At 42.5% G+C, this 71905-nt stretch overlaps 4 protein-coding genes across 5 annotated transcripts; 1 reads left to right on the top strand and 3 right to left on the bottom strand.

The window, feature by feature from the left end:
- Positions 1-651: 651 nt before the first annotated feature.
- Positions 652-12195, bottom strand: LOC105570253. Its single transcript, XM_012027329.1, has 4 exons — positions 11833-12195; positions 6911-7998; positions 4470-6152; positions 652-2238 (listed from the first exon to the last, which is right to left on the bottom strand). The coding sequence occupies exons 1-4, from the start codon at positions 11845-11847 to the stop codon at positions 2115-2117; spliced, it is 2910 nt and encodes a 969-aa protein (XP_011882719.1). The 5' UTR covers positions 11848-12195; the 3' UTR covers positions 652-2114.
- LOC105570252 lies at positions 2200-35711 on the top strand. The gene is made up of 6 exons (XM_012027328.1): positions 2200-2240; positions 31684-32172; positions 32355-32599; positions 33064-33655; positions 33889-34114; positions 34651-35711. Exons 2-6 carry the CDS (start codon positions 31684-31686, stop codon positions 34812-34814), a joined length of 1716 nt encoding a protein of 571 aa, XP_011882718.1. The 5' UTR covers positions 2200-2240; the 3' UTR covers positions 34815-35711.
- LOC105570251 lies at positions 22635-27699 on the bottom strand. 2 transcript variants are annotated; one of them, XM_012027327.1, is made up of 5 exons: positions 25835-25853; positions 24494-25594; positions 23541-23648; positions 23286-23468; positions 22635-23180 (listed from the first exon to the last, which is right to left on the bottom strand). In XM_012027327.1, exons 2-5 carry the CDS (start codon positions 25417-25419, stop codon positions 23093-23095), a joined length of 1305 nt encoding a protein of 434 aa, XP_011882717.1. In that variant the 5' UTR covers positions 25420-25594; positions 25835-25853; the 3' UTR covers positions 22635-23092. The 2 variants fall into 2 exon arrangements, with proteins under 2 accessions (XP_011882717.1, XP_011882716.1); XM_012027326.1 differs by having other exon boundaries at positions 24494-27699.
- A 68-nt stretch (positions 35712-35779) lies between the features above and the next one.
- LOC105570254 lies at positions 35780-51663 on the bottom strand. The gene is made up of 4 exons (XM_012027330.1): positions 51294-51663; positions 46314-46393; positions 45454-45553; positions 35780-39987 (listed from the first exon to the last, which is right to left on the bottom strand). Exons 2-4 carry the CDS (start codon positions 46384-46386, stop codon positions 36798-36800), a joined length of 3363 nt encoding a protein of 1120 aa, XP_011882720.1. The 5' UTR covers positions 46387-46393; positions 51294-51663; the 3' UTR covers positions 35780-36797.
- Positions 51664-71905: the final 20242 nt, after the last annotated feature.

Below are 71905 nucleotides of genomic sequence, written 5' to 3' on the forward strand. Positions count from 1 at the left end.
TTTTGAATAGGTAAAGTTATTTTACGACGAGCTCTTTGTCTATAAGAAACAGAAATAAGAAATGATTTGTGTGCACACACCGGCAGAATTGACAGTTTAATTTAAGCACCACATTCAGCTCTACCACTCAAAAACACTGGATCAATATATACGTCGTGAAATCAAGCTTTTGTTAGTGTAGAAAGTTTTGTTTCTGCTCTCGGAAACTATCGTGCTACACAGAGTTCTAAACTTTTATAACAGATGTATAGACGCCTGACAAAAAGTTGTTCTTGCCGATTTGTGAGACAAATTGTTAAAATCGAATTATTCCCTTTGTTCCGTATAATGAGTAGCCGTGAGTTATATAAATTGAATTATTATATATTTATATAATATTGAACGTCCATTACTAAAGCATTATTTTATAATTGAAGTATAAAGTAACAAACAGAGGATATGGTGTCACTTCAGAAGAAGAAATATTTTTGTAATGCTAAGAAAGTAGACTATTGATTAGAAAAATAAGTAAAACATCATCAATATAAATAATAATATTTCATACGAAAGAGATTATTTAATGATATAGGGTTTTTATTAATTTGCTACTTTATGGTCAGGCATCTATTATAATTTAAAAAATATATTTTATGTAATTTAAGCTAGAATGGAGAGTTTTTATTAACACATGAGTAATTTAGCGTATAAATTTTACGTGATACTGTAATACGTAACTATTTCACACGACGCACTTATTTATTATTTTAGTAGAATATCGTATTGCGAACTTTCTACTATTTTTTTTTTAAATACATTCTACCTTCGTTTACGTTCATTGCAGTTCACGAAGCAAAAATTACCGTTTAACTGAATCGTTCTTCGTGATTATACCAAACCGACTGATTGTGCGCTTGCTCAGTACACGATGCATCGAGCCGCTACCATCTGTGAGTACTTCTGCCAACCCTTTCGGATAACAATCAATATAGTATCATGACCAGTACGTAATCACCATACGCTGGATGAAATGCCGTGAGTGCAGCACTTGCTTTTCGACTATAAGCAAGTTGCTTGCCCGACGGGGACTATCGTTTACTAACATCGAACGCTTAATTTCCAACGGTTGTTCGAAATCCGCAAAGAGATGTCACTGAAGTAAGAATGAATTAGGCTCAAACGTCGGATGTGTTGTAGAAAATGTCATTTATTCGTTGTAAGGACAGTAATAAATACATATGTTCGCGTGACGGCTGGCGACGTTGCTTCTTCGGAATTAGTAATATTTAATAACGTTACGATCATTCCTGATCTCTCAGTGCGTCGGAATGAATTACATTTCACTCATAATTTATATTCAGACGGAATGCGGAGGTCAGAAATGAGACGAGATGAAGCAGCAGACGAAAGTCCGTTCACCAAAGAATTAGGAAATACCACAAGACGGTGAACATTCGGGGATTGCAGAAAATGCAATTCACTTATCGCCGAGCTTCCATCTTCTCTCTTAAATTCTACTTAATTATCTAAACTACAAATATTAGTGCACATTAAATAAAATCGCCTCGATGGCAAGTATATACAGTTTTGGCTCGGTTCTGACTCAGCGCGTATTTGACGAAATCATGTTTAATTGCAAGCTCATTGCAAATTAATGAAATATTTTCTTGAAGATCACGCTGAAGATTTTAAGTACAACTAATCTCTCTCACAATCACGCGAGTCGCAAATTTCCACTAGTCGAAAAGTATACGTTCAAATATCATGTGAATTTAGTATGTTCGGCAAGCCTTGGACGAACGTCTTTATTTATTATTAGCATTTCTATGCATCGACATGTATGAATATACCAATTTTATGTAAAAAAAGAAAAACGTTCCGTGCTGATGAACTTGTCTTTTTATACGGAAATATTTTCCCGTTGATAATCAAACTACTTGTCCCCTAATGAAAACGTCTGGACAGAAGTAGTTTCTGCGCTCCGTGAAAAAAGAAACAGGATTTAACTAGCTAACTTTCCAGGATGCAAACGCAACGGAACGTTAAGAGTAGAATAATTTTTTTTTAGCAGAACTAAATGAGAGTTAGAAGTGCCAGCTTGTAGAGTCGATGGCGCAATTTGAGAACTACAGGCGTGTCTAAAGGAAGACGTTGCCGGGTCTTGCCTGTGGGCACAGGAAGTTGGAACAATCGTGTCTCCTGACAGCGTCCATGACTTCTTCGAAGTGACTGGACACCTGTACGGCCGCTCCAGGTTGAATTCTGTAAGTATGCGCGAATGCCGATTAGCGCAGGATAGCGAGGCATTAGAAAGTCGGAGACACACTTCGACAAATGACCGACACCGCAGTTAATTACTAATTAGGTGTGCACTAGATTGCGAATCTTTTAATCTTCTCACCGTGTTCCCCATTAACGATCGCTCGCTCCAATTAACTCGCTTTCTTTAGGGCGCAAAGACTTGAGATATATAAGCTGATTTAGAAGTGCATGTACTTTCATGCTAGGATAAATTAGAGGTTAATTAAGTATTTATTTATTATAATGTATTACAATTGTACGGGGCAAAATTTAATTATACCTCCAGCTTCAGAATACAAATGCGACGAAACGTTATTCTGAAACTAGGAAAAGGAAGTAAAATTTTCTTAGCAAAATTTTATTTTTATATTCACTATCTTCAATTTAATATTTGTCGGCCGCTGTACGAATTTGAGAGAAAGACTCGCTTTGGGGGAGATTGTAAAATCTTACAAACATGTAATCGTGAGAAGAAAACAGAGGAAGCTATGTGCATATTGTCCTTCTTTCAATTGGACACTGCAATTCTCGCTATTTTTAGAAATGCGGCTTGTGTCCCGCAAATTCTCGTCACGTATGTGAGAACTGCTTGCTCGGGGATAGCATGCATTACAACATAGTACATGATATAATGCCGCTCTCTCATCGGTATATGGACGCGCTTGCTATGAATCGAATCGAATAATGGTGTGTATTTCACATGCTGTGGGTACAGGAAACGCCATATTTATCATTAACAATTCATTCGTGTATAACCAACACGTAATATCGTTAGAATTACTCGCAATAAGCTTTCTTATCCCACGTGGAATTGATCTGAAGCGACACTTACATGTATTTAGACAATCGTTCTCAACAAAACCTCCTAGGCCGGTGTCTATGGTCGGATCTTATATTCAAGACCGTCTTGAATTTATCTAAAGATGCTGTACGGAACATTTCATTGGCTACGGAGTATCTAAAGATAATCTTGAGGCAGTCTTGAATGTAAGATCCGACTATGAATACTAGCCCTAAGGTCCTCGAAATGTTCCAATTTCTATAAACTTTTTCTAATTGTCGAAAACAAAAAACATACGAAACTATCTTGATTATATTGAAACAACGCAAGTGGAGAAACGCGTGGGAAAATGATCTGTATTCGTTACGAATTAATTATTATAATTCAATTGTGTTAATAATTACGAATCGATATTTCCAACAAGCAGTAAATTTTAAACAAGACGAATTATTTTAAATGACACATTTCACCTAACTACTATGGCACTAATGAAATCGTATCAGAAAGCGATCCGGCGAAGACCCTGTATACGCGATTAAGGAAAGAGGCGAACGCGACGTAAGTAAATTATCATATCGGTTGCACGCAAGTTTTCTCTTTGTCCCTTCTTTTCTTTTGTTTTCGACAACCTGTTAAGTCTCTTTCTCTTTCTCTCGCCAATTTTTTTTTTTCTATCGCACATGGCCAGCGATAACGGACAGGGCGCATCATGCGCATACAGTGAAACTGTGCTAAGAGGTAAAAGTCGAATCAGTCAGTAGGACGTCGTCGGCGAAAGCTGGAAGAAAGTTATCCACGGCTCGAACTATAGTTCCGTCCGACTGTTATCGGCGTCTCGTGTGCTTCGATTGACGCTTCGAGTGCCTGATAGTTCAGGTCCACTGAATCGGCTTGTATGATTTCGTGAGAACACGGCGAGAAGCGATAGTTTATTGTGCGGTTACGTGTATTGCTTTATTAACTTAATAAACGCTGACAGTGAAGAAACAAACTCCGTTACGTAGTTGTGACATCTTCAAGAAGAAATTATTCGTACAATATCGAGCATTGTTGCATGGGAATTTTGAGCAGATAATTAAATAATATTCTTTTCTCAAAAATAAAAATAATGAAATAATGCACTTCAAAAAATGAAAATTATATTAATAAGAAAAAGGGAGAAACGAAGAATATGCCTTAACAATAGTCAAAGATTTTTAATGAAAGGACTAAAAGACATTAACTTAAATTTCTAAACGGCGATGTGTAAAAGGCACAACCGTAATGAATAATTTTTTATTTCGTCGAAATTTTTCAATTTTAAATAATCTATTCAATTCCTCATTCAATATTTTATGAATGTAAAATAGTAAAATAGGAATAGTTTCCGTCTCTTACAAATAAAGAAATGTAATCGATCGAGAGTACTCACAGTCTCAGTAACGCTGCCATCTTTTTCTCCATGAGCACCGAGGCATCGGAACCTTTCTGGAGCATCGTGTCGCAAAATATCCTCTTTGCGCAGGGCGTGTTTGTCCAATCGCCCTGTATATGAGCAACTTCCGCCACTTCCGCGTTCTCCAGATTCTGCAACGTATCCAAAAGCTCCTGGTCACTGTCGACGCTCCGCTTTTGTCTCCTGTTTGCTGTCTTCTTCTCGAGATTACTCTCGAGAACTTGCGATCTGTCCAACACCAAAAATGCACCGTCGGCTCCTCGATTTCTTCCATCTTCATTTATCGAAATCGCGTCCCGCGAACTGTCCTCGGCGTCTCCAATCATTTTCGCGGCGTTTTTCAATCCGTTCTGATTCAACATGTTCACTTGCAGATTTTCCGATGGGATCTTCAAGCTGTCCTCGACTATTAGAATAGCATTTTCACTCAAGTGCTTCTCCTTGTTCTTCTTCGGAATCAGGAACTCGGTGATGTCGACGCGACCTGAGCCAGTGGGTAGATCAATCTCCACGATCTCGCTGATGGAGTCGGCCCCTTTCCTCTGGAAGCTCTCGCTGCGTACCAGATTTTTCATGTCGGCATCCGTCTTGAAGACGTCTAGATAGTCGAGACTTCTCCTTTTACGTCTGTGGGTTTCCACATAATCAGCTTCGTCCACCATCTGTTTACTTTCCCGATTTTCAATCCCCTCGGCGTTCCGCTTGTCCTCTTCCAGGACCAAGAAGACCCCGTCGCTTTCCGCGCCTTCGTTTCCCGCCTTCATTTCGTCCCGAGGGACGTTTTGCAGAATGTACAAGGTCTGCGGTGCCGCTTCGTTCGATCTTAAACTCTCGTCGTCGATCGTTCCTAAGTACGCTCCGGCTTCCAAAGCACGCTTGTGCTCTAAATCGATGTCGTCCACCTTTGACCGTTTCAAGACGTCGACATCGAGATACCGTCCGACCGCCACTGCGCCTATACCAAGTGCGGCGCCCGATGCGACGAGGCCTAGGGCCGGTATCAGGATACTAGTGCCTGACGCCACCGTGCCGATCTTGTCCTGAGCCTCCTTGCCCTTGGACAGACCGAGATTCTGCGAGATCTTGTGAGTGGCCTCTACCAGAGGGTCAATCACCGGCCTGGTAAACTGCGACATCCTCTCGACTCCGGTGGAGAACTGGTTCTTCAGATTTTCGGAAATTTTCACCCAGAAAGGCGGCTCGTACGGTCGCTTCAAACCGTAAAAGTGCTGATTCGGATAGTAGTTCTTCGTGGTGTAGCTGTCCACGATGTTCTTATTGTTCAGCACGTACTTCTTCTTGTGACGTTGCTCGGTGAACGAGTGCTGATTTTCCGGGAAATTGTCCGGCCGGCGTTTCTCGTTCTTCAGGATCTTGGCTGGTTGCACGCCCAGCTCTGGATGGGCGTACTGGAGAACCGGCGCGCGGGCGCCGGCCTTCAACGCCACCGGCGCAATGGTCTGACTCTCGGTGGTATAACGTTGAGAAATCGGATAGCTCGTGATGCCGTCCGGATGCAGCATCCTCTTGTGGACGCTCGCGCGGTAGTTGTCGTTACGTGGCTCGTACACCTCGGCCTTCAACGCTTCATTTTTGTAATTCCGCGGATCCCACTCGAAGTACACGTTGCGGGCTTCCTCGTCGTAATTGCGACCGTATCTGTCGGACGTAAAGCAAAATAAGGAAACTGCAGGCGGTATCGTTCCATGTAAACGAATAATCTATGCGATTAATAACTAAAATGATTAGTTGGTGGGGGGGGAAGAAGGCCAATGCGGGCCAAACGCAGGTATTCGTGCGAAAATGTCCAATATGGAGCTATCTATTGAATTTATAAATTAATCATCAAACGTTTGGACCCGTTTTCGGGTCATCCTCAGTGAGACTAAGAACAAAGAATTATAAAAGGTAACGTAAAAATCGCGTGTATCCGACAGTTCCGCGTACGGCCGACAACCCTTATCGGCGCGCAGTTCACAAAGGTCGAAATGGACGCGTTGACAACATCTTTATACTGTTACCGCGACAAATATTAGCACATGCCTCGGTGATCGAATTGGTGAGACGCCCGCCTAGAGTGTAGCGAGGTCCACCCAGTGAGAAATGATTCGTCGATCGAGCTCAAACCCTGGCCGAGGTAATATTTCTCGCAGGAAATTTTCTGTATTATTAAAAATGCCAGGTACGGTCAAGGAAACACTGACGTTGTTAATTACAAAAGGTGTTGCATAAAATTGGCAAAACTAAATAATTAGCATAATTAAGTTGTATGTTAGATTTTATCAGTATCTACGTTTGCACGGATACGATAGGTAGCTGTAACAGGCGAGTCCTTACTTCGAGCACTCTTAGCACTTCGCTGTCGACACTCGGGCAATGTATTCGACAGATTTTCTGCAAATCGTATCTTTCCTTACCTTCGATTAACGTCGTTAAAGAACTTCTCGAATTTCTGCCTCTCTGCGTTATCGCCGAAAGGCTCAACTGGAGGATCCGCGGCAACCGCCAGACTGCCTTCGGGAGTGATCAGCTTGTTATTGATAACTCGAGCGTTTCGCCAGGTCTGCACCTTGTCGATAGGCTCGTCGGGCACTCTCGTACCGTGAATTACCGGCGTGCCGTCGCTATCCAACGACATGGGCGATCTCTTCGGCGCGGTCTTCACATTGATCTCCGAACGAACAATCACCTCCGGGGGTACGGTCTTGCCATCTCGGTTTTTCAACAGGTTGGCACCAATGTTTGTCCTCGTGGACGTTATATGAGGTATGTACATGTAATGAAACTCATCGTTCGCAACAGTTTGATCGTTAAGCTGGAGCTTTCTCTGGGCTCGGTCCTGGAAGTTCCTGGCAAACAGGAGGCCGCCGAAGCCGGCCTCGCCTAGCCCGTCGTAGTTTGTCCTCTCCTCGACGGTAGACTCCAAGTTTGTGTGCAGCGGTTTCCAATTTCGATACTCCTCCTCTTCCTCCGGCTCCTCCTGCCTCAAGGCCCTCCCGTCTGCGTCCAACGGCGTCCAATTACCATAATCGACCACATTAATAGGTTGACCTCTCTCAAATGCCGGTCTCCTGTCGATCCGATCGACGTCCGGTCTTTCATTTTTTGGCTCCGAAGATTTGGAGACCGCCGCCCTGATCTGTTCTACTTGAGCTTCCTCGAGTTTCCGAACCTCGTCCTTCCTTTTGGCTTCGTCCTTTTCGTCGTTGAGCATCGACTTATTCCCTGCATTTGTCGAGAAATCTCTATTATCTTCTACGGTAAAATTCGATTCTTCCCGAGCAGGTTTCGGTATAGGCTTCGAATCATTGCTGTACGGCGATTTGTCTCGTCGCTTGATGATTAAAGTCGCCACGTTGCCTTCGCTCGTTCGCACTTTCAACTCTTCCGTTTCACCCGGAAGACTTCGAGAGACCTTCAGCATCGTCCTGGTATAGCCTGGTTTGGGTAATTCGCCATAGCATGTGCCAAGTGTCAAAGCCACGAGAAGCAGAAGGGAGATAATCTAAAATCAAATTTAATTGCGTGATATAAAATCCACCGTAAAGCTGTCAATTTATTTCTGTCAAGTTACATTTCTAAACCGAGTAGTAACTTATCCAGTCAAAAACAATTGTCGCGTTGAATTAGTTATTTTCAGGGCTGGGAAGTAACTCGTTCCTTGTAACCAAGTTCCAGTTAAAGTTACTTTGATTTTTGGCAACTCTAACTTAACTTCGTTACTTTCTCTCCATCTGTAACTGTAACTTAACTCAGTTACATTCTTTCGGTAACTCGCAACTAATTTAACAGTTACATTAATAGTTACTGTATATATATTTTAAACCTCCACAGATCGCATTAGGCTTTGCATTTGCGCATAAACGCCTTTATCGACGCCTTCCAGTTCAAATGCAGATTTGATATTTTTATTTCCGCTGCAAGAAAGTAACCGCAAAGTAACGATTCGTTACTTTTTGAGTAACTAGTTACATTTTTAGCAAAAAAAAAATTGTAACTGTAGCTAGATACTTTTACGAAGTAACTTTCCCAACCCTGATTATTTTTAGATCAATGCTTAACGTTAAGGATATTACAGTAGTATTAATATCTTCATACTGTTATTGCGACAAATATTACCACATGCCTCAGTGGTCGAATTGGTGAGACGCCCGCCTCGAGTGTAGGGAAGTCCAGGTTCAAACCCTGGCTGAGGTAATATTTTTCGCAATAAATTTTCTGTATTAAAACACTGGCTGGTTCACTGAAAAAAATTTCTGGTTGAATATGGCCGAACCAGATAATTCCTGTAGGATTTACCAGAATTCCTGTAGGATTTACCAGAATTTCTGTAGGATTACAGGAATTCTGGTAAATCCTACAGGAATTATCTGGTTCGGCCATATTCAACCAGACATTTTTTTCAGTGTTCATGTCGGCTAAAAAGCTTGATTATTGATATTGCAGTAGATTTCTCATCCAACGTCTTTCTTCAACTAATGGTGGCCGTGACGTGACAGGAATTACAATTTTTTTTTTTTGCTAAAAATGTAACTAGTTACTCAAAAAGTAACGAATCGTTACCTTGCGGTTACTTTCTTGCAGTGGAAATAAAAATATTAAATCTGCATTTAAACTGGAAGGCGTCGATAAAGGCGTTTATGCGCAAATGCAAAGCCTAATGCGATCTGTGGAGGTTTAAAACGTGAACGAAATTGAGAAAAAAGACGCGATTGGGAAATGTTACTTCAGGTCTATGCAAAGAGTTGCACACTTGTCTCGAGGTGACTTCGATTGTCCGATAATTTTCACCGACGCGACGGGACGACGCGACGCTTCATTAGCGATACCGCGCACTGTAATTCTTGCGCGAGCGTGTGCATCTGATGTTGCGTACATACATGCACGATTGCGCTTCGACGATCGAAGAACAAACGGAGACGACCGGAATGCGAAATGAGTTTTAAAAAAGGTTTTCGAAAGTCGGCCTTACGAGTCCCTAGAAACCCGCGATCTGCGCGAATACGAACGAACACGCCGGCGAACATTTAGCCGCGCGCTTTTCGTGTCGCATCCCGCGAATTCTCGTCGGCGCATCTCGATTTATTCGTAACGGGTGATTCGGCCGAGTCATCGGAGCGGCAACGGTCCAGCGGCTCGGCGACGAGAGAAATTTAATAGCCCGCTGAGATTGCCGGCATTCTTTCCCGACATTAGAAAATAGCAATGTAGTAACCGAGCGGTGGGTTACTTTCTATTATCAAACGTGACGATTACCCCTGATTGGAATTACGCGCAGCTGACAATCGCGCGATTGCACCGTAAATTTGCAGCTGACTCATCGCGCGAATTATAAAATATCATCTCGACGTGCCCGAAACTAGGTGATAGAAGCGTAACAGAGTGCTCGCGAAGAAATGCGAACACGTAGATCGTTAGATTGACGGCACGAGTCCCCCGCCTTCTCGATGAATCGATGCTTGCGCCGTACGTTCGTCGGTAATTAATTAATTAATTAATTAGTTTACGCCATTAGTCTCGTTTCCTCGAAGAGTGCCATTATTTGGAGTGCAACCTTTAGAAATCACTCGAAGTTCTCTCGTTAACGAGAAAACGTCCGCATATCCGGTCGTTGAAGTACGTGCACTTGAAGTTCGACGTGTGTTACGGCGGACAAAAAAATACTTTCTAATCGCGCGCGCGCGCAAAAGGCGGATAAAATGAAATAAAATCGTGAAAGGTGGCTCTGGACCGAGCGTGCTACACCGGCAAGTGAAATGGAACGACATGCTTTCCCCGTGCACGTTTTGCGTGAAACACGCGCGTGCGTTAACTCGTCTACGGCCGGTGCGTATCGTACCATGTACACGTACGTACGCCGGGCAGGGAGTAACGCGAAACGATCCACTTTTTCCATCCCGATAACTTTCGATAGGTGATTGTCAACTACTGATATCTGTGATACCGGACGCGTGGCCGACAGAGCGCGTTTTGCAATCAGTCGTATCAATTTCAATAGCAATTGCTCATTTATTTGCCGCGTACATTCAAGAGAATTAGAATTAATTAGAAATTACACTTTCAAGAGTACTTCAAGAAGAAAAATTCGATTCTTTTCAATTAGATTTTATATCGCGTTTAGAGAGAGATTTTGGCAAATTTAATAATTAAAAGATCTTATCTATTATTTAATAATTTATTTAATAATTAAATTTATTATTCAACATATAATTTAATAATTAAAATATATTACATTATATCTTTATTTATGATTGTCTCTTTACCTTACTAAACTGTATAACATTTTTTATTTTTATGATTTCCTATGTGCGTGTCTTTTTGTTTAAATCCAAGATTTTAGTCCAACGTGCAAAATCCTACCTTTCGTAATTAACTAATTAATATTTATTTATTTTCGGAAAATAGTTGCACGCCTATCTACTTAAAGGACTGAATTTCGTGCGGGACATAGGAGATCCCGGTCAGTTAACGCTACGCATTAATGTGAGGTCGAAATATGCGGCGCAACGATACGCATAGCACACTGATGCATGTCACTCGTGGTTTCCGCTCCAGAAAATCCACGGGTCGACATTAATTGCACGGCAATTAAGCCTAGATCTAGTTTTTTTCCCCCCCCCCCCCGATGACCGCCGCGCTCGTTCGTGTGGAAACCGCCCACACTCTACCGCCGATTGATGATCGCGAGGATCGGGTTTCGTCACGCGTGCCGATCGATTAAGCACGGGCTTCGTGAGATGAGCGAGATTAACCCGCGATCAACCGTGTGGTATCGTTCACGGTTCGTTATTGCACCGATCGTGAAAAGAGATAAGCCGCGTGCGTGTATACTTACGCACGTAATCGACGGAAGCAAATCCGCATTTTTTGCGGATTAATTAATCATATGGCTTTGGTCTTATATTACTGTCTCGTTCATAACAGTTGTAGCAGATGAGGATGTAAATGTTAACAAGTAAAGGCGTCAGAGTCAAGTATATTATAGAAATGCTTACTCTAGCCTGGAAAGTGATTTCCCTAATACAAGCGTCAATTAATTACGCGATGCTGAATATTTTTTTAATTGCGAAACTGAATTTTTACAAAATTAATAACCTTTCTATTGAGAAATCAAATTAAAAGATACGCATTTTACCGCGCAGCTCCCACGTTTCTTCCTGTTTAACAACCTGTTAAAACGTGCGCGATAGGATTCGCAAAACTTTCTACGAAAATCACGTCATCGTGAACTCGCGATGCGTCACACGTACATTTAACGATAAAAGTAGAAAAGAGAGAGAGAGAGAGAGAGAGAGAGAGAGAGAGAGAGAGAGAGAGAGAGAGAAAGAAAGAGATTTACCTGGCGTTTCGTCATCGTTGCTATATTTCCTGAATTTCCTAGCAATCTCTGCGATAAATAAAAAAATTACGAGGCGGCGCGTGAAAAGGTGCACGAGGTCCGCGGGGGGAAAACGAAGATTACTTTCTTCAGGACTGCATGATATGCGACTGTCACCGGTTGTCGTCGCGAATTGAGAAACGTCGCGCGAAAACGCGGGGTCTACCGCTCCGGTTCTTACGCACGAGAAACGAAAGCGACGTGGAAAGAGGAAAAAGGGGCTCACTCCGGAGGCTCCCTGGCTCCTACCGCACCTGTTGACTCCCGGAATATCTTCGCGAGACTGACGGAGCCGCTCGACCGGCGGCTCCTCGTGCGCCCGATCAACGTATGAGCGAGACTTCTCTCCGACCTACTTCTCGCGCCCGCCTTCGTCCTCTTCCGTAGCGGCGTGAGACGTCCGCGTTTAACCCTTCCGGGGAGAGAGAGAGAGGGGAGGTTGATCCATGATGTTTTAAGGGAGACACCCGGGACGATTGAACTATTCATGTAATATTCACCCGACCTTATGATATATTAATTAATCGCACATAAGTCAGTTTAATCTTTCCGGAAGAAAATTCGCCCTCTTGCTACACTGATAAAAAAATGTCTTAATAAGAAAAAATTTTACTTTACTCAAGAAAATTATTCATTAGGTGGCTCCTAATAGCTTATTAACGTAAATAAAGAATAATAAACAAATTAAAACATGCATTGCTTTAATTTAAGTATTTATTAAATATTAAAGAATAGATTATTTTAAATTTAAAAAATATTATTTTAATTCTATAAAATGTTTACTAAGATGTAATTTTCACCGCGAAGAAAATTGGATTTCTCATTTAACAAAAACAATTATTTCATTTAATAAATAGTATTCTACATCTCATAAAATCTACTTAATATAATACACAGATTTACTTGAAATTGGATATTTTTATTTAAATAGAATAAATATTTACTTCAGTAGCAGAAATAATTTTAGGTACATCTATTTACTTAGTTAAAAAACATTTTTTTGTCCGTGTATCTTTGCGATTTATTTGCACGAACGAAAGAGGAGGATTCACATGCACCTGAAGATATTTCCGTATGGTACTGTATCAAATTTAAGTATAACAAGCGTTAAATGGAAGAGAAAACTATGCCGTATTTATTATATAACGAAAATAGTCTTCTTCTCAGCGAGTTCTTTCTCAGAGTTCCTTTAACCGGTTGCAGCGCGTTCGTCTTTCATTTTTACGTATTTCAAAAATATGAAAAAGGGGACCTGTATTTAATTTGTAGTTTCTATGCAAATCCAAGTTCTCTGTTTAAATGTCAAAGATACTGTTCAGCTAAAAAAATTGATTATGTCGCGTAAACAACTTTTAGGGGGACACTATTTATATAAGTTGCCGAAAATATTTTGTTACTCGAATGGGACAGCGAGACAAGGAAAAAGAGAGTGGGAAACGTAATGGTATAACGTGCCATTGATCAGGGAATAAAAAGAATATGTGTCGGGTTCTTCTGCAAATTAAGGCAACTTTTATTTATGCCGTGACGAAATTAATTTGCGGCAATAATGCGTTACTTCCGTTTGCTCCAATTACCAAGTCATTGCCAAGAAGAAGTTACACATTCGGGACGACGATTGGACCACCTCGTTACATCTTTATCTTCGGTTTCTTCTCCTCTTAATACTTTCTCAATACTCATATTTCGCTCTTCATTTCTCAACTTTGCACCGCTTTCATTTCGTGTTTTCGACTTGTGTAATTCCCCGACGTCCAAATTCTGAAAATATCTCGTACCGCCACTACAATATTGAATTGTAGGACACAATCTTGCGAATTTATAGGTCCTCTGATTTTTTTGAATTTGCAAATTTCTAAATTCTTTCTAAAATCTTTTCTCTTCGTAAAGAATAAACATTAATAAAATTAAGTTCCTCGGAGAAATTAATTACTTTATAAAAATCAAATAAAAATATTTGATAAATAACATTAAAGCACTTCCGTTTACATCTCCAAGTATACGGATAAAAACGCAACCGTGTTCTCCAGCGACTGGCGAGGAGATTCGTTCCTCCAAATTAATCCACAATGAGTCTCATCCCAGAGATATCGTATTGTGCTCTCGTTGGATAAACTGGAAACAAAGAAGTAGAGATTTCATGGCGATGCTCTCCTAATGCGACATTTACATTGATTTATCTCGCTTTGCGTGCAGTTCCAAACGCTCCTTGAATCTAATGCCTCATCCGCGATGCATTTAGTAATTTTCATTAAATTACAATATAAATAGTATTTGCACCATTATCGCAACGGCTTAAAATTTCTCCTTGATATTGCAGATTATTACAAAGTTTATCACTGTAAAAATTTTGGGGATACCGCATTGTCCTTTCTTGCTTACTTGCGGATTAAATAAATCGTGTCAAACATAATTGTCCTTTTCCGTTTAAAATGACTCGTTAGAAAAGCCGCGCAGAGCCAGTACTTATTGCGTTTTCATACGTGCTTCGTCGTGCCATTGTTCCGCTATTCTCGGTCTCTCTTTCGCGCAAGCAAGTTTTAATTATCGGGTACAGATCTTTATCAACGGGATTTCGGAGACGCGCGAAACTTCGTCGACGGCAGCCGGTTTAATTTTCAAGTTCACGAACGAGGGACCAGTACGGGACGAACCGGAAGAGACGTTCTTCGTGAGAGGCCGCCAGCGAGTTCAGAGACCCGCCAGTGAAAGTCGATCGGTTAAATGACGACGACGACGACGACGACGACGGTGCACACCTGTGTAACGTCCTATTCTGGCCGCGGGCTGCACCAGTACCACGTGTTCCCTTTCTGACGAGATCTCTTTGATCTCTTTTGCTTTACATTCTACAATCAGTTCTTCCTAGCCGCAGCAGTCGATGCACCTCCCGATTAGTGCGAAAAGTGAGATGGTATTCACAATTTCCTATTGTCGCTACGTGCTATCTTGCGCTGTTATTTTGCCGAATGTTATTTGTTTCCAACATAAATTGTCTGACGTATAGTTTCAATAAATACGAATAAGTTACACCAGCGTGTAATAGAACAACTATCGAGGTTAAACATTTTTAATAATTGGCATTTATTAAATGCGTGTAGAGATGCTCAAACGCAGTGGTTTTCGAATATTCGTTAATTAGTGATTGTGCGAGATAATTTTCGTAGAATAAAAATAGTATAAAGATTGAAATATTTCGAAAAATCTTCTTTCGTTTTTCTATGGATTCTATAGACAAGTAATGGCGAGGGAGGGAATAGCAAAATATATTTTTTTAACTAGTTATATTAATTTTATTTAATTATTTACAATGCAAAATTATGTTACTTTTAATAATTAACTAACACGTAAAAACAATGTGCGTGCCGTTTATTTTCATAATTTACAATAGAGTTTACTAATGTTTAAGGAAATATATTATTAGTATTTTTCTTACATTATACATTACGATAGTATAATCGATTAAACATTTTATTATATTAGCATCGATTTGTGGTATTTACTTGGCATCTTATTACAACAAGATAATAAATCAAAGTAATCGTAGAAGGGGCTTAGAGACTAGACAGGGTTGTAGTGTCAAAAAAGAGTTAAATTAAAATAGAAAATGTATAGACGTTTCGGTCCTAACTGGATCATCTTCGGTAATAAAGAAAAGGATATAAATTAGAAGATAATAAATATATGAAATTAAAAAAATAAAAAATAGGGAAAAGAATGAAGTAAAAAATGGACGATAGGAAGACAATGCAAGTAGAATTATAATTTGAAAAATAAAAGCAGAATTATTAAGAATTATAGGGAAAATAAAAAGATTAAGAGCGGTGAAAACAAAAATTATTTGTTTAAATCGATCTCTAAATGAAGTAAATTTTATTTTACATTAAGCTTTTCACGTACGCACAACATGCGAGTACTTTTGGGTTTATTAATAATAACTAATGTTGACAGGAATTTCAAAATCGAGAAAATTGATTTTCCAAAAGATCCGAACCTTTAAATTTCTCACGATCGTTTGAGTACTCCGTCGCTTGAGTAATATGGATCAGTAGGTAAGTGTGGCCCATAGTAACGCATAAACGCGAGAGGAGAAAGAGAGAAATTGCAGTTCTCTTGAATGCAGCACGTGACTAATACAGCATATTATCGCAGTTCATATTTATCGCAGTCAATCAACTTGCCAGTGCATTAAATCCCTCTCCACCACCCACAGTCGTCATACAATTTTTTCTTTATTTCATTTTTCTCCGGGACTCGAACACGTATCGACATTACTGTAAGAGTTTCAATGAAGCTCGCTTAAACGAACAGATGTGGAAATAGATATGTTGGCCAAAGATAAGGTTCAGAAAAGAAGATTTGCACGCGCATTCAACGGTAACTCTTGTTAAACTACAAATTAACGCGGCATGATTTATATATTTGCTTCAATGTCATTGTTTTATCGTCTCTCAGCAGGTGGAAAGTTCATCTTAATGTGAGCGAAGAGAGAAGTGATCCATGTAGACATCATGTAACGAGTTTCTCTTTTCAGCTCTGTAGGGTCAACATCCGACTTTCGGCGTAGCTCCTTATGGAAATCTAATGTAAGCATTTCAGAATACGTGACGTCTGTCGGCTAATCCCCTTTGTAAAGCAAAATGGTCCTGGCGCGCTAAAATTTGTCTCCGTTCGACGACTTGTAAATTAGACGTACCGCTTTCATTGCCTCTTAAACGTAGACTGTTACTGGTATCGCTAGTTAACTTTTTTTAAGACTCAATTTCACACTCCATAAATGCTCACTGTATCTTCGTAAAACGATTAACGAAATGGCCCTGCGGCAATAAATGACAATTCAGCGGTAAATAATTTAATAACTCGTGTTGAATTCAATCGGTTATTGAAACAGATTTCTTACATGTCATTCTTAGAGTTGGACAAGGGAAATTTGAAGAAGATAGTTTCTAAGTAGTATAAAAACATATGGGTTGTACAGTTTTCGGATTCTGATAATAATCGAAAAAAAATCTGTTTGTGCAGTATTTTTTATACATTTTTTACACAAGTGACAATTACAATAAAAATAATAACAAGTGTAAATAAATTTGATTGAGATCAACAATCAAATTATTATATAACAAGACATCACCTAACCAATTGTGAAGAAATTTTCTGGTGTCTTTGTTTCATCCAGCCGTTGTAAATAATATAAAGCAGATAGAAATGATCACAAAATAAGAAATCGTTGAGCTGCATCTGTTCAAGGAGAAAAAGTTATTAATGAAATTCAACGTAGTTAATCAATTATTTTACAGCTCATTAATTAGCGACAAATCTCAGCCTAAACGCTTGTAGCTCTAAAAAGTCTGCAGAAGGTCTTCGCGAATTGTATGTCTCTCGTCTTCGACGAGTTTTCGATGCGTCCACTGTCGCGAAATATCGTGGAGAGAAAATATATGAACGTCTACTGATTATACGACCTTAACAATAAAAGAAACGTGAGGCTCTTTTCGAGGACCTTGAATTTCGAATCTCCGAAATATCCCTTTGATATTCGCCTCTTTGCGATCAGATCGCCGATCAGATCGTACAGATCGTACGAATGTTTCCTTAATTCCCATCTTGTTCTCGACTTTCGAGGAGCACTCGCGTCCTCGAGGTATCACGCTGCGCTAACAATCGGCGAGATCATTCGGCATTGTGATCACGTTGCGTGTACGTCGTATGTATCCCACGCGTATCGCGATGCACAAAGGCCTTTTCCAATATCGTTCGGCACACTCGTTTTCCTTGACACACCTCAGAGATGAGCCCACGTATCGTAGGCAGCGTCCTACGTACACTTACGTATCGCGACAAAAGTTTTCAGCACAATGGATACAAAATTACACAATTCAATAAAATATTATTCAATAAATAAATGCTACGCGAAAATTCTGATAATCGCAGTAAGTCGGATATCACCATGCAATTCTTAATTCTTCATTTCGTGAATAGATTTCAAGTTTTTTTTTCTTTTCTTAAATGTTACGTGTCTGTTTTGAAAGAATAGCAGCTTTCTAGACGTAATAAAATATTTGCCAATTATAGCGGCAACATATATGCATATATATGTTGTAAATTGTATACATTTACAATGTGTTTTAGAATATCTACATATATTTTTATAATGATATCATTATTGTGTTCGTTATCGTGTTATAATATTTACTAATTAAATCTAACGTAGACTTAGCTGAGCGTCAATTTTTATACCAATAAATTCTGCGATATCATTCGTCGCAATTTTACGACAAAATATTGTAAGAAAGAACTTTGTCTTTTTATTACATTAGATTATTGTATTAGTCTGCACCTAGAAAAAAGATTTACGTAAGTTAAAAGAGATACGTTGAAATCATGTTTCTACCAAATTTTTATTTACTTCTGCTAAAACATTTGCTGGATTTGAAGAAGTAGATACGAATTCTCTTAGGGATTCCAGTTTCAGTCAAATAAAATTTGGGTTTAAGGTAAAGAAGTCATTTCTTTGAAATTAAATAAAAGTCCGGCGGGGTCAAAATTCAGAGAAAATTTGTTTGATTCGAAGAAACTATTTTTTTTTTTATGTAACAGTTTGTGGAAAACATTTAGCAGCTCGAGTCGAGAATTGTGGGCGACAATTCTTAATGCATGATCATCCGTGGAAATAAGCTCGCCATTCGCATACATTATCCGCGATATGCGCTTTCACAGCGCGAGCCGCATCACTTCCGCCGTGGTGAAACTTACTGATATTAAAAACAGCCTCGGCATCGAGCTGCCGCACATTTAGCTGTGCATTTAACGCAATGAGGAAGACGAGAACCGTTCGTGATAAACGGCGACGACTTGCATGTCGCGATGGCATGCCGTCGTATGTGATATTTATCTTCTATCTGGCAATGTCGTAGAGCGGACAGGTTCAAGTGTAAAACCGTGAAAGCTGAACATGCACAAGATGCCCCAGAAAATTTATATAATGACACCCCCCCCCTCCTTCCCCCCCGCCGATAATATTCCGTACTTTATGCAAAGTTTCTCTCTTATTAAAAGCGAAACTGAGACTGATTACGGCGTTATTTAATGCTGAAAATTGAGAGATTCCAATGAATTCAGTTTGCGCGGCGCAAGTACGTAAATATAACTTCGCGTCTCCCAAATTTCAATTGGGCTCTCTTAATTTATTTAATGCCAAAAGGTTAAAGAAAGAAGGAAGGCGACAGAGCGAAGTCTCCAAATTTTCCCCTCGATCCGTTTCCACAAAATTTTCCTCGAGGTGAAATTGGAATCTGACAAAAATAACGTTGTCTCATTAGGTTTTCGGTATCGAGAATACCGGATTCATATAAGAGAATGTTATTTTGAGGGATATATTTATATACGCGATATGTGTTAAGGCCTGGTTGCACCAACGTCACGTAATTTTAACTGTAGCTTAATTCACTCTTTGTCTCTTTCTGTTTCCTTGAAAAAGAGACAAAGAGTGAATTAAGCTAAAGTTAAAGTTAAGCGACGTTGGTGCAACCAGGCCCAAGTGTCACAAATCGTCCCAAATTTCAAATTACGCTCTCTTAATTTATTTAATGCCAAAAGGTAAAAGAAAAGAAGGAAGGCGACAGAGCGAAGTCTCCAAATTTCCCCTCGATCCGTTTCCACAAAACTTTCCTCGAGGTGAAATTAGAATCTGACAAAACTAACGTTGTCTTATTAGGTTTTCGGTATCGAGAATACCGGATTCATATAAGAGAATGTTATTTTGAGGGATATATTTATATGCGATTTGTGTTAAGTATGACAGATCGTTTTCGCGTAATGCGCGTGGCCGAGATCGCCGTCCCGGCAATTATTCTCTCGCCGGCTGTACGATTTAATTGTTTGTGCGCGATCTCTCCGCGGAGAGAGAGATGTGCCTTCTCGTCGCGTTCTTTCAGATTATAAGGTAAAAAAACAGCGTGAAGTTGTCGCGCCAATGTCACAGAGTGAAAACGAATTGTCTCACGAGTCGCGTTTAAATACGGGTGTTATTAAACGTTTATCAAAAGCGGTTAAATATTAATTGGCGGGATCCTTCGGGAAAATAATCACTTTGCATTTTCCCACCGCGATAGAGATATCGATCGGCGAGCTCTTCTGATCTTCGCAGCGAGCCTCGCGATGATTAGAGAATTATTCAGATCGTGGGAAGAAACGGTGAAAGTTTTTTTTTTACACACGACGTTAAAAGGAGGGCTCCTCTTTTACGCGGATGCAGGAAAAAACCGACGTGCACGCTTATTGATTTATTTGCGTTTATTTTCCGGAACGCGAAACGTTACCTCGTCATTGTGTGTTTTACTTGGGCGCGCGACGGACGCGACGCCCCTTTGGCACAATTTCCTCGGGCGTGAAAAGGTGCCGAAGAGACGGAATCTCGGAAGCGTTTGTCGCGAACGCGGCGGAAGCGCGCGCTCTTCCGTTTTACGAGCGATCTCGTTGCTCAACTATGCTTGAAACGGCGACCCGCGTCGCTGTCAGTATATATATTTTCTACACGGGAAGTGGAGAATCGGCCGCGAAAAGTGGCTCACTTTCGATGCCGAAGTCGATGAGCGCGATTCGCGTATCTTCGTTTCAAGTCCGAGACGAGGCTCGTTCTGCAGTTTCCGATCGTCCTTGAAATATTCGAGTTTCGTCCAAAACCAGACGACGCGAGAAACGCCAACGAGCACCGCCTAACAAAGACGTTCTTATCCTCGGAGTCTCGTTCGGCAGCAAGTTAATGTTCTGCCGAAGACAATATATGGGCAAATGGTCCGAGAAAGAACGAACGCTATTATTGAGAATTTACACGCGGAGACGTAGCGTGGATGTAGTTTTAAATGACGTAGACAAAAACGAGATTTAGACATCCGTTTGTACATAAATATATTTTAGACTAACAATGAATTTCAAAGTTTATTTTATCTCTACGGAAAAAGAAAGAGAAATAGCGAGACAGAGAGAATGTCATAAAGAATACATTCCAATAGCGGACTTCACACTAAAATAGTTTCACAAAAGCTGGTTTCTCGTTTTTCCAAACCTGGAAGATAGGTACAAGTCGCACCGCACAGCGTATGCGTTTCGCTTAATTAACCGAACAAATTCGTATGAACGCAATAGCGGATCTTCGGGGAATGCAACGCCGAATTAGGTAATTTCTTTTCCTTTTGTCACAAGTCTTTTGTTCTCGCGTGCTCGCGTGGCGATCAGAGGATTCATTCGGAGGAGTCGTTAATCGATTTGGGACCGCGCGAGACGCGCCGACTGGTTATCAACGCGACCCGAGGCTTTCCTGCATTCCTGAGGTGAAAATGGAGAAGCTGATTCGTCCACGGCCCGAAATCCGGCTCCTATCCGGCATTCGTCTTTACTACACTCGCCCCTCTTAATTGCCAATTACCGATACGCTTCTCTTATCGATGCGCATCTTTGACATTTTGAACGGACTTTCGCCGCAAAATGATATATCGATGCAAAATAATATTTCATCATTTACTTCGAATTGACGTTTTCGGTGCCGCTGCGGATAAACGCGTCACCTGTAATAAAGTAGTTCGAACATCATTAATTAAATAGCAGAGCCTAAGTGACAGGAATAATCGGAATAATAACGATGATTATGCTCTTGACAGTTCCGGGAGTGTGACGGAAAAAAAAGAGACATTCCAAATATGTACTGTCATGTGGATACCGTTCAAGGAACTGTAATACGTTCTACATGTTATATAATATCGCGCGATTAAAAGCTGCAATGCAATTTGATGCTGCGTTCTCCGGTAAATCTTGTATTACATTTGCGCCATGGATAACGAAACAAACGGATTCTCTCGACAGCTAAATATAGGCCGAAGTCATAATTCCGGTGTTCTATTTCTAACGTGTTATTTGCCCAGATTCTTTGACCAATTCGGTGTCATTTCTTTCCCCAGTGAAAATGCCGGGAGAGATCGTCGTTTATTGCGACTTTCTAGTTATTAGCATTATTTATCTTTACATCTAAGTCGCGAATTAACGTTTCTGTTAAATTACAGTTCGCTTAAAATTGAGTGAAGGGTATGATTGTTTCGTTCTCTCCTCCGAAGTTTATTTCACCAGGGAACTCTTGCTTGCCTAATCGATTTCTTCTGCTTCGAGTCATTTCCATCTTTCGCCGTGCATTAGCTGCTTGATGTAAAAGTAGACGTCTCATTTTCGTTTAAGGCAAAACTCGGCTGTACAACCCGCGAACCATAGAATTTAAAAAGGTAGTGAAAAGAGCAAGTACACCCGATATAACGCAAGTAGCGTAAAATATATAATATAAAACATAAATATCGAGCGGCAATGAATATCAAGCACACGTTGCTACGTTGCCATCAAATTATCCGTTTAATCTCGCCGGCAGTTGTTAATTAAAAATCGCGACGTGTCCCGTTCCTGCTTGGCCACTTGTAATTATTGTCAACGGTAATGTACGGCGTGCGTATGTGAGATAATTGGCCAGCCCCTATTCGTCGTCCGAAAGTCCGCTGCATCCGTAAATTCTCGGGCCGCGCTGCCATAGAATAACGCCGACCTACTTTTATACCCTGCGACTACTTTCACTTGCGAGGACGAGGTCGGCACGGATGCACGGGCGGAACGAATTTCCGAATAACGCACCTCCAACTTGCCCCGACACTTCGTTCCTCAAGTCCAATTTTCGTCTTACATTCGTTATCTTTGTGAAGCTTATTTCGCGTGACATTCGTTTGCACGTGAAAATAAGACTTGCCAATTGTCGCGAGACACAAGTGCGCGGTAAAATGGCCGCTTTTTATATACCGACGGTGTATTGCGTTTTTATTGAGAATTGTCGTTAAGCTACATGATGTTTTACATATAATTAAAGCTACCATCGTGAAATATGACGAAGATATTCTTCCTTTCGAACGCCGTTTCCACAATTCGAAATGGACAATGTAATAATATAATATCGTCTACATAATATAATGCTGTAATTAATGCTGCTATATTATGAATAGAATTATTACATATATGTCAAATGATAATATTATATGTGATTTGTGTAGTATAATCGTTTCGCGATTTTTATACTCTCGCTGTTTCACGCGTAAAGCCGTGAAATTTGCATAATGTGCGAACATTAACGCCATAAATCAACGGACACGCAGGAGAGATCGCGTGCATACTGATCCGCTGGCTTCCTAGGCAGTCGTTAACAGCTGATCGTCGTACAGTCTTTTTTCCTGACGGCGCTGAACACTTCGCGAAGACCATTTCTTTTTGCGACATCGTCCGGGGTTCTGTTAGTACAAAAAACAATGCGTGTTCTTGTTGAAATTGTCACGGTCGTGTCGCGGTAACACAATAGAGCCGTATGGGAAAATGTGCCTGAAGAAGCCGATTACCTGGTGGCCAAGTTCCATAGGATATTTTGGAGGATGTTGGATTGCGGTTCGCCGCCGGCCAAGATCAATTCGCAGACCGATTGATTCTCGCAACCGACCGATGGATCGTCGAGTACACGTGTTTGCTTATGCTCGACCGGCAGATCAGCGAGCCGCAGCTTCGAGAGGACGATGTTCGGCTGGCTAATGGAATTTCGTCCTTGATTAACAAATATAGGCGGATGTTTGAATTAGACGAGGAGAATAGAACCTTACGTTGTCGAGTTGTCGATCCGCACGACGTTGGGCTTCAACGATGCTAGTAGCAAGCCCAGCGGCAGAATAGTACCAATTAGATGAATGATTTTCTTCCAAGGGAACGGCCTGTGAACAACGTGTTCTGGTTGTATATTTTGAAAAAAAAGACAATAAATCTTGAGTAAATATTTATGAAAAATGAAACGTTTCGTTAGGTCTAAATATAGAACGCATTTTAAATTTGCTGTTCGAACAATTCGCGATAGTTATATGAGTTGGACGATGAAAGATAATGAAAAATAATATAATTCTTCCAAAATATATAATATTACTTTTATATAAGATTATTACTTCTGTATACATATTGCGTGTGTATTATTTATATATGTAGTACAACGTGCTACACGTGTTTCGAGGAAATATAAATTAAGTAATCATGATCGTAATACGAATTCAGTTGAAGAAAGTTTTTATTCATTGCCTTGCGTGGATTTAATGGATATTGAATAACATTTCTTGCATTCTCTCTCTCTCTCTCGCGCGCTCTCAACATGCACGTACGCATCTCAAAACAAATGTGCGATTAAAGAATGATAATATCTTAATTAAACTTGAAGCACAATATTTATATGGCTGGCTGCGTTACGCAATGCAATTAACTCACGAATTAAAGGAGGAGTATCTCGAGGAATATGAAAAAGTTGATATCGTGCAGAGATAAGATAAATAATTGACGTTTAATATTACCTCTCTAAGGGCCAGTTTCACAAACGTCGGTTAGCTGCTAACCGAAGGTTAATTGATTCTCTCTGTCTCTTCTTAGATAACAAAATAGAAAAAGATAGGAAGTTGACTGAACTCTGGTTAACAGTTAACCGACGTTTGTGAAACTGGCCCTTACATTGTTGCCCCGACACCGTTGCTTTTTTTTTAAAAAAAGCAAATAATCAGTAATGCATTTAAAAGCTCACCTTCTCACGCGCGGATGAGCTATAGTCTGATGTGGGTCCTCCATGTATTGCACCTCGTGATATTCGCCAGCCGGCTGATAAAACGAATAGGGAAATTTCCGCTTTCTCGTGTACGTTGACTCGTGTTGCTGAAGTACCATAACACCGTTACCCTCGGGCCTCTTCATCATCTCGATCGCGGTTTCCTGCGGCGACGTCGGCTGATAAGCATTCTGATTCTGCTCGGCGTAATAATTGACGACATACGGTGACCTCGAGGCGTCATAGTAAATGCCAGTCGACCGATGATCGGTCGTCGTCTTCCCGAATATTTCCTGCATCTCCGGCTTCTCGACGTTTTGGAAGAACGTCTGGTCGACGAACGTGTGACCAACGGGACCTTCCTCAAACTGCGCTCTCGGGCTCTCCGTAACGGTCAGCCGATCATCGAAGGAATGACGGATGTTCGACGTTTGTACCGCGCCGTCGTCCTGGAACTTAATTCTGCTCGATCGCGTCGCCTCGTCCAGCAACCCAGAGCCTTGCGACGCGTCCTGAAGGACATTGTGAAACCGCTCGTGCTGCGAATCTAGGTGAACATTGTTCTCGAATCTCACGTGATGCACATTGTTGAAGGGGCTCGTTCGGACAGCCGGCCGCTCGATTTCGCCCAAGTGCTTGCTAGGCTTGAAGACGTTGGAATTGTTTCGGGAGCGGCCTTCGACGACGGTCGGAGACGTTAATTCTCGGTCGCTGTCAGGTCTTAACAACGAAGCAGGCGTCGTTGTTTCGCGAACGGACTGATCCGATGTCGAGGAAGTCTCCTCGAAGGTGACTTTCGTTTCGCGTATCTCTTCAGACGCTTTGAGGGCCTTCGAGAGTGTTAGGCCGACGATCAAAAGACGAGCCAGGAGGAAGCGACACATGGAGTTCTTATGCAACCACATGTTTCTCGTTCGATTAAGTCGGCAATCAGTGCGAATGATGTTCGTACGTCTGCGATGACGAGCGTGTGCAGGGAACAGTTATTTCCATTGCGAGATGTCCGAGTACTAAGGCATTTGGTGGAACGTCCTGCGACTTTAACTCGCGAAAAAGGCAAGAGTAAGCGACGGGCGTATTCTAAAAAGCGTGAACGTGAGAACAATTCTTAATTGCCGCCGCGCTCGTCGTCCGCACTCCAATTGTTGTTGACAAGGTGAGCGTTGCGACATTTATTTCAAGCAGCCGCAGCCGCGAAACCTGGTGCATCGTGGCGTAAATGAATGACACGCCGCAACGAGACAAGATCGTGTGTTTCAAAGCAATTTCGTATAAAACGGAAATATTAGCGATTAATTAGGGAGAAAGTAATCAATTTACCATTCTTTCTCCTTTCTTCTCATCTTCGAGTCCGTTTCTTTCTTCCTCTCGCTCTTGCCATTGTAGTTTTCTAAAATGATACATTTAATACAATTGCAAGGTAAAACGTATAAAAGTTAATTTGTCAAGTTTCGATCTAATGCTGCGGGGGAAAATATAACTCGCCAATAAGTCTGAATTATACATCGACGAAATTGGGGACGTTATCGTTTGTTTGTTTTTTGTTTTGCATTTCTATATAATATTTCATATGATTTCGTGAAAGAAAACTCCGGAGAAATTCAGCGGCGCACAGTAAAATAGAAACGAGCGAAACATACCAGACTGCTAAATTGCGTAAGTAAGATACGAGACGTTACTTGCTCCAGCAGTGTTCGCGGAACACGATTATAATGAGCGGAAGGGGTGAAAAGACTTTCTAAGCCAAGTTTTATCGCCGAGCGGTGAGAGTCTGACCCTGTTTCGTGCCGGGGTCACTCCGATATGTTCTATATGCTCCGCGATGATCTTAGAGTTTTCATATTCTACAAAAAAAAAGTAGTAACTCTTTACGCAAGCTGTTGCACATTTCATTCAAACAGCTCCGTCGTGTACAATCAACTTCACGCTTGTGCGACGAATTTGTATACTGGTATTAAATTATCGACAATTCGGCGAAAGGTAGAAGCGAATAATATAAAAATCGAAGGAGGGAATTTATGAAATGTCAAATTAAGATGATAATTTCGAATAATACAGCTTCACTTTTTATTTACAATCTTTCTTAAACATTTTTATGTACACAAAAATACACTGCGTACACCTTAAATGTTTTTTTGTGTACTGGATGTACAGTTTTTACCTTTGTAAGGTTTTTTTACGATATACATTTATGTGTAACATAATTATGTGTAACATATAATGTATAAAAATGACTTGATTTTAAATTGTGCATTCAAGGAATTATCGGACGATCATCTAATACAAATTATTTGATACCAATACCACACAAGTACTTTCCTTGAAACTTTCTACCGTTGCGTAGATCTCCTACATCTGGACTAGATCTCGCGGTGACCTTTTCACCCCTTCCACTTCGTCTCATATCATTCTCGTTAACGCGACTCTCCCTCCGATACGACCGACACTGAAAGTAGACGTCTATTGCATTCGCGTTTATTCCATTCTACCCTTTCTTCAGCATCGTCATAATCGTTTTCGCGGTTAGGTGTCTAGACTGACCCAATTCCGGTTTCGAGTAGGCCAGTTGACCGCGTCGTAACCGGAATTGGAAGTAAAAAGAAAAAAAGAAAATCCGTCACGCCTCTGCAATCCCGAAAACGTGCCATTTCGTTCTTATTCACGGCGAAAGAAAGAAGAGTCCGTTTTACGTAATTATCCTGATTCTACAACGGGAAAGAGCGTTCCATTATTGTCAACCAATTGAACAAACTGGTATGCTGATAACTTTCGAATATTTTAAAAGAAATGTCATTGCAACTCAAATTTAAGGCTCCAGGTTTACGTAAAGACTTTCCATGCAAATTCTTGGCCTGCCGATAATAAACTTCAAAAGGCGAAGAATATACGATGACGCAACGTGGACACGTCTGTTGATTTTGTTTGGGATTACACGTAATGTGTGTGTGTGTGTGTGTGTGTGTGTGTTGCATGTGCAGATACAGCGGAAATCGGTGGAAGAGCATAGCTGCTCAGCAGACGAGAAAAGAAATCGTCCGTTTCTGGGTCGGCGCCGGGCAAAAAATCCTAGATCGGTGAAAATCTGGCGGAAGAATCGGAAGCTGCTCGTAAAACGGAAACTGTTAAGACGCGTTTCACTCGCGCGACGAGCAGGAATCACCATTGGCGACATGAGAGGCGAAGGCATGGGCAAAGGAAAAAAAAAAAAAAGGGAACGACGGAGGTTTCTGGGCCGCGAAAGCGCAAAAATCGATAAACGGCCGATTCTACGATTTGTTCGCCGATCCGATTCCGTCTACTATATGTCGAAGAAGGCCAAATCGGCGATTTGCCGAGCATGAAAATCGACGCCGGCCTTCTTTGTCCTTTACGCCGGCACGATGTCGGCGTGTCCTTAATTGTACGGCCATTAAGCCAGAAACATCATTTCCTGCATTATCGCGGTATGCACGCGTTTAACATTTGCAGATGTATAATATAAAATGTAACAGTAAATATAATTATATTAATATAATATAGTATATATACCTATATAATATTATATTATATAAAGTTAGTAAATGTTATATATGAAATAAATAGTTTTTCTATTAATATAATAATATTTGCTTGTACCAGAAGAGATTATTGTGTTAAAATTATTTAAGAATAATAGCACCAAATTTTTAAATCGTAGAAAATTTTTATGCTCCACTGCAGAGAGAGAGAGAGAGAGAGAGAGAGAGAGAGAGAGAGAGAGAGAGTGCGCTAAAACTTTTAATGAATATAAATTGTATGTATCTCGATTTTTAGGCAGTACCCACATCCGTGACAAAGTAATCTAAATAATTATTGAAGTAAATATCGTTATAAATGATGTAAATGTGCCGGATATTGTTGCTTATATTTTATTCATGCGTTTCAATAAGTGGAGAAGAGATTGCAAGCTGGAAGAAGTGTTGCGCATGGTTTCTTGAATTCAGGATTTCTTTATAAGCTATTCCACGTTTTACGCTTCTAACGTAGAAGTCGGCGAACGAAATAAGAAATCGGTCTCGAAAGGATTGCGATTCCGGATCGATTCCTATGGTCGATCTCTCTCTCTCTCTCTCTCTCTCTCTCTCTCTCTCTCTCTCTCTCTCTCTCTCTCTCTCTCTGAGGCAGCCGAAACTCCTCCGGTGCCGCGCCTAGAGGAGGCCGCGGCTAGAAGAGAGAGCAACTCCCCGTCGTCCCACGTCGGAACGTGAGCTCTGCCGTGTAAACGGTGAAAGTAGCGATTTGACAAAAGGTAAAACTCACGTGAAAATGACACTGTCGCCGGTCGGGGCGACACAGAAACGGCCGACGACGAATCGCCCGTCGTGTCGTCACCCTCATTGTCGCGAGCGTCGCAATTAGCGCGTGACACGAACGCGGTCTGGGCATCCGTTTTTCATCGCCGTTGTCTTCCATTGAGGGAGGAGGACAATGCGAGTACAAATAACGACGAGTGCGGGGAAACGATCGGAGATCGGCTTCGCGCCACTTCAGTTTTCTCGGTCAATCGCAGCAACGTCTTCGTCCACGAAGCCTAGCGACCGCTCGCCTTGCTATCGCCCGAACAATCCCATCAAGAGTGGCAATTAAAATCGCCGCGAGATCGAAGACAGGTTGCGTACGCTCGTCCCGTTGCTCCTCGTCCGGATGCACTAGACGCGCGTCTCGAATTACTGTCTGGATTTTTGCAACGTTGTAAGTGTGTCTGATTAGAGATGCTGATAAGTGAGAAAGCGTATTGTAAATAACTCGTCGAAGTGATTGTTTTACAAGCGGATCGATCTAAGATTCGTTAGCGGAAATGTTAGTAATCCCGACGAAGGAAAATACACGGGAACGTTTAAAAGTGTTATTTACAACCGACAAATCAATCAAATTCATCATTTTTATGGCTCAGTATACGTACGTGTTCCATACTTTCGATGTACGTTTCAAAGTCTAAAAATGAATAAACATATAAAATTATGATTGATTGTAACTATATATCTTCGCGCGATAATTTTAACATTTTTCTATCCTAAGACCATAGGCCAATATGTTAATATCCAGACGTATCACGATATTTGCATGTAAACAGAATTAGAAAGATGTTTCAGCCTCATTTGCGAGAACTTTCCATCTCCATCGTTTTACTCTAGTCATCTAGCGCTCGTTATTCCTACAGAAATTCACGCGAAAGCGAGGCATTCTGAAATAAATATATCTCCGTGCGGGAATATAAAATGCTTTGTATCTCAACTATTCAGGAGGCTGTTAGAAAAGCGAATGCCTTGGAAACCGCTGTATCTCGTTGTCCCGCATAGCATACACGCAGAGAATTTTCTTTTACAATTTATCTGGAAAATTATGTGACCGCGGGACAACTCGGCATTTCGAGGAATTTCACGAGAGTTTTTTTAAATTTTACCATACGTTTCGCTACACTGATAAAAAAAAATTGCTTAATCCAAAAAATATTACTTTACTCAAGAAAATTATGCATTAGGTGGCTCCTAGTAGCTTATTAACTTAAATTTAAAAAATAATAAACAAATTAAAATATGCATTGCTTTAATGTAAACATTTATTCAATATCAAAGAATGGATAATTATTAATTTAAAAAATGTTCTTTTAATTCTATAAAATGTTTACTAAGATGTAATTTTCACCGCGAAGAAAATTGGATTTCTTATTTAACATATAAAAACAATTATTTCATTTAATAAATAGTATTCCATATCTCACGAAATCTTTATTTGAATGTAGAAAATGTAATGATTTAAATTAATTTACTTAATATAATACATAGATTTACTTGAAATTTGATATTTTTATTTAGATAGAATAAATAATTGCTTCAGTAACAAAAATAATTCTAAGTAAATCTATTTACTTAGTTTAACAAAATTTGTTTGTCAGTGTAGTAATTATATCATTTTGCTAATAGAATGCGTGGTAAAACTTGATAAACTCTCGTAAAATGCATCAAAACGCCACGTTGTCCCACGATCGCATGACTTTCGGGATAAATTTTAAGAGAAAATTCCCGCCGTGTACAGCAGTGTCTCGCGCAAAAATACAGACATCGCTCACTCGTCGGAGGCCAGTGATGGGCTCGATCATCGATCGTGGCCGGCATGACCGACCTCGCCTCCCATTGTTGTTCATTGTGTTCCAAGAACGATCGTTATCCAGAGGGAAGGAGAAAAACCCCCGTGGGGAACCGCATAGGATGGCGCGGCTGGAGCGAGAGGAAGAAACCGCGAGATGGGAAGAGAGAAAGGGACGCGCGCGGAAATCGCGGGCGAGAAGGAGAGACAATGTGGCGCCCGTTCTCCAGGTTGACCAAGCCAAGGAGGTAAGAACGGAGTAACACAACGGCCCAACGGGGAACGGAGGAAGATGCAAAATGGACCAAGCACCGACGAAGTGGGGATCTGGATTAAAAGCAAACGAGGGCAACGTCTCAGCAACAGAGCCATCTCGGACCTTGAGGAGTCGAGGTCGCCGTCGTACTCCACTTCCGCATTCGTAACGTCGCTCTGTCGTCGTCGTCGTTGTTGTTATTGTTGCTGTTACTGTTTGTTGTTGCTACTGTTATTGTTACTACTATCACTCCGCTATTACACGCCGGCGCACGTTGGGCACAGTTCCTGCTAACGGATCTTCGAGCGGCGACAAAGCGGGCTTCGTTGTTCATGTAATTGAAGGCGACTCGGACAACGAATATCGACACGGTCAGTGTGCGACGCGTTGTGTACGCGAATTTATTCTCCCCCGGCGCTTCTCCCGCGTCGCAATCGCGCAGTAGAATTCCGTGGAATTAAATAGACGACGTGCGAAGTCCCGGGATGGTCGTCCGAGCCCGGCCCGATTGACAGTGATCTCGAATAGTAATTCCCTGTTTCTCTAAAACTCTAGCGCTAATACGATTTGCATTGTGATTCCGTCGGTTACTTATCAATTTTTAGCCGTAGTTTCCTATCGTTATATTTACCACCTGTTTCAAGGTGATTTTCTGACAATTATTTGTACGCGATTATTCACCGCTCTCTTTTTATTCGCGTTGAAGACAGAGCTGCGTTTTTGAAAAAAAATGTATTGTAACGACATAAAAGCGAGAATTCTCTTAAAATCCCGAGAGATGTATGAATTAAGTTTCTTCGTGTTTCAGATGACGACAAGAGGAGCGGTATGCCTGCTCCTGACGATCCTGACGTTAGGAGGCACGCAGGGTAGCACGAGGTATTTCGTGAAAATGCGAACGAACGCGTCCGAGATGTTTAGAACGAAAGCGGACAACTTGAGGATTCTTCAGGATCCGATAGCGATCACGCCGAATCCTCTGTACGACAACGCGGGAAACGAGCACGACGACGGGCGGATGACCAAGGAGATATCGAGCGATCAGTACAATCGAAGAAACTCCTTTGTCGAGTCGTCGACCTTCAATCCGGACGTGCTCAACAAGTTCCTCGAGGAATACGCGAGCAAAGTTAAAAGCACCACCGAGAGGAATTTCAAGTATCCCTTCAGAATCGTGAAACCGCCCGCGGAGCCTCTTGTTCTCGAGATCGACAGCGAGACCACCGAGACCACGACACTCCACGAACAGGACGAGAAATTTGATCAGATCTCAAATGCCACTTCACCGGAGGATGCGGTAAGAAACATACGTTTTAGAACGAAACAATAGCAGAATAGCTTATCCATTGGACGGTCGAATAAAAGAGCAGAGAAGGAAAAAGAAAGATATTTTAATCATTTTAAATTCCATGCTGTGTAGAATTTCTCGTTAGATAAAGAATGTGTTGGTTAATGTTTCATTATCTTTGCCGAGCTTAGCTGAGCGAGGCGCTAAACGACACCTTGAAGAGAAATAAATACTACGGCACGAACACTTACGAGGACAGAAACGGCTGGGTGACGTTGGAAGCAATTCCGTGGTCTAAGAGCAAAATTTCCAAGTGGCAGGCCAATCCCAGCACGCAACGACCTTGGCCGGAGATAAAGCCATGGGATAAACCGAGCATGAAACCATGGGCCAGCGATTTTACCATCAGACCCACTTATGAAAACAACAAACCGTGGCAAGTACAACCGTTAATTTTCCTTTCATTACACGGCCTTATATACAATTTTCGAAAATGAGTTTTGTGGCTATTGTAACGAGCGATATTTATCGTTGGCTTCGAATTGAAACTTTCTTTCTTGCGAGTCGTCTACAAAGTCCAGCGGTACACCTCATTTTACGGCGCTCTCTATATTAAGAAACGTATCAAGAAAGTGGAAATTTTACTTTTCACTCTTTTATCCCCTTATTTACACACTAAAGCTAATTTGTGCAAAAAAATGAAGATAAATGTTTCATTCTTTAACAGCTTCTAAAGATCTTAGGACTTTTTTTTATTATTAAAAGTCTTCAGGGTAAAAACCACGTATTAATATCCAATTGGATATCCACTTCTTTTTTACTTTATGTTGTACCAAAAACGTGCTCCCCCCGCGAAATATCGGCTTTAAGCAAATGCAAGAGTAAACGTTCGTATCTCAGGTACGACAAACCGAAACCCAATTGGCCCGACAACAACGAGAAGCCGTGGCAGAAACCAATTTCGCGTCCCCCTTACCGCCCTGAGGACGCGTCTAATCAGGCGCAGAAGTGGCCGCCGGAGAGACCGTCCTGGAACAAGTACGACCCTCACCGTCCCCCCAGCAGCGATATCATCACGGACGACAGGCCGGCGAATTTCCCCAGCACTTGGTCCAGACCGCAGACCTCCTCGTATCAGTTTATCGATAGATATTCGGAGAAGGACCAGTCGGGTGACGGGAGTAATTGGCACGATTACCCGTCCAGATACGATCAAGATCGACCCCGGCCCACCATGATCACCGAGAGGCCGAATTTCTCGCATTATCAATACGTGGACAATCATCCACCGAGTCACCCGGCGAGCGGTGACGGCCAATGGGTCCTCTTGTCGACGAACCGGGGATATTCCAAGTCGCGGCAGAGATCAATCAAGGTCGACGCGATCAATTCAGCAGAGCCGTTTAAGAGGATCAATACTACAAATCGCGAGAACGGGGATAGGCAAGAAGACGAAGACCCTCCGATAGCGGTGATGACATCGAAACGCCAGGTTAGGCTAAATGATCAAAGAGAGATCAGGGATTCGTTTTAAATTATGAGCTAAATGTATGTCCTTTCGCTGCCTCGCGTCAAGCAGTTTTTAGAGTCTGCCTTTCTTTCAGAATAATTAAAAGGGACGCGTGATTTAATTTCGCGAAGATAGTTGTCGTTGCTGTTAGTGACGTGGAGATTTGCCAAAGAGGGTATCGCTGACAGCCGCTTTATGAAAGATCGTTTACCTAGGTCAGGTTGACGGTGTTGCCATCGATCAACGGCACAAACACGACGACGTCCCACGGAGGCCTTCTGGAAGTCGAAAAGACGTTCAAGAGCGTCGAGCAGAGCCGCAAGGAGTACGAGATGGAGAAGCTGACGGCCGTACCGCAAATCCTGAAGAAAAGACCGATCAGGCACACAACCCTGAGCACGCAACCGTCGAGTTCGGCCGTTCTAGCGGCCGTCGGGGCAGGTAAGGCTGCAACAGATTAGCTCAAATTATATCTCAAGATATGTTATATCGAAGATACGAATTAAATTAACATTACAAATTAATAATAATCATTATTTATGATCTCGTTTCGCTTTATATATCATCTTTGTACAGTTTTTAATTATCTAGCTTTTTCATTTGTAATATTAATTTAATTTGTATCTTCGATAAACTTGTAATTCCGATTATCGGTTCCCCCCCCCCTAGAATTCGCGCTTGAAAAGGACCTAAACCCTTGGTCGAAACGTCGTACTGTATATCTTTTTATTTTACTTTTATTAAACACGCGCCAAGTAAGGTCGATTAAAAGTATTCGTTGTTTTTATTAAAGTTCTAATCGCGTCGTGTCGCAAAAACGAATTTAGCACTATTTAAATTATTCCCACAATAAATTCACGTCAACGGAGCGCAACTTTGCGTGATAAAAATGTGCGTAATACGTGAATTCAAACCGCGGAGTATTGATATTGTTTAAATTTATTTTCTTAATTGTCGTACCATTTGTTGAACGACAGGTATGCTTCCGGCGACAATGGCGATGATGATACCGATGATGCTGGGTCGTCGAAGGAGAGACCTGAGACTGATGGAACCCACCCTGAACAACGATCTCGAAGTGGATCTGCATAAGCTCACGAGGGAGTATAACGTTCAACTAAGGAGACCGATAGGACCGTAGAAAATAAGGTAGCAGAATTCGTTCGGGGAAAAAGAAAAACTCATTAGGCTGGCGAACGACAGGAAACGCGGTGCACGACACAGTGCGAATTATGTTGAGACACAGGATAAAACATTGAGAGCCCAGAAACGGAAATGGTTTACCCGGAAATTGCTTTCGCGCCGACTACTCGTTTGTTCCGTATCATTGAATTGAACGACCAAACGGTACATTATATACGGCATGGCAGTATTATTGGTACATTTATATACAATGTTCCGCGTATTGGCAGTATTATTGGAACACTCATATCTTCTCGTATTTTTACAGTGTCTCTCAAGTCCATTGAAAAATCATTTTTAAATTAGACAGAGTCTACATCTCAATCGCACGTGGGTCCGAAGTCAAGTGATGTACTTCGCGAACTACTTTCCACGATATTGCATTGTATTAATCAGTTAGGCTATAGACAGCGCATCAATATCGAATGTGTCTCTGAATAATCAATGTAGCCCTATTCGTACAGGCGAGTGTATAAGCACGATCGATTTAGAATCACCTGTTGCTGTTCTGGTGGTCGCTGAGTAAAGCGCAAAGTTAAGGGTAAAAAGTTCGTCATAATTACGTGAAACAAAAACCACTTTCCCAGCGCTACTTCGCTATTTTCCTCGTCGCTTTGAATTACCGCATTTAAATTGTTGACACGGCGCTTGGATTGTATAAAAGGAAACGTAATACGACTTTTATCGCCATCCGCATGAATATTTATTATCTGTATTTTACGCTTGACCAAACGGTCGGCGGCGAATGTAAATTTATTCCGCGACGCAACAAGTGCTTTGTCTACAACAAATTATGCCATATTCGGGTTCGTTTACGACCCGACGGTATTAATTTCAGACGTTCGGTTTTTCTCCCAGATATGACTTGAAATAATCGCGGCAGCCTTCAAAGATCAACGCTTTGGCGTGAGAGAAACACAAGCGTTCACACATTCTCCAATATTTATTTACATAGCGCATACCAGGGTATTACATAGAGTGTTTTGCATACTTATCTATTTATTTATTTATTTATTCGTTCAACTCGTTTTATTTATTTAGTTATATAGCGTACTTTACAGTATAAGCTGCCCAGTAATCGACTCCACCATATGTCTTCGCTCGCCCTCCAGCGAGAGGGTAAGAGAGCAGCGCGCATATACCAAACAATTGTAGAGAGATTAAAAAGCGACTTTCAATAAAGATCCAATCGATCCTGTGTGTGGAAGAGAGAGAGAGAGAAAGAGAGAGAGAAGGAGAGAGAAAGAGAGAGAGAGAAAAAGAGAGAGAGAGAGCGAGAAAAATCTCTCGAAACCCCTCACCAATCCCGCGGCTATCTCGATCGTCTCGATTTCGACAAAGTATCCCTGGAATGCATCTTGTCATGCCGTATATCGCGTGTCGAGACGCATTCCGTGCATGTCATACCAGGACCCAAAGATTAAAGTTAAGACATTTTGTGTTAAGACATTTTGTGTTCGAATGAAGTTTTTTTTTTTTAACAATGTCGCAATGGAACACTTGAGGCGATCGTCGCCGATCCCTCGAGCACTGAGACAGATTCTGAAAGAAGACACGGGATTCCCCATCCGTGATGTTTACGGCGATACCTTGAAGAGGAAGACGCCGCGCGTTCGGCGATCGTAACAGTAGTCCGTGTTCCCCTTCGTCGTTTTAGCTTTCTAAGTGAAAGGACGATCGCGTATCGTATCGCATAGGATCGTTTACGGATGGACAAAAATGACTGCCCGTGAAATCGCGTCTCAAATCGACTGCGAAGAAGTCGAGGGGGGGAAGTCGCTTCTTCGCGTTCACTGACTACCGTTACTATAGGATTACAGCCGTCCGTCGCCGTTATCCACCGCGTGTCCACCGTATCGCGCCGTGAAATTGGAAAGAAACGCGTACCGTCACACGACGCGAAAACTTCCATCGCCGCTCCACCGCGATTTTACCCTTCGTTTTATTCCTCGCCGTTGATTCTCTTCTGCACGTGACCTAGATACCGCGCGAGGCCCTCGCTGGCGTGCTTGAGGATCGTCAGGCCCAGTCTGAACTTGATCTCGGCCACCTTCTTCACGAAATTTAGGAGGCTGAAGCCCTCCGTGGGCTTCTTCGTGGCCGAGCTGTCGAGCCACTCGACGGTCGTCGTCTCGGGACTCTTCGGGTCCGTGGGATGCGTGGTATCCTTATCGGAGGGATTCTCCGAAGAGACACTGGTACCGCCGTCATCCATTTTCCCGACGATCGTGGCGGTCGCAGGGTGTTCCGTCGTGCCCTCCGTGTTTCCCACGATGGTTTTGTAGGTGGACGCCTTCGCGTACGCGTTAGCTTCCTCCTGCTGCTTCCTCTTCTGCCCCTCGAGATCCTCCACTTCGTTGTTCTCGCTGCTCGTCTTGTGCGGCTCCCCGCCACCCGGCAGCGCCGAGTCGATGATGTCCAGAATCTCGTTGCTCAGATCCTCCTCCTTCTCCGCCTCTTCGCGCTCTTCTTCCAGTTCGCGCTTCGACGGTATTATCTGTATTACCGAGTCTCTCTTCGACCTCCAGCTCCGTCCCCGGCCGCCCTCAGCCTCGTTAACGGCGGCGCGTTTGACCTTGAGGGACCGCGGCCCGTGCTCGACGGCCACCGCGGTCGGCGTTATCTCAATCTCTTCGTAGCCGTCGTCCGGTCGGATAGTCGATGCCCCCAGATGGCTGTAACTGTGCAAGGCGGCTGCGTTGGGGAAATCGAAGCCCTGCGCAACGTCCCTCTCGAACTGCGTCTGCCCGACCTCCGTAGACACGTAGCCAACGCCTTTCTTCCTGTCCACCGGCGAGTTCGCCACTTTCACGTCGTACGAATACTCCTTGGGCACGCTGCCGACCACGAATTGCCGATTCGCCGCCGAGCCCGCGCCGACTTCCGCCGCGAGGTCGGGACGCTTGCGATCGTAGTAAACCGGAGTGGTTTGTACCTCGGGATAGCGGAAGTCCGTGTTCCGGTACTTCACCGCCGGTTGAGTGTTCTCCACCGTTTTATAAACGGGAGAGGTGGACACCGACGGATATCTCGAATCGGCCTTCTTCGTCGTTTGCGTGTCGTACGCGCCATCGTAATGCTGATAGTGATAGTAGTTGCCGTTGTAGCTGTCTTTCCCCCCGGGATACTTGTTCTCGGAATTCGTCATACCCTGGAACACCTTGGACAGCATCTCCTCCTCGCTCTGCCCGTAATTACCGCCGTATTCGTCCATGTTGTACTTGTAGTTCGGCTCCACCTCGTAGTTCCTACGAGTGATCGTACCGCCGAAGGGATACAGGAAATACGAGGCGAGACCGAGACCCAAACCTACCAGCGACATGACGCCGAAGCTAGGCATCACTTCGCGACTGAGGAAGTTGTAGATCTGAGTGCCGATCGCCTTCTGCGGCTGCTTCTTCTTGGTCTTGTTCGCCGCGACCTTCGTCTCAGGCGCGATCTTCGACTCTTGGACCGCGTTATCCATGTAGGTGGGGTCAGTTACGCTCTCGCCGGCCTCCATTACAACAGGCACCATCGCGACTGTCGTCGAGCTTGGCGTCGGTGTCGTAGGCTTGCGCCTGCGTGTCTTGTTCTTCTTCCTCTTCGAATTATGCCTCGGCCGTTTCGTGGTCGACGCTCTTGTACTTACCGGCGACGTCGTCGTCGCTTCCTCCGTTTGCGTCTCGACATTGATCCTGGTTAGCTCGGGATTAAAGTCAAACTTTAGGTCTATTCTGGAATCATTAAGATCGTCCGTGTCCTTCGCCAGAATCTCATCCATATTGGTCTTGTCGACCTTCTCGATCTTCAGGATCGGCGCGTTCACTTTGATCGGCTCTATTTCAATCTGCGTAGTCTCATCCACGGGCTTCTTCAGCTGTACCTTCAGTACGTTGTTCACCTTCGTGCCGATCGGCTTCGATCTCACTGGCACCTCCACGAGGTCCGCACTGAACAAAGTCGATTTGAACGTGGTACTCGCGCTTGGGGTAGACGCGGTAGTAGCTGGAAGTAACGTGGTCGGAGTCTTCTGAGTGTCCATGAGCACCGATGCCTTTATCTTCGTAACGAATATCGGCTTCTCGGTGTTCTCCAGCTTGTCCTGCAGGGTCGTGATGATCGGGACCGGTTTAAAGGTCACCTTCTCGATCTTACCCGTCGACGCGGAAGTCTCGTTCTTCACTGTTTCAGGTTTGATCGTGGTTTTCCGCGTTGGCTTCGGTCTGGCCGGTTTCGTCGTCGTCGGCTTCGTTGTTGTTACCTTCGTTGCCGTCGGCTTGGAAGTCGTTTTCGGCGTGGTGACTTTCGGCTTAGAGGTGGTCCGCGGCGGCTGAGTGGTCTTCTTCGTCGTGAGAACAGTCGTTAACGTAGCCGTCCCGTCGCTCGTCGTCGAGGTGCTCGTTGTCGTGGTGCGGATCACCTTCAAAGTCGTGCTCGCCGAAGTTTCTGTCTTTCCTGAATCTTGAGTAATTCTCTCCGGTCTTAAAGTAGTCGCGGCCTTCTTCGTCGTCGTCGCAGCCGGTTTTTTCGTGATCACGGTCACTTTCTCGGTGGTTATAACAGGAGTCAACTGCGGCGTGGTCTTCTCCACGGTCTTCTCAGGCTGCGGGATCGTCTCCACCTTTTCAATCGTCGAGCTCGGTCTCACCGTGAGTCGCACCTCCGTCTGGAATGGCTGTTGTGTCTTCGTCTTCTCGATCTCCGTGCTCTTCACAGTTGTGGACGGCGGATTCAGCAGAATCCAAGTGGAAATGCCACCGGTGGTCGTCGGGTGATTTTTGTAGGCGGTGATCAGCCTCGTCGTGCTCATCTCCCGCTCGAGCTCCTCTTCCGTCATCGCCATCGCTTGGCCCGGATGGCTGTTCTCGAAATAGCTGAACTTAGAATTGATCGGCCTGCCGAAACTCACGCTTACAGGCTCCAAATTCAGACCGCTATCCGAACTAGCATTCCTTATCAGCGATGGGGTATTCTTCTCCGGTGATTTCGGCGTAGTCGCGACGCTGTGCTCGGCCGTGATGAGTTCCTTGTTATTTACCGTCATCACGTCCTGCGGGTGTGTGACGTTGAGGAGCTGAGTGGCGACGGTTCTCAGAGATTGATCCATGTATTGTAGATCCTTCAGATCACGGTGGGTGTCGTTGACTCCACTGAAATAAAATTTCTCCGTTAGACTTTTCTTGTAGAGTAATGAAATACAGATTCGCTGAGTGTTTCAAATTTAAATCAGCGTCACGACACTACATGACGTAGTATCGCATTTTATATACTCGTAAGAGATTTGAATTTATCTTATCATATTATGATAAATATAATATGATAATATTCCTTTGTTTTATTTCGTTCTAAATCGTGATTTTTATTAATCATTCATAAAATAAGATACGCATTCTCTCTCTCTCTCTCTCTCTCTCTCTCTCTCTCTCTCTCTCTCTCTCATCTGTTACGAAATTTTATAAATAAAAAAATATGACTGAATTAAACGATCAGCAATGCTCATTTCAATGTCAGCTACATGTTATCGAATATTATTCTTACCTTTTCTGTGCAATAATTAAGGCTTGATTCGCACAGTAAAAGACTGACACCATCGTTAAGCACCATGAATATAATTAAATGTAACGTAAGAAAGCAATAGAGTGTAATAGAGCAATATAGAGATTGAAATACATTATTACGTTATAGATGAACAATGTAGATTTTACATAATAAATAAATTGAAAAGATTAGCCTAGAATGAAACTAATCCAATTAAAATTTTTATTTTGTTTTCTGTTGTTAAAGATATCTAAAAGCAGTAAATATTTTAATTAACAACTGAAATTAGGACATTTTCGTGAATTAAAGTTTAAAATGAGAAATAGATAACACATGGACTGTAATCACTGATTTACTCCCAATTTTTTGTTTAAATCAATTTTAATATAACAAACATTTGAACTCGTTTAAATATAATTACGGAAACTGAGAAAAGAGATAATACAAGATTAAATTTGATAAAGAAAAGTTATTTTTGTTTTTCATGCGTTCAAAAAATTAAAATAAGTAAATTAAACGTGTATATAATCACACAAATATTCTTGCATAATTTAAAATTACAATTCAATTATTAATTTAACAATATATAATAAGATTTTAATCCACGATAATACAATTTTAATAATTAGTTTCTTTATGATAACTTTTTTTTCTATGTTAATAATATAATATAGGATTTAGAGGGATCATAGGTGTAACCATAGGAACGTATATTTTTTTTATACATATATAATTTACACGAAGGCGTAAAAAATTATATGACCGTCCAATGAACTATTAATGTTTTGTTTCGAATGTTTTATTATCATTACATATTTGTTGGCACAAATACTGCTAATGCCCTGAAATGCTGTAAAATTTAATTTAATTAAAGTACACAAATACAGGAGGAAACGCAAATCATAGTTCTTTGCAGTTCTTATATCAAGCTGGACATAATGTTAGTGCATCGCGTAATTCTCCGAGCGTTCGAATCGGTACATAATTATAATTAGCAAACTAACTTTTCTCCCATAAATTTCACTAAATAATAAAAATTCTTTGATTTAAACTAGACTCGCTAATTAAATAAAAATTTAAGCGAAACAACTGATCTTGATTCATTTACGAAAAATTTAGATCGCAAAGGGAATATTAAGTACAATCAGAGCATCTGTTTTAATACTAGAAATTTATAAATATACGACATACGATAAAAGAAAAAGGTCAATACTCTCATTATTCTAAACATAACCATAATAACAGTGAATAGTAATACAACGTGAATTAATAATTATTAATAGCAATAAAATATTAGATTAATAAGACTGCACTGATTCGCCTTATCCATACCATTATATATAAATAGCAAGTATTTTCTTACCATGCTACTTTTGGCGTAAGAATTAAGCTAGTAGACATTATACAAAAATATATTGTTTGGCGACCATCTTAATCATTTTACTTAAATTATATTTATAAAGGACGGATGTGATAACTATTAATTATTATATTTATTTAGTTGGTATTTTATTCACCGAGATAAGTAAGCTTCATCCTTAACGAATGAAAGTACCATGCGATTATCCTGCATCATCATTATATGCGCTACATCAGCGCGTACCCACATAATGTTTTTTTTTTATCAAACAATCCTCTAGCTATTTCCTCTCTTTACTTTCCTACTAACCACGCATTATTTTCAATCTGGTATCAAACGATACGAACGATCATTACAGTATATTCTACCTTTGTAAGTCCAATTTAAATAAAAGTATCTCTAGAAGCGGGGGCGTACTTGCTTCATACAAGCTTTATGCCATAGCTCGCCTACTTATCCGAAGATCACCAAGCGTCACAAGATCAATCGAAGTGCGATTCATCTTCTGCGCTTCCTACGTCTACTCTTCCATTCGTTCTGACGATCGTACTTGTGCACGGCTCGTCTGACGAACTCCTCGAGATTCGGTGCGAAACTAATCGCCTTGTCGGCGGAACGTCCGAAGTCGAGGACGCTCGGTATGGCCCACGGGAAGACGACCGCGGCTACGCCGAGCATGCCAGCCGCCATCGCGGCGAACGGTGCCGCTGCGAGGCTGAAGAAGCTATAGCCCAGCGGATTTAAAAAGGAAAAGTACGTGAAGACCGAAGCTATAGACTGCAACACACCGCCTGGCGACAAGTCATCGTCGTCGTCGTCGTCGTCGTTATTTGACAACGAAGCTCCCGAAGAGCCTGAAGTCGGCGACAAAGCCGAACTGACAACGCTCGATAAACCGGGCTTAACGGCGATACTAGGCAGGCTGGGAAGACTTGACAATGCCGGCAATTGCAAGGTACCTGGCACCAGACCGTTGTTAGCCTGACCTTTCACCGGACCAGGCTTGATTAAGTACGCGGGCAATTCCTGAGCGGGCACAGGTGGATTTTCGGAATCGAGGTTCCCGGCGACAGGTGGTCCGCTCTCGGAGGCGCCAGCAGCTGGTGGATCGACCACGGAACCCGACGCGTCATCGCCGGGACCGACAGCGGGACCATCGACGGACGATCCAGCGGGGCTCGCCGTCACTTCCGCGTCCACTAACGGAACGCTCGAGCCGGACACGCTGATCTGAGTACCCTGGAACACCTCGACGGTCGACAATCCTGATTGTGCGGGATCAGTCCATCGGTCTGGGATCTCATTGGGATCTTTTTGGGAATCGTAGTAATCGTGTTGACCCGGCCGCGGCGACTCGAGCGGGGCGGAGTCGTACGTTCCAGTCGACACGGTTACGTAACTGTCCACAGAATCCTCCTGCGAGAGATCGGTGAACGCTTCAGCATATTTCTCGCTCTCGTCTGCATCGCCGTAGCTCTGCGTCGCCAGCGAGGTCTGCTGATCCTCCGCGATCGCCGGAGTCCCACTTGGCGTGAACACATTCGTATTCGAGACGTGCGAGTTGACAATTATGTTCAGATCGGTACACCCTTCCTTGCTTTGAATCGTGTTGTTCACCCGAGTGTAAGTATTTATTAAAATCATCGGACAGTTCGTGTTGTAGGTCGACGAGGGGAAGGTATTGGTCTCCTGCTTGGAAGGACTCTTATCTTCGTCCTCCTGAGAAGTGAACATTATGTGAACGTTGGGTCTGTCCGCCGAGGGCTCCGAGGAGGATCCTGAAGAAGCCGCTTGATCGACGACTGCCGCACCTGCTTCGGGCGCTTTCAACTGCGTCACGGTCACATTCGGCTTCTTCAAGCCGTCGTTCAGAATATGAACCACTGTGTTCTGCGTCACGTGCGTCATAGGGTTGTAAATGGTCTTGTTCCGTAACGACGCCACGTCGGACCAAGAGGAAGAAATAACAGCGGAGGAATTCGAAGAGTCCGTTATGTATTGGGGAGGAACGACTGAACTCGGATTTGACCATCGGGTCGGATAGTTCGCGTGAAAGTCTGTTCGATCGAAATCTTGATTCGGCGATGTAGAATCCTGAAGAGCTACGGCCTCATAATTGTCGTCGTGAGCGTCCAGCGGACGATTGGGTTCCAAGTTTTCGTAGATCGACTCGAAGGCCGGCTCGATCGGTTTGTCATCAAGGTTGTAATCAAGGAACTGCGTACTATTCGGAACGACCTCCGGTATCTTCAACCAGTGAATAATTTTCTTCACGCTGGAGTCGAGGATCGGATCTGTATGATCAAAATAATTATTCGACGACAGGATCGGCATTCCATCGGCACCCGAGAGACCCGACTCATGGCTCGAGTCCTCCAAGGACGAGGTGTACTTCTCGTAATTGTACAGATCCTCCATGTCCTGAAGTGCCTCGCTCGGCCAGTTCTTCAAGTGCGCGCTGTATTGCACAGGCGTGTCGCCGTTTCCTACTCTGTTCCCGTCGCCGACTCCCTGACTCGGCGAATTCTGAGCGGACGAGAAATGACCGCTGCTCTTCGTCGGCGTGGACGTCGCGTGACTGCCCAGACCGACGGGCTTCCTCGCGGCTGTTTGCGTCAAGTGGCCCTTTGCTGGCTGTCTCAGCTCAACGCCGATAGAACCGGCGTCGTTGCCGTTCTTCAGCTTCGTACTCGACGCAACGTTGCTGGCGTTCCGCCGACTCGAAATCGAGTACGGATATCGGAGCTTAACGAAATTTCTATGGGATGTAAGTGCGTTCTTGCGAGGAAACGCAGCTGATCGACTGTGACCAACGACTTTGGATTTCGAATTCGGGATCAAGGTCGTCTCCGTGCCGTGCGACGATCTTCTTGAATTATTCAAGCCGTCGCGCTGGTTGCCGCCAATGCGGCGAGAAGAATCGGCGATGACACGCGGCTTCGAATTTCCATGCGAAATCACAACCGAGTCTACATTTTCACGAATCGAATTACGATTTTTATGAATAGAACGAGCAGCGGCGTCCACCTGAGAATTACTCGGGACACTCGTCTTTGCTGTTTGCAAAAAAGATCTATTTACACCGTGCTCCAACTTCCAACGTGACGTCTCGGCTCCAGTGCCCTTATTCGCGAGTGAATCGGACCTAATCGAACTCGATTGCCGACGATTTTCCACCGCGACAGAAACATCGTCGTTCGTCTTCTCGTAACCAGGTGCATGACTCGCCAAGAAATCACTTCCCGCCGAGTGCCTCGTTTGAGCGACTACCGGCTCGAGACTCGAAGTCACCCTGGATTTCGACCTCCCTAAATTCCCAGGGTTCATCTTTTCGGAATAGTCCGCGCGGACGGCTCGTAAATCGGGGTTAAATCTCGTCCAGCCTATCCTACCGTTCTGAATTGTTTCGGGACCGCCCGGGAAAACGTGGAACGAAGACGCGCCGACCTCGCTCGAGTTTCGGACAGTGGCGATTTTCGCGATTTCACCTAGCACATCCGTCCTTGGAAAATACGGGGGAGCGTTGATCGCTCTAAATTCAGGCACCGTCCAGATGTCGTCGATCTTGGACCGACGAGCGCTAAACGATCGCACCGTCGCGCTCGGAGCGAAATCGCTCGCGCGTGAACCGACTGCGTTATGCTCGCGCGACGAATCGGCACTATCACGGAAACGTGTGATATACGACTTTCTATTACTTCCGGAAGTCCCAGTATACCTGCTATCGTCCCGAACAACGTCGTGTGACTTGCTCGAAACTTGGACGCCCCTCCATCCCGCGTCGCTCCTCTCTATCGTCTTCGCTTGCGAATCCGCACCTAAAAGGTAAAGATAGATAGGAGTTATTTCGAGTTTTACGCAGACATTCTAGCGACACGACACGCGACATCGACAGTGCTTGCTAATAACGTGCGAAACACGTGAAGTCCCGTCGCAACGCGAAGATTTCTCAATGCCTTAAATTCGAGCGACTGCCGAGCTAAGCGATTCCGTCTTAAGAAATTCGGTTTTGTAAGAAAAGCGCGGCGGTGGTAACGTTAGGCGCACGAGAGGCAGCGGCGTAATTGCGGCTCTACGCAGAAGCCAGGTTGTTATCCGACACGCTACAACAATTGGTGCTATTGGGTAATTACGCGATTGATGCCTCATATGCGTTTTCTCCATAATCGGAACATTGAACACAAATTCAATCCTTTTCAAGGGGAAATGAATAACTCATTATTACAAAGAACGAGAGAAATTGAGTATTGTTGTCGCAAACGCATGTCTGCCGAGTAAAAGTGCGCAAAGTCGGCGGACTATCGTATCTACTAATCGCTATCATTCTCTGGCTGCCGCAATTAAGCCTACATTAAAAAGATAACAGATCTGCAATTGAATAGGCACGGTTCATTGGCTATGATTGCGCCGCGAAGAAAGCATCAATTTCGCGTTTAGAAAATCGTTTCCTGCTGCTGCCAGCTTGTCACGTTGCGCGGTTCCATTGCTAAACGATCGTTTCGTTGCACCCGATCACTCCCGATCGCGTCGGTGGCTCGAAATATATATCGCCGTCGTATGATTTTCTGGGACACCCACCATTCTGAGGCCTGGCGTCACCCGATCCTGCTGCCAGCAGGACCACCACGATCTTCAGCAGCTGCATCCGCATTTTCGCACTGGAACAAAAGTCGAGAAAAACTGTTTTAAAATGAGACCTAAGAGGAGTACCATGGGAAAAGTGTGCTCAACTTGTTTACGAATTCTGGGACGACATTACTGAGAATAATGCGCGAGGAATTATAAAAGGACGATCCCGCGAATCGAGATTTGCGAGGCTAAAAGCCGTCCTCGACACGATGACCTACACTGAAACGCTGGACCTGATCATGAGCAACAATCTAGATCTCGGATGGATCTCTCGTTGCACCGTGTCATTGAGAGAACCAGTCAACGGGAAGAGAACCCACCGGTCGCAAAGAAAAAAAAGCGATCTTGCGTGATCGCGAAAGGTACGATTGCGCGGCTCGTACGCGAGGAAAGAACGACGGTCGGAAGCGGTGGAGCAAGCGCGCGGAAGTCGAAGGTTTTAATTTTATTACCGACAAAAGATGCGACGCTTGCGTTAATATTCATGTGGACGGGTGCGCATCGACTGTATTGCAACAATTTGTATACTATGCACTTATGTGGCAACGGTTGTTCTTACGATAATCCGATGCAAATGCCTTGTAAAGTGCGAATAGACCACGTTAGCCAAACGTTATTCTCCAAATTTTATTATACGATGGAACGATATGAAACAAAGCAGAAATGATTCAATTCACTTCTTGTGACTTAAATGAAGATCACTTTTTTGCCAGTCTGGTCGACCTTTTAAAAAATTTGCCCTTTGTTTAATTACCACTGGCGACAAGAAGCTTCACTCAATTTGGTTGATTTAAAATTCTCGTTCTCTCCCTTTCTTAGCGCCTGTGTCCACGACGCTGGAACTTGGGCCAACTTCTAGTTCCGAAACATGTGTAACCAATCGACCTGCAGCTATTCCATAAAAGCTGCTAGTTGATTGGTTACACATTTCTGGAAACTAGAACTTGGACCAAGTCCCAGCGTCGTGGACACAGGCCTCTAGCCAATTTGATTCTTGTTGCGTCACAAATAAAATCGTAAATTTATCTATAAACACAGGGCGGTAACGAATAAGTTCTCGTACTGTAATATTTATACTTACATAAGACGCGTATTAAATGTAGATATTAAACAGCAAGACCGATAAATGATAGATATAGATAGATAATCGTTTATAAATTTTCAATAACTATGAATACGACGTAAGAGATGATTTCCTCACCCGAACGCCGAGAGTTTTGCCACTGCATCGGACAAAACAACAGAAAGACCCAAAAGTGCATACGATCGTCAATGGCTGCCAATGACGCAATTGTCAAGACAGTTGATTCTGGCGAGTTTACGTAGACGTGCGCGACGTGAATTCCTGATCACCGATTTGTCAACTAAGGTCTCGATTGAAAGCATATTCGTATTCGACGCTCATTTCCGATTGTTCCAATCGTCTATGCACGTGGAATGCGAACAATAACATTACTTTACCATTGACGTAAGTTAATGATTTAGCTGCGCAGTGAAATTCGTAGAATTTCGTGCCGTGGCATCTGCAACGCGGATAAAAAATCTCTTCCAGGAACTTTTTCAAATTTGAGTTAGAACAATCTTCCCTGAATGAGAATCGTAATCAAGAAATATAAGTTAAATATTGTATTTATATTAAAATATTTATGCAGCATTTAAATATAAATACAAAATGTGAAAACTGCGCAGATAATATTTTTAATATCGTCTATATTGATCGCGGGCGCGCGACGACGGGGCGGCTGATCATAAACGAACGGAACGTTCTTTCTCCCGCGTTGAAATCCCCACCGAGGATTTTAACGAGGGCTTTCAGCCTCGGCCCGAAGGAAAGCCGACGCACTGTAAACCCTACATTAACATCTCCCGCGGATGGAATTCTCTAACGATCGCAGCTGATTGTCACGCGGATGTTTTTTTTACCGTTGCATTTTTCTTATTTTCATATTCGTGTCCGCTAACGGTACCGAGCGGGCGTCGATCTTCTTCGGGCGCCCATCGTATGTGACGCCGCGTCGTGCATCTTGGGGAACGTGAGCGGCCGAAGTGTTCGAGAAGTCCGACGAGACATTATTCCATCGGTAGAATAGCCGTAGAATCCGACGCGCGAATTCTACGAGCGGGGCACGTACCGTTAACCATTTGAATGTTTCTTCACGAACTAGAAAACCGCTCGCAGGCGATTCTGTCGGGTTGCAAACAATCTTGTGAAGAGATTCATAATTCTGAATGGTTTTATTGAGTAATACGTATATTAATATCAGGCATACTGTAAAATATGTAGGTTAATTTTATTGTTAAATATAAACTCATTAGAATTTTCAGTGTGTCGAATCAGATTTAATTTTCAAATATGAACTTTTCGAGGGGGTTTGTGTGAGAATAGATATTATTTAAAATTAATAATTAAAACAATGTAAAACAAGAGATTATCATTCTTTGCCTCGCTGATAATAACTTTTGTTATCGCGTGAATTGCAAATGCTTTACTTTAATAAGATCGTTACAAGACTCGCAGGAGAATTTCAATTCGTATGTAATTACTATATTTGAACAGAACCGATAGTTTTATCTTTCTAATGAATAGAACCGTTACGAGCAGCAATTATTATTATTCATGCTCCTTTTATTTACGCACTGACTATTTTCGGTGGCGAGCATGGTAGCAATTTTCCGTAACGTTCTAGCGTAAACAGACGCAAATGCATTTGCAGGAAGCTATTTCCCTAATCTTCCCCATACCGAGTTCAATTCACTCGATAACGAACCAAATTTGATATTTAATCAACAATAAATCGACAAATAAAGGAAAAACGATAACACACTATCTTGTAAACTCATTGAGCAAAATATTACTTTCTTAAAATTCGGCGTTTTTATCAATCTTATCATCGATAATGTTCAATTAAAAAAGCAGAAATGGTACGAAATGCATCGGCCTACAAGTCGACGCGACAATCTAATAGAGGGAATCGTCGAAGACCATTCGTAATGATCCCGAGATCGCTGCAAAAACGAGATCCCCGTTTCCGGAACGCTGAACGTCAGCGGAAAAGATCGCGCGCAATAAAGATACGCTATTTAACAAACAGATTTGCGCTCTAACGAGCGCCGAACATTCATCGCCGCTAGAATTAGATCGCGGCGGATAAGAAACGAAACGAGACAAAGCATAAAGAATGGCAGAACGATCGGCTGAGAGCACGTCTCTCGATCATCTGGGTCAGTAAATCGCATTAATTTCAACGCGACCAGATCGCACCTTATTCAGAGAGGTAGATAAGTGGTTGTATTATGGAAATCAGATACGCCTCCACCGTGACCGTTTCGCGCAATAGATGTTTTTCACGCAAAAGTGCCTCTTATTGATTTTTCATTCGATCCACATTGATAGCGATCATCCTTGCTATTTCGTTATCGCGAAAGATGCTATAGCTAACTTCTCATCGACATGAAGCTTCCATTATAGAAAAAACAGTTCCATTCAAGCATGAAAGACTAAATAAATCAGTGGTAAAGAGAGAGAGAGAGAAAAAGAAGAAAACGAACGAAAATTGAAAGTATTTATACGCTAGAGAAATGTAACTATAAGTTTAACCTTTTTTCGGAACATTAATAATTTTGAAAATTTTTCTCAAGATAATAGAGTATTCTGTGATATTTAATACTACGTTCCCTCCAGAAATTGGACTAAGTTTGCAATAACAAGAATCGCACGCGTATATCAGTATTTTATAAATCATGGTAAAATGAAAGAAAATGTTTAAGAACTAATTAAACTTGCAGATGATAAATAGGTAAACAAAATTTTCGTTTTCCGATTATTTTATAAAAAATTTTAACTTGGCGCTAAATATCAGCAAAATTTTTAAGAGATCTTAAACGTTCGAAGTTTTCGAACTCCAAACTTATTAGAGATCTTACCGACCTCAACAATCAAGTCGATCCGGTAGAAATAGGTCACCGGCATATTGATATAATCTGTGCATTCATTTTCAGATCTCTTTTGGAGCGTAGCATATAAATACCAAAAGTGCTCCCATTATCTTTAATCATCTAATGAGACAATATGGCAAGACATCCGTGCAACACGATTCAACAAGTGTAACGTGACGTAATGATGCAAGAAAAAAAAGAGAGAAACAGGAAGAAGAGCAGCGAGCTCTTCACGAGGAAGTGACTGCGAGCTGTGTGGCGCAATGAAATAGATACAAGTGTAATTTATCACCGGTATCACATCTTGAACTTGATTCGTGCGGTGCTTCTGTTCGTTTTTGTATTCCAACATCGTTTTAATATATCTCATTTACATTTCTCTGCAAGATGCTATCATCGCGCATTTCTTAACATTCGTAACCGTTATATAACTATATAAACGCAGAAATTCGCATTTAATTATTTCACAGAGATTCTGTCATCCCGGCGTCATTTTAAAGGAAAATTTTTGTAATATCGTAATATCGCACTAAATAGTATTCGTTCAGGCAGTCGCAGGTTAAAATGCAGTTGATATTTTTTTTTATCAAGGAAGCATATTACAGGCCAATGCACGAGCCGGCAAACGCAGACGAAACCTTATTCAGTTAATAATCAACATTCGGCCGAGAAAAATTAGAAGGCGCTAATCGCAAATCGCCAAAGATATTGTGAATGTTAAATTATATTTTCGCTCATATCAACTGTATAGATATTTTTGTTTAGCGTTTTCTAAAACGGAGGCTAATTATTATTTTATTTGCGCAGTACCTTTTACGATAATTGTATTCGTACCAAGTATTTCTAAACTTAGTGCTTGTAAATACTTTGTACGAATGCAATACTAACATTACTTTTCAATTAGTGCTAAAAGCAAATGTTTGAACAAATTAACTGCGCCACTTGACAAAGCATATGTTTAACGATCGTCAAATAAAATGATCAAGGTCTTACCTATGTCTCAATAAATTTGATGGAGCATCGAATCACTTGAAACGCGATCGCTACACACACCCGACGATTCTCGCGGAGCGCACGATCGCGGAAATACGTGAAACGGCTTTTACCGTGCACCAGAGTAACCCGCCCGAGTCCCGCGCGTTAGCCCTTCGCGACAGCCCACCTGTTCGAAAGAAAAGAAGAGACACCGGAAGAAACCCGGGCGCTTAGAGTGAATTTGGAAAATCGGACCGGGCACCGCGTTACTCGTGAATTCGCGCCGAGAGGAAGGAAGAGAATAGATCGCGACACCGGACGAAGCGAAGAAGAGTGTCGGAAGACGCGTGTCGACTACCCGGACGATCTTTCGACAATGGTGCACGGCTGACTGGCTGCCCGACAAGTCGTGCTCGCGTACCCAGGTTGGAGAAGGTTGGAGAAGGTTCGTAGCGGGCCGAGGAAGAGGGTACGGTGCACGCGCGCGCTCGCCTAGCCGTGAGGAGGCGAACCGAACGAAGGTGGAGCGCGCGCCTGGCCGGCGTGCGCGGGCCTTAGGACCCGTTATACCCGACGGTGCTACGAGATCCGCCCGAGTTGAACAACCTTCGCTCGTCGCCCGTTGTCGTTACTTCCAGATACAACGCGTATGCTAAGCGCGAGCGAGAGGCTTTTTCCGCCGCCGCCGACGACGATCGATGCCCGAAGTGGGTGAACTTGACGTACGGTGCGCACACGTCACCGCGATACGGTATCTCGAATGCCGCGAGCGGTCCCGTATCCGGGGAAGGGCGGCTAAGGGCACGGGTTCAAATTCGATCCGCTCCCTGCGAAGATTGGGAGGATCGGAGTGCGCTTTAAGGACAAGCGGTTCAAGAAGACGCGCGCTCCGCTCTCTAAGAGTCAATCGGCGAATTATCACTGAAAACAGCGAGTAGCCGCTGACTTGCAGTTATAAGTATACTGCTGAAAATTGCAGCGGTACACTTGTAACTGTGAATCGGTGACTATTCGCTGTTTTCAGTGATAATCCGCTGATTGACTTTTAGAGAGTGGAGACACAAATCCAATCGAAACCTGCAAAGAGATTGTAAACATTCGCCTCGTCATTTCGGTCGACTCAACATGACGCGGTAGCATAATAGAAAGTTAATTTCATATATAAATAATAATTACATAATAATTATTATGTATAATAATTATGTAATGCGAATGTAAAAAGAAAACTTTGAAATTCCATTTGCTCAAAGTAGACCGCGAGCAGTGTGATGGCATCGATGCTACGGGGCTCGTAGTTCTGGGGAATCGTCCGGACATTTCGAATCGTGAAATCAACGACTGGAAAACGAGCCGATTTGGATAAATCGGGCATGGCATAATTACGGGCGATAAAAATGGCGACATCGAACTAGATCAGGAAGTCGGCGTTTCGTATTAGATCAGGAAGAAAAGTGAATAGCCGAACTTTCACGAGTGTGGATGCTGATATCGGTATCAGCATCTATGCGCGCCCGTGAAAGTTATAATATTCACTACGTTGTTTACGGTGCAATAAATATCGCAATGCTCCAGATAGAATTGATACGTGACGGCGGGATGCGTTCACATTTTCTAGACTGAAAAATGCCCCTTGACACTTGTCGGCACGACATCGATTAAAACGAGAACGTGCTTTTCAGAGTGGAAGCGAAATTTTCATGTTTATGTAAATATTAAATTACTTTCGAAAGTGTCCCCATCTCTTTTCCGCGTCGTGCTCTTTACATAAAAATATATTGCGAGTAAGAAATCGGAAGAATTTAATTAACGCGAAAAAATGTGGGAAGACAAATTTCCCACCTTTTTCGCTTTTATTAATTTTCGAAAATTATTTAACGAATAATTTACGGGACAATTAAGTGGCAGCCACATAAAACTTGACGCAGGGCTCGGGTTGAACAATGTTGCCGACAAGAATCGGGCCGGATAAAAATTACTGTTAGCAATATCGAGCAACGTTGTTCCAGTCCTTTAACATCCTGCACACATTCTGACAGCATGATGAAGGGTTCACGCTATCGGTGATGAGGCGATGCGTGATGCTAACCGATGGTTAATTCAGGAAGTAGTTTTTCCCGGCCGCGCCGGAATGCGAGCGGGTGCCGACCACGGAGAGGAGCGCATTCCGAGCGACAGACGCCGAAGAACGAAACACGATGTGCCTCGACACGGGGCCCCAAGAATCGGCGAGGGATCGATCTCTCGATCGACAAAGACGCCGTCGGATCTGTTCTAATGGCACTTGGCAGTCCCCGCAGTGCGTGCCAGTGATCCACTTGTCGCGTCGTAACGCATAATCAGACAATCCCTGATGTTCGCGGTAAAATCATTTGCTTCCGTCTCGCCACGCGGACGCGACTCCGAAGTCGGTCCGTCGTAACTTCGCAAAAAAATCACGTAACACTCACGGCACCAGTATAATCACGAACATTTTCGTCGTAATAACGGCAAAAAATGCGAATGCGTTATCTCAGTCAGTAAGGATACGCTGAATTACGAGTTAAGTGGTCCAACCACCATCTGCGCTCTTAAAGTGGAATAGTAAGCAGAGAAAGGACAAGTCATGGCGTTTAGTAGCAAAAGAGCCGCTCGTAAATCTGATTTTTTTTTCACTTACTTCCAACACATCCTCTACGATGATAGTTCCGAAAGTAATTTTAATAAGAAAATGCCCGTTGAACGCTCCGCGACTCCACGCTCGTCATCCTTTTGGGCAGGTAACGCTACTTATTTCAAACAAAGGGGAAAATTAAGTTAGATTAATCTGAAACGCGAGTCAATCTCCGCAGCAGTTACATCAACGATAGATAACGGACCGGCTTCCAAAACCTCTCCAGCTCGCACAATTTCTCAAAATACGACTCGTCACGCGAGAGCAATTTTCATGCGCGGTCCGCTTACTTTCTTCTCATGATAAATAAAGATACTGTAATTTACTGAAGTCCGTCGGAGGTATCGGGATTTTTTTTAAGAACCGAAAAGAGCCAATCGTAAACCGGACCCGGAAGGTACGTAATAACCGAACGCGCGCCGGGGTCGGCTGTCCCAGAATCATCCTCCGCCGCCTCGGCTTTTATGTAGGACATAGCGGCACTTCTTGCGGGCTTAGATACCTTCGCCGGCTGACAGCAAGTGGAGTCGCATCGACGTCATCGCCGGGGTACCATTTCTGAATTAATTTCTACGCGAGCGCGTCTCGGGCCTAGATTAGTGCCTAGCTAAATCCATCTCGCGATGGAAAACGTAATCGAATCACGCTCGACGGCAAATGACGTATACTAATATGAATTGCAAATAGCGAGCAGTTTAATTCATCGCTCGGCTACTCGATAAATAAGATAACAGCCTCCGATTTGCAGCAGGGTCGTTAGACGGCTGACGAGGCGTTGAGGAGCAGTGAGATAATAATATGGTAATTAGAATTTCTAAGCGAATTCTATTCGATTTTCCTTTGGATTTTCTTCTCGTGTTTTATTTTTCGTGACTCCCGTACGCTCTTGTTGAGCCGGTGGCTGCATTATTGCACGATAAACAATTAATCACGATTGAAAGTAGACTTCGAGTGCACGTACGAACATTGATATATTGGCAATTCCCGTATAGCTTCCTAGTTCTCTGAAAAACAAATAGAAATGAATTATTCCTTTCGCTTTCCTTTCTCGTAACGCTTTAGGGGCATCTTATTATCACATTATCAAAATCACCACCTTTGATTATATTTTCCTCGTCGATATAGACTTGGAGGAATTGCTTGTATGCTTTCGAGTAATTTTCACATTCGTCATACGCCAACATTCGTAATGAAGATGTTCGATGGGCTCGCATAAAAACAATGAAGTATAGTGACGTGAGATGAATTAGCGCGATCTCGATAGTTTGTTTTATGCTTGCCACGTCATCGCGCACAAAGCCTTCCGTAACATTTCTCTAATATTACTGTTCTATATTTGAAATCACGATTGCTTTTTAACTGCACTATTAAGGTGGGCGGCTCCTGCATACAATCGACCAAAAGTAGGAAACATTGAAATTTAAGTATGTTGTAGTTGTAAATTTTATCTATCAGTACGCGAAATTTCAGATCCGGTCGCCGGTGAAATAAAATAAAGAGAATAATGTTAAAGTTGTATTTTTTGACAACCCAGTAAACGCCAAGTAACAGTTACACAACATCGACGTTATAATTTCCTACTCAACAAGACAAATGTAATATAACACCCATGTCACGTTACATTTCCATTGTTAAGTAGGAAATTATAATATTGATATTATGTAACTATTACGTGGCGTTCACTGGGATAAGGGGTTACGGGCCGATCGCTCGCAGAAGCACTTTGCGGGTTAATATTGTTTTATAGAAAAAGTAGATCTTAACAAAAAACGAGATAGACATAATAAAGGACACAAGGATTCAAATGCGCTATTAAGTATACGAGGTTACCGACCTCTGCAAGCAAATACTTAGTAGTAAAATCAAAGGATACAATGTTTTGAGGAAATTTGACAGCTCTTTGAGACTTGACAATATAACATATTTTTTAATGTGTTTTTAAATGTGCATATACAACTTAGCATATCAATGCATTTGATCAGTAATGCAGTGAGTGATATCTTTTTTTACGAAAATATGTCATATGAATTTATAAAAATCAAAGGGGCCCCACCGAAGCACCCGTACTAACCGCTCCTTCGTGCAGGAGCCACCTTAACCGTAACGGCTAACTTCACTTGTAAATTACTTTTTCACCACTTCAATGCTCATTCTCGCGCTCTCTGAGCTGACTAGGTGAGTGTCTTCACTTCCTTTTGTTGTTCAAGTTCTGACCGTCATTTCTGTTTCGATCGTGTTACAAACTGTAGTCTAGTTAAAATTTCACCTGGACTTTTCTCGCGGAGAATTACATTGTCCGTAAATCACCCAACGTGCAAGTACTCCTGTTACTCGGAGAACGTGAAATTATTTTTATTGATTAGACTGTATTAATTATTGATTAAACTGTATTAAACTTGATTAAACTAAACATGATGGCTCAGGGCAGCCGAAATGTTCGATTTATAATCATGTACCTTAGTAATTAAAGATTGTTGTAACTCACACACAGTTAAGCATCACTCACGTCACTATAATTGCGTCATGAAAAGGGCCCAAATCCAGGGCCGAAACGTTGTAAATTCGTTTTTCAATAAAAACACTAGCCAGTGTAGGTCGCTAAATCGTATGGAAATTTGTTTTTTAAATTACTGGCGATATATAATTTACCACTTTATAATTGCGTGACTTAAACGAAAAATTCCAAGCTAAAGAAATGATCGCTACGTTTTTCGCGGCGAGAAAAATTTTATTTCTTTCATTAATTTGAGAAAGATCGTGGAATAAAGTTCGCGATTTATTAGAACCATATACTCCCATTCCTCTTAGAACGAAAACATTTAGCATAAAGTAGATAACGACAGATTAACACAGATGCTTTTCTTCAGAACAGATGCTTGAAAAATGAAGTAAAACGTATTCCTCGAACAAATCTGTTAAATTTGTAACGTGCGGTAATCGGCCATTCGCCAATATTAATAGAAGAAATAGAATATATTCGATATTTATCGTGTACAGCGCGCCAAATATTTCGTAGCGACAAGAAATCAGCTGGCGTGCGGCCTTGACGCTTTTTCGCGGCGTATAACCGACCAGTCTCTGCACACAAGGTCATGGCGCTGCCATTCAAGCCGGTACGCAGCGGCGTTCGCTGCGTTCCGTGTATCATCGTGTTATTATCCTTTCGAAAGGAAAGGGGATGCTGGATAGCTTATGTTAGTGGTAAAGCGGTCGCCTGTCGAGCGAGAGATTCCGCATTCTCGCACCTGCCAACCTTGCCGCGTGCAAACGGGAATTTTTAGGGTGGAAATTTATTCCGCCAGCATAAAGAAACGAGAATCACAAATCCCAATAGGACTGAACGATAATATCAATCCTGGGAAATCCGTGGTGCCTTGCACTCTCGTAGGGGACGAAGTCTCGCAACAAAGAGGTAGAGAACAACCCAGATAACCAGTGTGAGCACAAGTTGCTTTCATATTGCTAACAAAAATGTTAGCATCTGGCTATTCATCTGTGTCGTCTACTGTGCTGTTGTTTGCTAGCGTTTGCTGTCGGAAATAAAACATTTGCATGATCCAAACATTGTGCTATAGCATTAAGGAGGGTGGTTGCTGGAATAAAAATGATAAAAATAAATTCAAATTTAGAAAATATTAGAAATTAGAATATTAGAAAATATTCGTCTATGGGAATCTGTCCTCCATGCGAAAGTTCAAAACGATTGTCTGCATGGTTGTCGAATAATTAATCATTAAAGTTATACTATTGCACATGGCCAACATAGCAAAAGTATTACAATATCTGTAATTTAATTCTCGAAAGCATGTTAAAAATGATAAGAATTTTATAAAAATAAGTGCAATTAATTCTATACATATTTACGAAGAATTTTGACGAATACAGAAATGACTTGTCTACGTATATAAATTTTTTTTTTATAACTACGTAGACAAGTCAAATATCGTATTCGTCAAAATTCTTCGTAAATATGTATAGAATTATTTGCACTTATTTTTATAAAATTCTTATCATTTTTAACATGTATGTATATATTTTATTTTATATATTTATATTTATATATATTATCATTTTAATATATATTTTTTTTCTATAAATTTAAATTCATTTTTATCATTTTTATTTGAACAGCCACCCTCCTTAAGTGCTTGGCCAGATGTAATAGATATAACATATTTATATCTGTTGGAGAATTTAAAACAATATGTGCTAACTCCTTGCTAACAGTATGCCCACTCGATGTGTTCCCTCTTCAGCTGTGCACTTAACTGCGACTAGCTGTACTTAAATCACTCAAACATTGAATTTATATTCCTAGCGAAGAGCTAGCGTCAGTTGCTGGCATTTTATTTCCATACATTGCTTGAGCACACCGGCTATCTGGGAAGGGAAGAAGAAAAATCCCTTCCAGAATGAAAAGTTCGTCTCGTGTGTCAGCAAACCTGCACAATTAATTAAAACCCGTGATTCAACATCGTAACAGGAAACAACTTATTTATCGAAGCGGATGCTTCGTGCAATTTATTGTATTATTTTAAGAAAGACACGAAACGACATAAAATTGACAATTAATTATTTTATTTTATTTTCAATCCAATGATTTTACTGTAACGAAAATATACATACCTTTTATTAATAATACACATGTATGTACTTCGCGATGTTTTAACTTCCGAAATGCGTTACGCTCGGTGAATTTCGATTGTATCGTATGTATATGCCCGGGTGATCCATCGCATCTTAATTAGCCGCTAACTCAACTTTATTAATCGCATCGTATCGGACGGTATCCGAGTAAAGATGTTATTTTTTAATATTCCGCTTATTAACGAATCGAGGATGCGGAACGGATCGGCGCTGATTGTGAGTAGGGCAGCGTCGCGACGCGTTTAATTAGTCAGTACTGTCGCAATTAAGTTCGTATTTTAATATCTATCAGCTGCACGGCATACAGTCGATGTATCGGTAATTTGTTAAAGCTCTTCGCTGTCCCAGATTTGTCCGTATCGCTGTATTACGACACGTCGTGTGTGTCGAGCGGATCATAGCTTAATGCGATCGTAATTTTTCAACATTATTCCTCACGATATAGTTAAGTATCGCGTGCGAGTAAGGTCGGAAATGCTACATGTAAAGTACCGTGCGAGTATCGCATCCTAATGATTAGTACGCGCGATCGTGCTTAATCGTGTTTTCACGTGTAAGTGTTGAGTAAGTACCGTGGATGAAAAAGCAGCCACGGAGGATCAAGATAGAAAGACACGGTAAACATCGGGCGACGATGGGGTAAATGTAATGTGTTACTTTTTTATTTTCTATTTTTATCCGTGAAATTAATCGTTTATGTATTCCAATTTATTTGAATAATTCATATAATAAATTCATAATTATTTAGAGAAAAAATAATGTCATTCACGAAACTTTCATAAGAATTTCATTATGAATTTATATACTTACGAAACGTTTTGATTAAAACAAATAATTATCTCAGTAAATATCGCCCTTTGTGCCACAACCATGTAGCAAATGTGTAAATTTTTGCAATATAGTAAAATAGTTAAATTTAGTTCGATGTTTGCTTCAGAAACTGAAATTTAACTATTTTGTGAAAATTTGCACATTCATGGTTTTGACGCAAAAGGAACAATATCCACTTTGAAAGATTTTGATGAGCAATAATTATTTTTATAAAATTAATTGTCTCGGTCATTGCTGTAATTTAGATTTTATACTTGTTTGTATAGTCAATGTAAGGCATAAGTGAATTCCAAATTATCTTTTTGTTAAAAGTAATAAATCTTTGAATCTTACAGACAGATATGATGTCCCGTATAATAGATCTCGAAACGCATGATTAACGTTTACAAATATCTTAACCGCGAATTATGTTTGGACGTTCGTCAATTTATTATACACACAAGTATGCACGCATGTGCAAAGTTCATAAAGTAAAGCTTATTATTATCGACACACGTTAATCAATTTAATCATTTATTCGTGCATTTGACTTGGTGAAGTTTTATGTTTTAAACAGAAAGCAACGGAGTTATACGAATCCAATCATTGTAAGCGTTAATTACAAAACGCATAAATCACATGAAGTAACTGTCGCGTAATTAGTCCTGACACGTGCTACAACGGGCGATCGTTCAGAACCATCGACCGTGGATCGTATTATCGCCATGTTAATCATCATCGAGCTAATAAGGGGTGCTCGTCCTGGTGAAAAAGAAGCAAAGAAGATTAAACGTGGCATCATTTGTTCCGAAAGATTATACCATCGGAATTTCTGATTACGATAAGCGTTAATTCGTGGTACGTATAGATCACAGATACGAACCGCGGATGCGCCGCAAGATAAGATAGAAGCGCACGAGGAACGATCAGAGGTACCGGTATTTGAGCAGAAGTGGTAATTGGCACTTCGACCACCACGACTATTATCGTGTGCATATACACACACAGAATGAGGGAGAAAGCCACGGAAAATACTCCAAGTACACCGAGGCATTTCGTGAAAATCGACAACGGCGAGAGAACATCAGAAGCGAGCGCTTTTGACACTGATGACAAATATTAATTGCGATGAATCCTAAAGCCCGTATTGCAGATTGAGATTAGATTGAGATTTGACCAATCAGAGTAAAATTCGTTAAACTTGATATTAGTAAACACTGATTGGTCAAATTTCAATCTAATCACAATCTCAATCCGTACATCGGAAAGAAGTATTTTGAAATGAAGATTAGAAAAACAAACGCGGCTAGTAATCGTTATTAAATAATTATTACAAGACTCTAGGCACACCCCAACGTACTTATTTAAGTTGGCGAAGTATCCTATAGTCGTATTTTTATAATTCACTGTTGATAGGAACAAAGAATCAAATTTATTGTCAGCCATTAATTCTAAGGCGCACAGTAAGTCGTGAAAGTGATCGTTAATTATCGGCGAGCTTAATAGCTATTTAAATGGCTTGTTTGTAAACAGTCAGCGCAGAGTCATCTAACAGTGACTTCCCTCATGAAATTTAAATCAAACGATCTACTTCGTTTCCCCTAACGGAATGTTGAATCCTTAATCTTTACGCCTCCGAGTACTTCATTCTCTCGCCGCGCAGAAATTTATGCTACATCATCGACGTCTCGTTTCTCATGTAGGATATAAACTGCATGTAAATGCATAGTATTACCGATTATTTCTAAGCACTTTGCGTCTAATCAGAGAAATCAATGCATGAGAAACTAAATTATATATTTGAGATAATTACGTCAAATTGAGAAAATAAAAATATCTTGCAATAACAAAATCTTTTCTTTTTTTCATTCTTATCTGAATGAAAAAAATCTGAATACTACCACAAGCGTCGATATATATATATGTCGAAACTGCGAACATAAATCAATGGAGTTAAAAGCCATGAACGACGTGAAACCACGAATACCGCAAAAAAAAGGTAAAACCACGAAGGCCACAAAAAATGAAATAATAAAATATCAGAGCAATAGGCCTTAAAAATACACGAAATTTGATATAAAATCGATGTAAAAAAACAACTCGTCGATATGTCTGCATATGTCGCCATATTATTTAAATGAATTTGTACTGAACGTTTGACACTGGTCGAGATATCTTCGTGCGTATGCGTTTCGAAAAATTTGTATGCAACGATGCTCAAAGTAAAATAATGTTCGTTACACATTCAACTGAATGCGCTAAGTGCCATTTTAGGTGGAAAACTGTGTTTTTTTGTGCAGATCTCAGAAAAACTATAAACCTACAGAAGAAAACAGAAAGTATTTCACAAAAAAAAGGATGGATAAAAATTATAAGAAAACCCCAATTTTTATCGAAATCTTCATGCATTTTTCTTGAAGAAACAATCCTGTTCGTAAACCAAAAACACACTTGATTTATGCAATCGATATATCTTATCTTTGATTCTTATGTTAATCTTATATTAATTTCACTTACCCCTTTCGTATATTGCGAGTTAAGTCATTAATCTTCACGATTGGCTCTTGTTGGTAATTTTTCGGTATTTAGCGATTCCCGGGAATGCGGAAAAAATCCTGTAACTTCATATCCCAGTTCCTCCTGCAGTCCGCGATCAGGTAGGCTGATTCAGCTGGCGGGAAAACGATCGTACGATGATACCGCTGGCAACTATTTCTCGTATTTCAACGGGCCGGCAAATTTGTGAGGCGAGACGTCCGATCTGAAAGGCAAGCCTGGCATGAAATATCAGATTGAGGGGCGCTCATGTTGATTGTTTCGCGAATGAGATATTTGCAATTCTCGCGATACAAGTTAAAAACAATCGCAATACTAATTAGAGTTCCTTCATGTTTACAAATGGCATGAAACACCGTGGTCACAATAAGTCGTTCTCAAATTTAAAAAAACGCGTGTCCACGTGTGATGCTTTATCGTGTTACGCTATATTTTATAATCTTTCTAAATTTAAGTTAGATATTTCATAAAAAATGAGGATAATAAATAACGAAAGTAACACTATTAGATACAAACAGTCGCACAATGTGTCCGATACCTAATTAAGAAAATAACTTGATATCTGACGAGCATATTGCTGTACCATTAAATATGGTCGCGACAGACGGTCGAATCTAAAGATTGCGATCCGAGACCCGATATTCCTATATCCCAAAAATCGCCACGTCGTTACAATTATTGCGAAAATTTGCACGAGTACGAAGGTACCTTCGAGCCCTCGATTTTTCCAGCCTGTTTCTCGTTCGGTCGATCCGGGACGGCGGAGCCTCCAGTTCCAAGCGAAATCCCGTTCCACCTCCCAATAAGATCCAATCTCCTTCGTCTGCTTAAGCGTTATTCAGATGCGTGGAGTGGCGCATCGCGATTAACGTCAGGCTGATTTATCGCCGCTCCAGCGCGAAACCGTGCTACGTCCATCAACACTTCATCTAATAGTCCTCCTTGAATGACCGGTGTAGACACACAAGAACTTAATACCCGCGACAAACCGCTTCTCCACACCTGCCCACAGGTGTCCCAATAGATTTCACTAGAGCCGCGCGCGGCAGTTCCCGTGCGAAAAAAAATCAGGATTGTTCGACGATTATGCACGCCGCGGATTCAACCGTACCCCGTTGTAACCCGTTTCCCCTTTACCGCACGCATATAATACGGCCGCGTTTCCCGCCGCCTTGACGTTGAACGGGAATCTCAGCGTCATTCGCGCAATTTCCTCCAGCGCGCAGTTAATCTCGAGCGTCGAGTATACCTCCGGTTGATTGCGGCGACTAAGATCTTAATATCGAGCTACCCGTCTTTGCCGGATAATCGCTCTATCAAGCGACAAGGCAGATGGGAAGCATGGACGCCGATTATTATTTTTAAAGAGACGCGCTTATCGATCCAGAAAGATCCTCGTTCCTCTAGCGCGATCCGAATGTCCCTGTCTCTGCGCCCCGCGCGTACGGCCGCGCTCCCGTCGATTTCCCGTCGAGAAATTCCTCTTCGTGCGATCGTAATCGACAGGTGGATCGCGCGGTTCCGTCGACTTTAACCGGTAACGCGCGACCCGCGCGCGTCAGGACTGAAATTTACGCGATCGAAATGTACGATAAGAGAATAAAAGCGATGAAATTCCCTCGGCGTTATATACAATATCAACGGTTGCGGCAATTACTGTAACTGTTGTTACGCCTTTGTCGTTTCACACGACTGGCATCGCGTAGCACTGCTCCGTGAGAGGTCATTCGTTCCGTAAGTGTATTCCCATTCTTCTTCAAGGAACGGAAATCCACCTGCGCTAATATACCCGGCCCGGCCTTTCATCGACGTCATTAGCCGCGGACCGCGCTTCATCGCGATCCGCGCCGTGCTCTTTTTCGTCCTCTTCGCCCCCTTCGATCCGCTTTCGCCGTGGCGTTTCTTGCTCCCGGCCGTGCACGCTTCAGTTGATCGTGTTTACGACGGCACTTCCGGCCGGGGGGGTCCGCGCCGATCGCTCCAATTTTCCGCGCTGAACGCGAATTTCGCGGGTGCCCATTATGCAAATCGAGATCCGCAAGAATCGCGAGGAGCGAGCGGGACGCGCGCGTGTTTTCGAGGAACGTTACCCCGCCTCCTGTCCACGAGCCGTAAAATGAATTTCCGCGAGAAACGCCCCCCTTTTCCGCTCGCTATTCCGACGATTTGTAACTCCGGTCTTATCGGTATCCTCGATACACGATTATCCCCGATATCCTCTCGACGCGGCTTTCTCCACAGGTATCTTCGGGCTCCTCTTAATTTACATCGCGGCTCGCCGGGGCGATATTATTCTCTTGTCTAACGCGCTCTGCAGACGCTCGGCATGCTTTGTTAGGATAACGGAAATACCTTCAGGCGCGATTTACCTGTTATTATATTCTCTCCTACGGCTTGCGCGGCACGCGCCGTTGAATCGCCGATTAGCCTCTCGTTGCGTTGCCTCTTCGCGTCTCGTTCGAACGTCGTTTGACGTTACGACATAAGGTAGACGGTCGTTCGTTTTTTTTTTTTAATAATCCCTCGTGAACCTGGAATATATCTCGGACAATCTGACAAAGGCAAACAAGTCTGTTCCCGCCTTCTTCCTCTGCTTCCTCCTACGATTCTATCTATCTAGCTCTCTCTCTCCCTGTCTCGATTATATTTTCGCAGAATAAAAACAGCACGATGCTTTCTGGACTCCTGAAACTTTTCCTCCAAGTCCGCTTCTTGCGACCGAACCGCTATGAATGCGGTCTCCCGTCCTCCTCGTTAAAAAGGCGATTTCTTTTCAGGATCCAGCCTTGGCGCTCGTTTTATTATTCGACGGCGAGAAATCGAAGCGACGTTTCACGACTCGTCGTAAACACGATCTACGAGAGCACTCTTACCGGTACCTGAAGCAGAACCGCTTCGCCCATCAGGGTAATATCTTCGATATCGCGAAAATTGCCTGCACTTCGTACCCTCTCGCCGCACGCGCCGCTAATACCGTGTTAGACTCACCGCCGACATCCTCCGTATATTTCACAAGTCTGCTCGAGACAATTTCTCCGGCAGTCCTCTCGTTGCTCTTTCCTCTCATGCATTTACCAGACACGGACGTTTATTGCGCTCGCGATGTCGACAATGTTCTCGATCCTCCTCCGATTCCTCTTCCTCCCCGTGCCAGGCATCGGCTCGGCTAGGTACCTCCTCGTGGTTTCACGTGGCTTATACCTCACGGCCAGTTACCGATACAACAATTCGACGCAGTCCCGCGCGATCGACACCCGATACTCCTTACCTCGCTTCCCTCGCGCGTTCCCGATCTCCTCTCTCGGTGCGGTTTACTTCGCCCTTTCTCCTTGCTCTTACCGGGTTATCCGCCGCCGCAACGCGCGACGATATATATCATCCAGCTCCTATTAAAAGCTTGTGTGCGCGCGCCCGCAAAACGCGCCGCACGCTTCGACCTCCGACCCCCAGGCCACGAATCCTGTTTGCGGCGTTTCGCTCCGTCGCGGCGATCAAGCTACGTTTCCCTCCGACAAGCGAAATCCGTCTCCTCTCCTCATTGTCCTGCCACTACAGTCGCGTCGTCGACGTGACGGGCGTAGCCTCATCAACCAAGTCGCTCTTCCACGTTTCTGCGTGCATTCATACCTCGTCGAATATGTTATCGTTTCCAGAAACCCTTTATCCGCTCAGCTATCCGTGTCCCAGTTGGGTTCAATTCGAGATTTCCTTCTTGCGCCCACCGGTCACTGCCAGGACCCGCGGCTTCAGTCCCCCGGCTTCGCGCCGCGTTTCCATCGCACTCGGCAGCTCTCTCGATAATTTACACGCGGTATTATTCAAGAGCGGGGAGCTGAAGCTATTACCGCAATTCACACAAAAGAATTGGAAACCATGTAATAAAGATATCGTAAATTTGAACACTCGCTCGCTTCTCTTGGTAGAATTCGCCTGGCGTTCCGCTATCGCCGCGCCCCGTGATCGATTCTTTCAAATTCGCCCCGGCCGAGAAGCCGATGACTTAATTGCACTCGCGTACTCCGCTGTTATCTCGCCGGTTCGAGGATCTGCACTAACCCGCGGGAGCCACGGAGCCTCTCGCCTCTGTAACATCTACTCGACGAGCGCCGGAGTACTAGCGAGACGAGCCGGAGATAGCTTCTCTTTTGTGGTGCAGACAGACTTAATTATGGGAACGCGGCTCCCTTTTGCCTACATCATTCACGGCCCCGTTCGTTTAGTGCTCCTCCTCCGTGTCATTATGTCGACGCGGACACTTTCCGCACGATCTCCCCCTTCCTTCTCTCCCTTCGCACGGTTCATTCAAGAAACAAAGGTCCCGCGTTATACACTGGCCGCTAAACAATTACAGAGTAATCCGCGTTTCTCAAGTGGATGCGGCTTAAATATTATTATGCTTCTCCGCCCCGGTCTCGAAAATGCGATCCATACATTCTTCCTCGCTTAATTAACGAGCATGGAGCAAGTTAATTCCTTTTCTTGTCTCTCTCTCTCTCTCTCTCTTTTGCGCTCGAACCATAGCGAGAGCTGACATTACGCGATCCTCAGTGTGGCGGTATTCAAACGAATTGGAACGAAACTTTCTTCCTGCTATTTCTCAAAGTCGTACCTAAGATGAGACGCCTTCGTCTCGGTGACTCGTCCGTCAAGGTCGAGGCAGGATGACTACGCCGCTACGATGCGAGGGACGAGTCTCTCCACGCTTGGTCCACCGTCGCGCAGCACATCGTGTCGACGCATCCCTTCGTTAACTTCCCTCTCGACTCGAGCTCTCCTCCGCCCGCGATGGGATTCTCGTGCCTCACCCGGCGCTTGCTGCTCCGGTATATCATCTAACTAAACCTGGCGGATGGTGGATTTGCACTGAGGCTAGATGGTGTCGAGCCGCCCCCGATGTAGCTCCTCCTTGCGCGTTCGCCGCACAGTCGGGCCATTTAATAGTGGGGATCCGGATCCCTTCTTTCGCGCTGACCGGCGGGGTCCGCTTGCCTCCTCGTGTCCTTGCTCCAACGCGATCGTGATCCTCGATACCAGGAGCGTTCCTCCCTACCGCCTCCTTTATCGCGATCCCTCTCGTTCTCGCGATCCTCGGCACTACGCTCCGTTTCTGGCTTAAGTGCGAATCCGTGTCGGATGAAATTTTCATTAAATGCTATTAACATTTGCAAATGCGTCCCTCCACCAGCTCAGGGACTTTCTCTGTGTATAATAACCAGGTTTTCTTTAGACCTCAGAATAATTGAAAGATTTGCTCATTTGCACGTGCGATAAAGCAATGCAAAGTGTCTGCCAAACTGCATTTAGCCAAAGTTACATTTCGAGTATCACCATCTAAATAATTCTTTAGCTGTTTAAACGTTGCATGTAAAATAATTATTCAGTATATTATATTTACGTCAAAAGCTACGTAATTATTAAATATCTAATACACTTATGAGTTTGTATTTAAAAAATAAACTTCAAACGAGCAAGTTAAACCAATTAGGTTTCGAGTCTGCGTAAATTACGTAGGGCTTTTCGGCTGGGTGAATGCAAGTCCCTTGAAACTCGACGGAAATGATTTAGAAATGCACATACACTGAAAAATGTGTCGTCTAGAATAAACGTAGCTGTTAAATCTCCTTCCACCAGTTCAGGACTTTCTCTGTATATAATAACTAGGTTTCCTTTAGACTTCCGAATAATTAAAAGTTGTTTATCTGCACGTGCAATAAAACAGTGTAAGTCTGCCAGACAGTTAATCGCATTTAGTCAAAGTTTCGAGGTATCACTATCTAAATAAATCTTTGGCTGTTTAAACGTTGCATGTAAAATAATTATTCAGTATGTTATATTTACTTCAAAAGTTACGTAATTATTGAATATCCAATGTACTCATGAGTTTAAATTTGAAAAACAAACTCTACGAGAAAGTTGATTCAATTTTGCTTAGAGTCTGCGGAAATTATTATATGCAGGGCTTTCCTACTATATGAATGTAAGTCCCTTGAAACTCGACGGAAATAATCAAGAAATGCACACACAATGAAAAATGTGTCGTCTAGACTCTCGAATAAACGTTGCCTGCTGTTACCTTCAAGTTTGCAAATTGCACGTCATCGAACGATCTGTAATCGTGTGCAGTCGTATCCCAGTCATTTTCGGTCGCCACCTCTTCGTCGTTCCGTGCCCTAGAACGTTACGTACGAAAATACGTGTTATTCGCCGTGGGAATTTCTCCTCCAGAGAAAATCACTGCGAAGGTTCCACCTGAAAAAGGGCGTTCTCACGCGAAGCGCGAGTGGTGCTAACATTGGACATTTTCTAGGACGCGGCGACCTCGATCTCTGCATATGCCGGCGTTCCGCTAGAGCTGAAGCCGTTGTTCATTTAACACGTGCAAAGATCGTTTCTGCGAAAATGTCTTACGGGGGTGAGGCGATCCGTAGAAGCGTTAAACATGCAATAGCTGCCGCATGCTAAACAGCCAGTGTAATATGGTAATTCCGTATAGTAATTTGCGAGGAAACAAACGATTTAATTAATGCTCGACGTTGTGCGTTAATCGAATTCCCGTTTTCTCTCGTAGCACTCGCGCGCGACGTTCACCGCTCGCCACCAAAATTTCGCCGTAAGCGGAGAGAATTGTTTTAATGTCGTTGCGCACTCGACGGTCACCGAAAGTAGAAGAATTAAACTCATTGCGCGTTTAAGAACGGACCCAAATAACAGTAGTTTATCAATGTAAACATCTTAATGGATCGCGACGGTGTAATTTTGGTGATTTATGAGGCGCCTTAATGCGGGATTCTCTTGATTCTCGCCAAGCGAGAGAAGAGTCGGGTGATTCAATCAACTGCGTCGCCTTAATTGCAGAGATTTTGAAGAAGCGACAGAAGGTATTAATACAATTGAGTCTCCTCAATCAGCTCGCCAATAAATTATCTAATTGTCGCTGGGCAAAAAGAAGTCAAGTCCGTTTCTGACACCGCAAAAAAAAATACGTGCCTCATACATATGTCTCTTTAATCCACGTAATCGACTTACTAATAAGTTATCTGATAACGGTACCTGCTAAGCAGGAGAAATAAATCCTGATCGTACAAGTCCGTCCAATTCCGAAAAGACAAGAAATAGACGAAAATGAAGTAACAAGAATACCTATTGACTGTACCTTTCGCACTTGCGTTCAAATTATTCTGCTTTTCCCCTTCACCTACATAAATTATGATGTTAATTATATATATGTTGCGTTTCCTACGTACGCATCTCACTCCTTATCGAAATCCAATAAAATTCTACGACACGGTGAAAGCCCGTCCTCCGTGCCTCTGGTTATCAATTTATATTACGTTGCTCTTCTACAATAAATATCAAGGCTATTGGGAATGAAAAGCGATTGACGGCCTGAATGTGAGAACGTCCTCAAAGTAGGTCCGCACTTTTCAACAAGTAAAATACTTGCCATTTAACGTACACCGAATCCAGGGTTGGGTAAGTTATCTTCTCTTTTTTAACTAAGTTAAGTTAAAGTTAACAGCCTTGAAAATTTAACTTAGTTAAGAGAGAAGCTAATCCATAATAAAATTAATTTAACTAAAAGTTAAGTTAATAATAAAAAGAAATTAAGAAGTTAAAAGTTAAATTTGTTTTATTTTTATATAAAATCTCAGGGACATAATTTTTTCTCGCGATCACGTAAACTGCGTTGAATTTCACGACCAGCGTTTGGACAATCAATCACACTACAGGGAACAATTTTACGTGATTTCGAGAATAAAAAATCCCATATAATGGCTGCGTTCCAAAATTCATTGTCCTCGCTGAAGATCTACAGTGCACGTAACGTATCCTGTAGACTTTTAGCGCTGGCAGTGAATTTTGAGACACAGAAACTGCCAATGTAGGCAGACGCGCGGCGTCTTGTAATGCCTTTGTTCATAGCATGGCTAACTTTAAGAAAGGTAAATTCAAAGTTACCGATGAAAGGCAACTAAATTCAGTTAAAAGTTAACAGGCTATAATGTAATTAAGTTAAATTAAAATAACTTTTTAACGTTTTAACTTAACTTTTATCTTTTTAACTAGACACTACCCAACCCTGAGCTAATCACATTTCCCTTCTATGCACGCACAGCTCGATAAAGAACATAAGAGGAGCATAAAGAAAAATTGTTTTGCCAATGCTGCACTCGACGATTATTTTTCTTATCCCCCGTCGGATTTTAGAAACATTAATAAAGTCTCACGACAGCAAAGCCTCTTAAGGTTTGTGTCCACAATGCTAGAACTTGGTCCAAATTCCAAGAAATGTGCAGCCAATCAACTTGCAGCTATTCGATAAAAGGTTGGTTGACTACACATTTCTCGAAACTAGAACTTGGACCAAGTTTTCTAGCATCGTGGACACAGGTCTTTAGATTTTTACGTTTCTGCTAAAATTTAACACTATCTGATCGTCGCTTCAAACTCAGAGCAATGTGATCGCTTGATGTTTCGCTGCCGCTGTTACACTTTGCGGCGTAAAATTTACGCGAGCCAATTGTCGTTAGTGATTTTAGAAAATGCAAGATTGATTGCCGCGTCACGCACATTTTAAAAAGCACGTCTTATGAGCGTAGATTTATATATTAAACGAGAAAACCATTACATTTAGTTTATAATACGTATGCCAGGCTTAATAAACTTTACGGAGCAAGACGATTTCTTAAAAGTCATGCAGTTATTGAAATAACGTAGACGGATACACGCGAAGCTGCTCTAGATACGTCAGGAATAACGTTTGCCTCGTATAAATCGTTAAATATGATATTCCGCAGGAAATTAAGAGATCTCTAATGTAACGAGAACGCGCTCTCTTTTCCGTCTGCGGAAGATACTCGCGAATTGGACGTGCGTAATGTAAAAGCTTTACGTTACTTGTACGCTCTTTGCGCAAATAGCCAAAAAAAATAGATGTGATTAGCCGAAGGATTACACGTTAAACAATTCGCTCGATGCGAGACGTTTAGCCGCAACGCGAGGATCGGACGTAGACCCGGTAGCGCTCATCCGCGCTCCGTAACGCGCGGCGATTTAGACTTCAAACGATCTGATTAGAAGAGGAGCGCGTACGCATACTGGCAGCATGTATAATTAGGGTAACAATTATGATTACGGTACACGCGCCTGCGGTTGCCCCGAGTTTTACGCGCTATAACGCGCCGCGTCGTTTAACGTAAAACGACGCGACGTCCTTCCCTCGCGTAGTTTACGGCCGATTAAGTAGATTAGCGTGAAAATTTACGAGTCTCGTAAATAATATTTAAAAAAAAACAAGCCGCGAAAGAATATCTACGAACAAGCCCGCTCTGGCACGACACACGAGGCACGAATTTCTGCGACTGTGCGACAATCGTGTAAATTGATTTGTTAAATAAAAAACACACCGATATTAATTTTTGTTTTTGCAAAAAATACATTGAATCAAAAAAGTGAATTTGTTATTTTAATAAAGAAGGCTCTAAAGCCTCTAAATCTCGCCGCTCTTTTAGAAGGGAAATATCTCGGATGTCAGCGCACGCACAAACGCGTTCATTACTGGGCACGGAAATTAGCGAGTCTATTGTGTAAAAATACTCTGTAACGCTGTGCCTCTATAAGCTACGTAGCACTGTAGGTGCAAGAGAGACAGAGCGAAGAGCGAAAATAGAAAAAATAGCCAAAGAGGCAGAGGACTAAAAAGTTTATAGAGCGAAAGTCTTACAGAGACCCATATATATTCCTGGCGCGAACGTAGATAAGATTAGTTTCTTTTCCGCGCGCGAAAACAGAATCACGTTACTAAAACGAAGGCTGAAATAAACCCGGAAATTTATAACACTTGGGGCAGGTTGTTCCAACATCTTTGTGCATTAACTAATAGTTAACAATGGATAAGTTTAGTCGACCTTAATAAATTAAACAAGTGCCAGTTAAGGTCGACTAAACTTATCCATTGTTATTTATT

Source organism: Vollenhovia emeryi, unplaced genomic scaffold (genome assembly GCF_000949405.1).
Source record: "Vollenhovia emeryi isolate VEMERY1.0 unplaced genomic scaffold, V.emery_V1.0 DF939121.1, whole genome shotgun sequence".
Classification (NCBI taxonomy): domain Eukaryota; kingdom Metazoa; phylum Arthropoda; class Insecta; order Hymenoptera; family Formicidae; genus Vollenhovia; species Vollenhovia emeryi.

What these genes read in the sequence shown, in the direction of transcription:
- LOC105570254 (XM_012027330.1), bottom strand. Translation starts at nt 46,386, where the DNA reads ATGCGGATGCAGCTGCTGAAGATCGTGGTGGTCCTGCTGGCAGCAGGA. An exon ending in TGACGCCAGGCCTCAGAATG is followed by an intron (nt 45,554 to 46,313) that starts GTGGGTGTCCCA and finishes TTTACCTTTTAG; the next exon opens with GTGCGGATTCGCAAGCGAAG. An exon ending in GTTGTTCGGGACGATAGCAG is followed by an intron (nt 39,988 to 45,453) that starts GTATACTGGGAC and finishes ATTTTATTTCAG; the next exon opens with TGGAGTCAACGACACCCACC.
- LOC105570251 (XM_012027326.1), bottom strand. Translation starts at nt 25,419, where the DNA reads ATGTGGTTGCATAAGAACTCCATGTGTCGCTTCCTCCTGGCTCGTCTT. An exon ending in CGGATCGACAACTCGACAAC is followed by an intron (nt 23,469 to 23,540) that starts GTAAGGTTCTAT and finishes AAATTCCATTAG; the next exon opens with CCAGCCGAACATCGTCCTCT. An exon ending in CTATGGAACTTGGCCACCAG is followed by an intron (nt 23,181 to 23,285) that starts GTAATCGGCTTC and finishes TTGTACTAACAG; the next exon opens with AACCCCGGACGATGTCGCAA.
- LOC105570253 (XM_012027329.1), bottom strand. An exon ending in TTTAACGACGTTAATCGAAG is followed by an intron (nt 6,153 to 6,910) that starts GTAAGGAAAGAT and finishes TACGTCCGACAG; the next exon opens with ATACGGTCGCAATTACGACG. An exon ending in ATGGCAGCGTTACTGAGACT is followed by an intron (nt 2,239 to 4,469) that starts GTGAGTACTCTC and finishes GCATACTTACAG; the next exon opens with AATTCAACCTGGAGCGGCCG.
- LOC105570252 (XM_012027328.1), top strand. Translation starts at nt 31,684, where the DNA reads ATGACGACAAGAGGAGCGGTATGCCTGCTCCTGACGATCCTGACGTTA. An exon ending in TGATGACATCGAAACGCCAG is followed by an intron (nt 33,656 to 33,888) that starts GTTAGGCTAAAT and finishes TCGTTTACCTAG; the next exon opens with GTCAGGTTGACGGTGTTGCC. An exon ending in TCTAGCGGCCGTCGGGGCAG is followed by an intron (nt 34,115 to 34,650) that starts GTAAGGCTGCAA and finishes GTTGAACGACAG; the next exon opens with GTATGCTTCCGGCGACAATG.